General features: G+C 36.6%; 3 protein-coding genes and 1 pseudogene across 6 annotated transcripts; 1 reads left to right on the forward strand and 3 right to left on the reverse strand.

Annotated features, from left to right (window-relative positions):
• Positions 1-12,953: 12,953 nt before the first annotated feature.
• LOC129901414 (UTP--glucose-1-phosphate uridylyltransferase 3, chloroplastic) lies at positions 12,954-28,363 on the forward strand. 4 transcript variants are annotated; one of them, XM_055976578.1, is made up of 17 exons: positions 12,954-13,783; positions 14,968-15,142; positions 15,226-15,375; positions 15,473-15,634; positions 15,741-15,913; positions 16,023-16,089; positions 16,471-16,637; positions 20,585-20,743; positions 22,748-22,839; positions 22,939-23,033; positions 23,909-24,046; positions 24,228-24,323; positions 25,749-25,823; positions 25,900-25,991; positions 26,073-26,235; positions 26,563-26,644; positions 27,898-28,028. In XM_055976578.1, the coding sequence occupies exons 1-16, from the start codon at positions 13,017-13,019 to the stop codon at positions 26,638-26,640; spliced, it is 2,649 nt and encodes an 882-aa protein (XP_055832553.1). In that variant the 5' UTR covers positions 12,954-13,016; the 3' UTR covers positions 26,641-26,644; positions 27,898-28,028. The 4 variants fall into 4 exon arrangements, with proteins under 4 accessions (XP_055832553.1, XP_055832551.1, XP_055832554.1 ...); XM_055976576.1 differs by having other exon boundaries at positions 12,957-13,783; positions 26,563-26,623; positions 27,898-28,363; XM_055976577.1 differs by having other exon boundaries at positions 12,959-13,783; positions 23,969-24,046; positions 26,563-26,623; positions 27,898-28,363.
• A 1,111-nt stretch (positions 28,364-29,474) lies between these two features.
• Positions 29,475-31,517, reverse strand: LOC129900907 (U-box domain-containing protein 1-like). The gene has a single exon (XM_055975989.1). The coding sequence runs from the start codon at positions 31,515-31,517 to the stop codon at positions 29,475-29,477; it is 2,043 nt and encodes a 680-aa protein (XP_055831964.1).
• Positions 31,518-36,351: 4,834 nt separating this feature from the next.
• On the reverse strand, positions 36,352-44,633 carry LOC129901138 (trihelix transcription factor ENAP2). Its single transcript, XM_055976254.1, has 2 exons — positions 43,567-44,633; positions 36,352-36,756 (listed from the first exon to the last, which is right to left on the reverse strand). Exons 1-2 carry the CDS (start codon positions 44,327-44,329, stop codon positions 36,749-36,751), a joined length of 771 nt encoding a protein of 256 aa, XP_055832229.1. The 5' UTR covers positions 44,330-44,633; the 3' UTR covers positions 36,352-36,748.
• Positions 44,634-50,311: 5,678 nt separating this feature from the next.
• LOC129901818 (5S ribosomal RNA) lies at positions 50,312-50,430 on the reverse strand (annotated as a pseudogene).
• Between the last annotated feature and the right edge of the window lie 21,659 nt (positions 50,431-72,089).

The following is a 72,089-nucleotide window of genomic DNA, read 5'->3' on the forward strand; positions in this document are numbered from 1 at the left end:
ATGACTAGAGATATCAGAGTAACCTGAACTTTACAGATCAAGGCTCTTAGTCTCAAGGTAGTATGGCTCAAGGTTCTTCACGTAAGTCGCCACATGGTAAGTGTGGTAGACTATATTTCAGAAAGTGTCATGATAGCACTAATGGCTGCTATAAGTTTGGTCAGATGGATCACTACATGAGAGATTGCCCTTCAGACAAGAAAGAAAATAGGGGCAACAAGGCCTAGTCTTCTTTATAAGAACCATCAGGTATGTTAACCAAAAAAGTACTATTCAGGGAAAGGTAGAGGTTCAAACCGTCTGTATGCTATGACTAGTTGCCAAGACTAAGAGAACTCACCAAATGTTATCACCGGTATGCTCAAAGTTCTTTCTTATGAAGTTTATGCTTTACTTTATTCAGGTGCAACTCAGTCTTTTGTGACTCCGTATATAGCTATTAAGCTTGGGATCCATCCGAATGATTTTTAGAGCCCTTTAGTATTTCTACTCCTTTTGGTGAGTCCATTCTAGCTAAGAGAGTTTATAGAGCTTGTACAATTTCCATCAATCATAAAGATACTTTAGCTGACTTAGTTGAGTTAGATATGATAGATTTTAATGTCATTCTAGGTATGGATTGGGCTCAGCTGATTTTAGAACTTGAGTTGTTAAATTCTAGTTTCTAAATGAACCGATTATTGAGTGAAAGGGTAGTTCAGCAATGCCTAAAGGTTAATTCATTTCATACCTTAAGGATAGAAAGTTAGTCGCAAAAGGGTTTGTCTACCACATTTTTCGAGTTGGAGATGATAGTGTGGAGACACCATTCCTTCAGTCAGTCCCAGTCGTAAAGAAGTTTCCTGAAGTCTTTCCTAATGATTTATTCGGAGTCCCTCCTGACAGGGAGATAGATTTCAAAATAAATGTTCTTTCTGATACTCAGTCTATTTATATTCTACCATATATAATGGCTCCAACCAAGTTAAAGAACTTACAAAAGTATTTGAAAGATCTTCTTGATAAGGGATTCATTAGGCCTAGTGTCTCACCTTGGGGTACTCCGGTCATATTCGTGCGAAAGAAAGATGGCTTCCTTAGAATGTATATTGACTACTGTCAGTTGAACAAGGTCACCATAAAGAATAAGTACCCTCTTCCCTAAATGAATGATCTTTTTGACAACCTTTAGAGTGCCACTTGTTTCTCTAAGATAGACTTTAGATCAGGCTATCATCACTTGAAAGTGAGAGAAAGTGACATTCTAAAGACAATCTTCAGAACCCGATATGATCATTATGAATTTTTTATCATGAATTTTGGATTGACTAACACTCCTACAACATTTATGGACCTCATGAATACAGTGTTTAAGTAGTATCTAGATATGTTTGTTATTATATTCATCGATGACATCCTGATCTATTTTAAAAATGAGAAGGAGCATGCCAACCATCTCAGAATTATTCTCCAAACTATTAAGGATAGGGAGTTTTATGCTAAATTTTCTAAGTGTGTGTTCTGGCTGGTATATATGGCATTCCAAATACACATTATTTCTAGTGATGGTATCCGAGTGGATTCTCAGAAAATTGAGACAGTAAAGAATTGGCCCAAACCCATATTTCTTGGATTTGGTTAGTTACTATAAAAGGTTTGTAGAGGGATTCTCATCCATATCATCTCCATTGTCTAAGTTGACTCAGAAGAAGACTAAGTTCTAATAATCTGATGTTTCTGAGAAAAAAATTTAAGAGTTGAAAACCAGGTTGACTAATGCTCCAGTGTTATCCCTACTCGAGGGAGCAGATGGGTTCGTTATTTATTGTGTTGCATCCAGAGTTGGATTGGGTTATGTATTAATCCAAAGAGGAAAAGTCATAGCTTATACCTTTAGACAGCTTAAGATCCATGAGAGAAATTATCCAACTCATGATTTTTAGTTGGCAGTGGTAGTATTTGCTCTAATATGGTGTCACTATATTTATGTTAGGCATGTGTATATGTTCACTGATCACAAGAGCCTACAATATGTTTTTAACCAGAAAGATTTGAACCTAAAGCAGGAGAGATGGCTTGAGTTGCTCGAGGATTATGACATGAGCATTCTCTACCACCAGGTAAAGCTAATAGTATTGCTGATACTCTTAGCAGGTTATCCATGAGGAGTACTGCTCATGTTGAGGAAAAAAAGGAGTTGATTAAGGAAGTGCATAGACTTGCAAGTTTAGGAGTTCATCTTGTGGACTCAAATGAAGGTGGTGTTATTATTCAAAACGGCGTTGTCTTCACTAGTTGTGGAAGTGAAGGAAAAGCCAGGCCAAGACCCTATTCTACTTCAGTTGAAGGAAGATGTTCACAAGCAGAAAGTGATGACTTTTGCAAAGAGAGAGATGGTGTGTTGAGGTGCCAAAGCAGGTTGTGTGTCCTAAATGTTGATGGTCTCTGAGATAAAATAATGGCAGAGGCCCATAGCTCCAGATATTTGATTTATTCAGGTTCCACCGAGATGTACCATAACTTAAGAGAAGTCTATTTGTGGAATGGCATGAAAAGAGATATATCAGACCTTGTTTCTAAGTGCCTGAATTATCAACAAGTCAAAGTTGAGCATCAAAGTCCTTGTGGTGTAGCTTTAGATTATAGAGTTACCAAAGTGGAAATAGGAGATAATCAACATGGACTTTATTACAAGTTTACTATAGTCTCACAAAAAACATGATTTGATTTGGATGATTGTGGATAAAATGACCAAATCAACCCACTTCTTGCCCGTTAAGACTATTGATTCAGTTGAGGATTAGATCATTAATTGGTTGGTTCAAAGTTGGCAAAACTGAGTTGATAGGGCCAAACTTGGTTTATCAAGCAATGTATAATGTGAAGATTATTCAAGAGAGGTTGAAAACCATGCAGAGTTATCAAAATTCCTACACTGATGTTAGAAGAAGAGGCTTAGAATTCGAGGTGAATGATTAGGTATATCTGAAAGCTTCACCAATGAAGGGTTTTATGGGATTTGGGAGAGAGGAAAGCTTAGTCCCCATTATATTGGTCCCTACCAGATTATTAAGAGGACTGGTAATATAGCTTATGAGTTAGAGCTAGCCTCAGAGTGAACCCGTTCATCAAGTGTTTCACATTTCCATGATTAAGAAGTGTTTAAGAAATCCTTCACTCATTGGTCCTACAAAAAACATTGGGGTGAAAGATAGCTTGTCTTATGAAGAGATTTCGGTCCAAATTATTGATCATAAAGTTCGCAAATTGAGGACCAAAGAAGTCTCTTTAGTCAAAGTTTATGGAGAAACCAGTTTATTGAAAAGGATACATTAGAAACAGAAGAGGATATGAAAGCCAAGTACCCTCGTGTATTTATTACTCCTAGTGTCGAAGAAGAAGGTAACACTCTTTTCCTTATCTCAGATTTAGTGCCTTCTTGAGTATTTGAGTAGTTATTCATGAGTTGGAAAATTTGAATTCTTGCATTGCATTCGTGCCTTGAGTAAATTCTTAGCTTGGTCATCATTAGAGAAAAATAATCCCAAGGAGGAGATATTTTAACAACCTGAAATAATCATACTTAGATTAGTCCCAAAAATCCCTAAGAAAAGCTAAGATAAAGTGAGAGGGAAGTCACTATCCAGTAGGGGCACGAGTACCACCTACGGCCTGTAGAAGGCTCTACGAGTCGTAGGGAGGACTCGTAGACCCTATCCGGACATGGTAAAATTCTAAGTATTGAGACCCTTCTGCGAGTGGCTTCTACGGCCAGTAGGAGACATCTGTAGAAAGGGTCCCCAAGATAAAGTCACAGTCCCATTTCAAGAGCTATACCTACTATCCGTATAAATGTCTATGACCCGTAGGACTAACCCACAGACCCAAGTGTCACATTCTAGTAGCTACAAGAAAATGCACCAATATTCCACGACCAGTTACTATGATCCATCTAAGGGTTTACGACTAGTAAGAAGGTCCTTGGACCCAATACCCAAGAAACATGAGTGCTCTTCCATGAGCTATGTCCATGATCCGTAGGTGGGTCTAGGATTCATAGGAGGAATCCATATACCCAAACACACAAGTCCCAGTAGGAAAAAGTTCCACAAGGGGTCTTCTACGACTCGTGGGAGTTCTACGGTCAGTAGGACGACCTGTAGGTGACCCGAGGTAATTTTTAATGAGGGGTAAAATAATTTTTCCCATCTTTCTCAAACCAAAGCCCTGACATTTTGAGACTAAAATAAGCCCCATATCAGTTTCCTGAGTTTTGCTTAGATCATCGATCTTCTAAGTATGTAAAGCTATTCATAGCATTGGATTAAGTTTGTCCACGTGCCCTACATCTCAATTCTGTAATTAAGGAGTTCAATCTTAATTTTCAATCCCATAATATTGAGTTTTTGAATTAGTTATTTAATCTTCTGTTGAGTTTCCTGCATATTTATTGATATTGAGATTAGTCCTACGAGTTCAAGTTCTGGAATATTTTGTTCATGCTTTCATTTACATGAACCCTAGTTGAGTAACTACATTACTTACTTTCATGCATTATTTTGAGTTAAACAATAATATATTTCATGTCTTAATTGAGAAAGGAGTTTGAGCATATATTGAGTTTGAGGAGTCTTTCATCCACTTATTTTGAGCGTGACCTTTATTGAGTCTAAATGAGTTCTGAGTAATTATGCATTTAAATACTTATTGATACTGGGTTGAGAATCCAAATCTATATTTAATGCACTCACTGAGTTAAGGAACATAAATATTTTGAAGAAGATGAATGAGTTTGAGGAAAGTTGAGTTAAATTGAATAAAGTCCAATGAGACTAAATGAGTTATTATTTTGAGTATTTCACTTACTTGACTATATGAGCAGTAATACATATTACTTTGGGAGTAGTATTGACCATCAATTTGGTTAAGAGTTTAGATACCTCAAATCCTATAAATTACATAGTCAACGTAGGATAGGATCGTGTTATTGGTTCAGCCGACTCCTTACTTTAGTCTCTAATACAGACTTTTATTGGATCTATGAGATGAGTTTGTGTCATTTACCCTGTCAAGGTATTGGACGGATAGGGCAACGATAATAGTTCATTGTATCATCACGAGGCATATAGTAATGGTTGTCAGTTAGAGAAACTCTCTAGAGAGTAAATGTTATTTTCATAATAATGAGTTGCATTCACTTATGTTTTATAAAGAATTGACTTATTTCATATTTGCATGCTTTATTTTGAGTTGAGATATTTTAGTATGTATTCCTTTGAGTATTCTTGAGTATATTTCCTTTTATCCATTTTACATACCATATATTCCATGTACTGATGTCATTTGGAGTTGCATCATTTTATGATTCAGATATAGGTGATAGAGATCCTCAATAGATGCATCGATGAAGATCAGATTCTCTTCCAAATTTTGGTGAGACCTCCTTACATTCGAAGAAACTCTTTAAGTTATTCTATCTTTGTTTATTTATTCCTTTGAGGTAGCCGTGGGCCTGTCCCGGTACCTATCTAGAGTCATTAGAGGCTTCATAGATATAAACAGAGTATGGAGTTTTTTTCAGTATCCAAAGTACATATTTTTAAACAGTTCTTTTCAATTCAGATTATTTGAGACTTATTATGAGATGTATTTATTATCTACCTTTGCATGCCCATTTGAGTTAACTTTTATTGTGAGTTAAGTCTTCCGCTAAGTAGTTCACCAGGCCAAGGATTTGCTTGGGAACTAGCAATGATTTCTAAGTGTCTATCACACCTAAGGTGTAGACTCACGATATGGAAAATGTCTAAGCTGAAGGTGGATACTATAGATAAAAATGATAAAAGAAAGGGTATGAAAAGACTAGGATATTAAGAAAAAAGGAAATAAATGTGTGTGGCCGAAAAAAAGAGAAAAAGAAAGAAATGAGAAGAAGAAATACTATAAGATGAAAAAGAGGAATAAATGTGACACCCAAACATTGGTGAAAGATTAAAGAAAGGGAAAGTATAGGGTGAAATGAGTATTGGTTGCGAAAAGTGAAGATAAGCTAAGGTAGTGTCAAGGAGGGTAAAAGTTACTATCATCCAAATATACCATACCTGTCCCGAGCCTATGGTATAAGCCAAAAATTCCTATTGTGATCCGAATTCAATTGTTCGAGAGTCTAAGTATTGAAAATAAGGGAAATTTTATGGTATTGTAAGACCCCAAAAGTTGAAAAGCCAAAGCAAGAAAAAAAGTTACAGAATTTATTTGGTGTAGGCTTTTACGAGTCGACCTACAGATCGTAAGAAGTTCTACGAACCATAGAAAGACAGTCGTAGAAGGTCTGGACACTTGAGAAAAATAAGTGGTTCTGAGGCAAGTAAAATTAACGGAATGTAGACTTTTTGACGAGTCATAGGTTGAGTTCGTAGAAAGGGTCCTGAGAAGTGAATTTTTGCTAAATGTTGGATCAGTCGATGAAGGCCATCTATGGGTTGTATAAGGACCTACCACCTGTAGATGGAGATTATTGTAGGATGAGGTATGAAATTCCATTAGCTTCACATTTTGTGCACTAATGTTACGAGGAGTTCCTACGAGCCGTAGGAAGACTTACGACCTATAGGAAGGGGTTCAGAGACTTGGTTTTTGGATTTAGAAAAATTGGCAGGACGAGGGCCCTTGACTATCCATAGGGTCTTCAACAACCCATAGGAAAAGTTCGTAGGGTGAACTTCAGCAACCCTATTTTGATGTCTGATTCGACAAATCATTTAAACGAACTCTATCAAGGCCTACGATCCATAGGTCCTCAGTCGTAGGTCCTTCCGGCAGAATTTAATGAGGGATATTTTGGATATTTCCTATCTCTTCTAACCTAAACTATGTCATTCAGGGTTATTAAGCTAAGCCTATAAGTACCCAATTCCTTCAAAATTACCCCATTCCCTTTAGAACTACTTCATGCAATAATTCTTTCATTAGAACTCTCTCCTAAGGATCAATCTTCTTTCCCAAGCTAGAGTTTCAAGATCAAGTCAATTATCCATTGCTTAGAGATTGCTTTTGGGCATTTTTTATCAAGGTATCTTTCATCCATGGAGCCCCAAAGATTTCTCCTTTTTTATATCAAATTTAATCCAATTATTCTAGGGTTTTGATCAATTTACATTGGATCGATTCAATTATATTTTTAATTGACTCCAATAGTCTATTCATGCATGATTTAAGTTTAATTATATGTTTTCAATAAGTTTTGCAAGGAATCATGCATTATGATATGAATTTCAAGTTTTAAACCATGAATTTATGATCAAGGATTTATGAATGATTTATGAAAGTTATAAACTATGTTTTCAAGTATGTTTTAAGCAAGAAACTATGAATTATGAAAGGTTTTCTGACAATATGCAAGAACTTATGATTTGGATATTTATAAAGGTAAGTGTCCACATGTTATGTTATGATCATGGTTTTCAAGGAGCTACTCTTATTATGCTATTTTACAAATGTGGATTGGTAATTGTTGTCTTTCCTAATGATTATGTTTTCATGTATTCCATTGGGATTGACTTAGTACTAAGCTGACTTTGTGGTAGGGATTCATGAGAGAACCCTAGCAGCAATCCTTAGTTCTAAAATAATGTGCCACCGCAGGTGTCTTAATGACTTAGCTAGTGGATACTCATATAGCTCAGGTTCATGTTCTATGGAGTTTACCTTGGCAAGTAGCCTCTCTCTTCTTGGTATGGGAGTTACAAAAGATTCCATGGTATAGCTCACATGGTCTTAAATGTCGGTTAAGGTTAATATTTAACATATGTATATGCTATGTGCTATAAGCCCTTATGATGTTTTATGATACATTGACCTCATTAAACTTTTTCAAGTGTTTCAAGCTTTACTCATGTTTTCAAGATATTTGGTCATGCTTCACATATTCATATTGATTATGTCTAATTCTTCTTATTCATGCATGTTCTAATATACTTAGTACATTTCATGTATTAATGCATACTTTTACCTATATTATATCATAATGTAGGGTCTGACGCTCATCCTCTCATTTGTGGCTAGTTAGTGATTTATCTACTTAGCTATTTTGGTGATTCCTCATGTTTCGAGGGAAATCTCGTTATGACTTTTGTTCATGTTCAAACTGTGTTCCCTTTTTATGTTTTTGGTGAGCTAGAAACTTGTCCTAAGCCCCATCTAATAGTAGTAAAGACATGTTTAGACTGTCATGAGTATGTACTTTCCGTCTATTTGGAGGTTATGTTTGATTCTCCTTCTATCGAGATTCTATCCTTTGAGACTTACATTTCCGCATTATGATATCTCTCATTATATTCTTATTTACCTTATGTATGCCCATGTATGATATGCTAAGAGGCTTGGTTGGAGTTTGTCGGAATCTTAGTCATCGTGTAACGCCTACGACCTAGCTTGGATTGTGACATGTATTGTGTATGTATAGTTCAATTATTTTTTGTAAGAGTGAGTATATATCTAGTCCCCAGCCTTGAGAAAAAATCTTGATATTTGTGTGGAAAATGGGACTTCTTTTTAGTAAGAACACAAGTAGCACTGTCGAGAATATATTGTCTTGGTGATTGTTGTTTGTGTATGTAACCTTATCTATTGGTATAGTGATTTCATGTATTGATTTGCATATGTTATCTTGATAAGAAAAGATTGATGCACTAATTGTTGAATGAAAATGGAGGGTGTCGTGATTATAAAAGGACATGTGATTGTTGTAGGTTCTTGATTTCTCTTTTTGCTAAGTGTTGTTATGTGATGATTGTGTCACTTGAGGACAAACAACGATTTTAAGTTGGGGTGTTGATGTACCACAAATTTAAGGTACTTGTAATGCTTTAAACTTACGATTTTTATGATTCTTTAAAGTGTTTGTTAGTAGATTTGATTGTATTTTGTGTTTAAATTGCAGAAAAATAGGTTTTGACAGCTGAGTTAGATATGACAGTGTTGGCAATAGCATTTTTACCATATACGAGCCCTACTATGAGTTGTATTTTCGACCACGAGCCATAGAAGGAAGAATAGAATGAGAGTTAGAAAAGATAAAGTCCAATCTGAAGTTCACGAGGAAACAATATGATTCGTACTTATAACTATGAGTAGTAGATCAATGGTCATAAAATGAAGGAATGAAGTGTTGAAGACTCCCAAACTAAGAAGGCATATTACGAGCCATACATGGAGATTCGTACATGAGAATTGAGAGTTGAAAATAGAGGAACCAGACCACGACTGGCCTGGGTGATCTGTGCTTCGATCTATGGACAGTAACTCTCATCCATAAAAGATTTTCTGAAGTTGATTATTCGCTGCCATCCACAATAGAACTCCACGAGTCGTGCAAAGGACTATGGTCCATACATGAGAGTCGTCAAAGTTGTCAAACCTATTTGTCCTAGATTATTTTGGGTTAGGTTTAGATGTCTATAAATACTCTTTCTAGATTTTATTTAATTTATTATGTTCGTTTTGGAGTTTGAGAATTAATAGTGAACTACTTTTGCTTTAATTCTTAAACATGGGATTTTAACTATAATTTTGATCTTTGATTTTGGTTTTGTAATTTAATTTAATATTCTAAATTATCAATACTCATCTTGTAAGTTCATGATTTATTTAACCAAATTATTATGAATTGTGATCAAACAACTATGAGTAGCTAATTCCACAACTAGAGTTGTGAGAACCATGAATAATTAATGATGTAAATGAAATAAATAGTAATTCTTGAATAGTTTGCATGCATATATTTTTTCCCTTTGCTTTGATTACTATTTGTAACACCCCGCAACTTCTAAGCAAAGATCTGAACCATCCTCCATATGCATATATGCCCGAATCCAATGGTTTTTAAGTTGTACATAATTTTTAAGGTCCTTTACTAAGTGTAGTAAGTATATCAAATGCGTTTTAGGGTCGCAAGGTACCTCAAACACCAAGTCAATTTCAAAGCATTTCTATCGGCTAAGTTTTCACATGAATTCATATAAAGGTCAACTTTAAACAACCATATCTCTTAGCATATATAGAGTTATTAATTAAAGATCTATGAGTCTTCTTTCCAACATCAAAATTGCATCAAACCAAGGTCTAAGTCAAAAGTTATGATTATTTTAGTTTTGTCTGACATTCTATTTTGGACATGCGTTTCACCAGCGTAGAATAATTCTGGACCAGCGAAACACCAGTCTAGCACCGATTGAGGAAAAATTAAGAGGTTTTCTGTTTTGAACATGAGCTTCATTGGCTTGAAATAATTTTAGATAGGTGTTTCACCGGTCAAACGCCGGTTGAACATCGGGGAATCATTTAAGTCAGTTTTAGTCTGATTTTTCTCGCTTTTGGCCATTCATTCAAGCCCTAAAAATGGTTTTCTCTCCTTCTCTCAGGCTCATTCATCAAGGTAATTTCTTCTCCATAGATTTCAAACTTTTCAACCCAAATTTCTTCATCTATTCATGAATCATTGATACAATTCTTAAATTTTGACCATAGGGTTTTCAAGAAAATGAATTCAAGAATTTCAAGAAAGGGTTTCTTGATTGTTCTTCATCAAGTTAAGGTTTTTCAAGAGTTGTCAAGTGTTTAAGGTATGTAAGGATTCAATGAGAGTATCATTTCACTCTCATGCCTAAAGTATTTTGATTCTCAAGAACTCTACAAGATTGTAAGAAGCAAAACTAGGGCTTTTTATAAAATTATTATCTTTCTTCATTAACTCATATTTTCATTATTTCCTTTTGATTTTAAAGTCTTATGGTATGGAATTAACATGATTTCTATGGACCCTTAAACCTTATGATTCATAAGAATGAAAATTTACCTGATATGAGTTATAACATCAATTCAGGTTATTTTAAGATATGACTTGAGCTTAGTCTCATATATGATTCAAATATATGGATAATTTTTATAGCACTAATATGTATTTATGTATTTTGGGAGGACTATTTATTATCAAGAGGGATTTTAGGGATGAAAGTTTCTATTTAGCGTCCGTGGATCTTGAGTAGCAACCCTTGATCCCCATAACTACGTGCCACCGTAAGACTTGAGTATACTGCTTTGTCGGACAACTCCATATGGCCCTAAGAAGCACATACTAGTGAATTCACATAGATATTATATGGTTCTATTTTTTGGCAAGGTATAGGACAACCCTCCCAACTAGATTAGCAGTTGGACATCATGAGCTCACATGATGTATGTCAGTTATAAGAAACTTCAGTTATGCATTTCTATGATATGCTCTTAACTATATATGATTCATTTTAAGTATCCTATTTTATGTATATGATTGTGCAAGGCTACTGATTTAAACTCATCGTTATATATATGCTTTGAAAGAAGGTTTTAAGCTGATACTTATGCATGAAAGCCAACTGCTTCTTTTCAATTCCTTTATTATGATTATGATTTTAGAAATCTTGTTTCACAGTTCCTCCATATGTTATTTTATATGAGTATGTTGGTGTCCTTTGCATATTCACTACATTCCACGTGTTAACACATACTTTTCTCTCGGCTGCATCCTTTTATGCTGGTGCCCGTTCTCAGACTTGTAGATAGTAAGGTGCAGCATTTCCAGTCAGCTTTTGGTAAGTCCTCCTTTTTGGAGAACTTCATGGATTCAGTAAGACGTTTCTTTTGTTGTTGGTCGTTTGATTATGATGGTAGCTAGGGGCCATGTCCCGACAGACTTAATTCTTCATTCCATTTAGTAGAGGCTTTATTCAAACATTAGTAATGTTGTCCTATGGATTTCTTGACTTTATCATTTAGTATTATGTTAAGCATATGCTTCAGCTTCCTCTTTAGTTTTCATATAATATGCTTTGATATGTATGCCAAGGATTAGCTTGGAATCACTTGTGGTTCCAGGGATCGTGTCTCTACTAAGGTGTAGACTCGGATTGTGACACCTTTTGACGGTTGCAAGCATTAGAACCCGTCTTATTCTTACTTGCCGAACCAAGGGGTAACGAATGGGAAAAAAGATAATACAACGAAGATTTGAGGCTATTAACCCTCATCTAATAGCTTGAACGAACTAAGGGATAACTAATTTGGGATCAAAGGTAAGTCTTGGTAAAGATACGACCATAGACGGACCAAGTTGCCTGGTGATATTCACTTATTTAGGAGACCAACAACTTAGGTGAACTCAACTTACCGATCTTGCATGTTACACACTAACATGATTACTACTATAAGGTTCCACTAAATTAATGATTCGTGGGAACATTGACACCCTAGTTTCATCTTTTATTGAGTTCAAACACATTAATCTGCTACTTGTTACTTGCAATTATTATAATCGATTGCTTTTATACAAATCCCCCTTTAATAGAAATAATATGACTAAGAGCATGAATAATAACAATTAAGCTAAGTCTGAATCTCATTTCTCATGGAATCGATGCTAACCTTTGTTAGGTTCTTTATTTGAACAACGACTGCTTTATACTTCTTTTAGATATGTAGTTTGGGCGTATCAGACACCTTTCGAATTTCGAGATTCAAACAAGTCTATCTTTGACCATAAATTTTCATATATTTTTTAAATATTTTTGAATTGTCAATTATTGTAATTTATAGTATTTTTTTATGTAGTTTACAAATATATAAATTTTATTTCAAAATATTTGAAGATTACATGCTCAAATTCCACAAAAAACAAAAATACCACATACACTAGGACATATGAGTAATATTTAATTTTTCTGATCAAATAGATGAAGAAGAGAGCAGGTCGTGAGAATGAAGACGAGGTGGAGTAAAAGAAAGTGAAGACCCATCAATATAGATTATAGTGCAATGATGAAACTATTCACTTCTTTATTAAAAAATTTCCATTCAACCAAAAAATAATAAAAAAAGGAAAATACGAGCAACCAATCAAAATCATGGAGAAGATGTTGATGATGAGGCGTCCGACGGTTATTTGGACAATGTTGTGGCGTTTGGCTCCTTTGCTTTAAATATCCTTCCTTTTCCCTCGGCATATGCTTCGCGAATCTCCCCTTATTCCCCCCTCTCTTTTCCCTTACAAATTCTCACTCCAAATTCAAAACCCGCTGGACTGCTTACAACCTTCTCTCTCTCTAATGGCGTCCTCGACGCCAGTGCTTCAGCAGCATAACAACCTTCTTTTCACTTTCAGCTCAAAATATACCAAGTCACTTTTCTTCTTCAACTCTTATAACTCTTCTCTTAATTATGTAACGAAGCCTCTAGCCTCTACATCTTCTTCTTTGTTTTCATCGCCATTTCAACCCTCGCGTCCTTTAGTTCGACTCACGCGCGTTTCCACCGCGCCTGTAGAGTACGTGCCACCAGCACCTGACTTCGATTTTCACAAAGAAATCGCCAGGTTAAAAGCTTTGAAATCGAAGCTTGATAATTGTACTAATTTGAAGGACAGAATCAGAGTAATTGACTCTGATAGTCGTGTAAATTCCTTTTTCTATTCGCATAAGAATTCGTTTTCTAGGGTTTTCGAGACTTTGCATTTGGATAAGCATGAAATGTTTTTGCTTAAATGCGTGGTTGCTGCCGGGCAACAGCATGTTTTTGGTGATGTTTGTACAGAGTTTGACGCCACAAGAAGTTCACTGAAGAGTGCTTTCTATGCTTTGGCGGAGATGATTGACAATTGGGATGTAAATGACGGTATCCGTTGCCGTGGTGTTAATGTTGAGGCATTGAGGTCAATGTTGAAAATTATTGCTGAGGTTGAGCGGTTTTATGATTGCATTGGAGGAATAATAGGGTTAGTTCTCTATGTTTTACTTCCATTGGACTTTCTACTATTAGTTGTTAATTTCAACAACCTGAACCTTGGACGCTGACCTACAAGTTTGTATCCAGACTTTTGATATCCTTAACTAGAGTATAATAGGTGAGTGCCTGAACAGTGACAGTAGTACAATGAAAGGAAATAACAAGTTACATTTTCCTAGTGAGTAAGGGCTTTATAAACTGAAATTTGTAGCTAATATTTGAAGCTTGTAAATAAACAATTTTAGTTACTTCCTTAATGTAGTGGGGGGGGGGGGGGGAGAACCACGAGGGTCTCTGCTTGAAAACCCAGCGGGGGGAAAAAGGACTAAGTTCTTTCTTCCAGTCTACCTGAATCTTGGTGGATCACGAACCTTGTGTTGGTGGGAGGTAGGCGTGTAAGCTGACATGGACACCATCGTCATTTAAGAATAAAACCTTACTATCTATTGTTATGCAATTACGAAGATAGTACTTATTATTAATGAGCATATGGAAAGCATTTCTGCTCAAACTGGCTTAATACTTTTGCAGAATTTGATTTAAAATTATCAAACATGTTGCTGTCCAATTCAGTTTTTCAAAGTTTTTAAATAATATAATGGAAGAACACCAAGTGTTCAAAGTAAATTCCTTTTACTAGGTGGTTCAGTTACTGATTTTTGTGGACAAACTTGAGATAGCATAAATTGTGTAAGGCTACTTAAGTACCTCCAACTTTCTGGATCGCGAAGAGTTTAGTGTTTATTCTTTCCAGTAAATGTTAGTTTCCTTATGCTATATTCCCTTCATCTCATTTAATATTTGCTGAGCTTTCATACTCTGATAAGTCTGATTAAGTACCTTCAATTTTCTGGATATAAAGAGTTGAGTGTTTTCTTTTCCCCGTAAATGTTAGTTTCCTTATGCGGTATCCCCTTCATTCCATCTAATATTTGCTGAGTCTTCATACTCTGATATCTTTTGCCAAATAAGCTAGCTGCTAGTATTCAACTTTATAGGGTATCCTTTAAGCTTTGTACACGAGAATCTTTAGAAATCATAAAAAATGATTTTCTTTTATTTAGTTTCAAAAATAATTTGTCATCAAACCTTCCCATTGTTGATCTATTTATTGATATGTTCCAGAGCTTTTTAAGCAACTCATGCTAATGAAATACAAGAACTTTGCTGCAGGTATCAAATCATGGTCCTTGAGCTTCTTGCTCAGTCAACTTTTGAACGACCGTGTCTGTCCCATAACTCAAATAATTCTCTCAAGCATGACATAACAGAAATTCATCCTCCAAGTGTGCTTGATCTTTCTCAGGATTTAGAATATGCATCTCAAGCAGCTATATGGGGAATTGAAGTTAGTCAATGCACTATATTTTTATAGATGTGAACGCATGTAATTCTGGCATTCATCTACTCAACTGTTTAACTCTTTTGAAGGGTTTGCCCAATATGGGCGAAATATATCCTCTTGGTGGCTCGGCAGACAGGCTGGGTTTGGTTGACTCAAACTCAGGTGAATGTCTTCCTGCTGCAATGCTTCCATACTGTGGGCGTACCCTATTAGAAGGTCTTATAAGAGATCTTCAGGTAATAGAAATATCCTTATCAAGTTATTTCTTTCTGCATTCATAGTCTTCTAAATCAAATCACAACAAAGATGATGATATCCTTCAACTACTGTAAGGCTAGGGAGTACCTGTATTTCAAGTTATACGGAAAACAATGCATCACTCCAGTTGCAATTATGACAAGTGCAGCAAAAAGCAATCATGAACATGTCACCTCACTGTGTGAGGGACTCCGCTGGTTCGGAAGGGGAAGATCAAAGTTTAAACTTTTCGAGCAGGTAAAAGTTTGAATGCTTTCCGTTCCTATGACTCCCTGAATTGATCTGTGTTCTTATATATATTACATAATTTGTTCATTTGGTGATTTAACTTGTCAATTGCTAGCCTCTTGTTCCAGCTGTTAGTGCAGAAGATGGGCAGTGGTTGGCTAGTAGACCATTCAAACCTGTATGCAAGCCAGGTGGTCATGGAGTGATCTGGAAACTTGCTTATAATGAAGGTGTTTTCCAGTGGTTTCACGATCATGGAAGACGAGGTGCAACCGTGCGACAAGTCAGGTTAACTTCAGATTTACAACTGTTTTTAAAAATAATTACTAACTTTGAATAAAAAGAGATTGTGTTATAATCTATGTCTTGAATATGGTTGACATTCTTGACTATGCAGTAATATTGTGGCAGCTACAGATGTGACTCTTTTGGCTTTAGCTGGAATTGGTTTGCGTCAAGGAAAGGTAAGGAATTATACCATGTCAATTATTTTAAAAAAACCATGCAATCTGGGCAGTAGATAATTAGAGAATTGGATTTGACTGCAATCTATTCTTGATATTCCTGGAATAGGACTTGCTGATTAGGCAATATGAATCCTTTTACTTCATGATTTTAGTGCCACCTTGGGAAAAACAATTCTCTTAAATATTGGATCAGCTGGAACAGTTTATAGAACACAAGATATGTTTTAGACAGTAATTTGCTCTTGCTTGGAGAAGCCAGGACAAAAGTATATTTTGGCCTCGCCATGTTGACCTTATGTCTTATTTCTTGCTTTCTCTAGGCTGGAATCTATCTGTTATTTACTTATTATATTCTGTGGTCAAATCCAAAATTTCCAGAAACTGGGTTTTGCTTCGTGTAAGCGAAATGCTGGTGCTACTGAAGGCATAAATGTTCTTATTGAGAAGAAGAATCTTGAGGGGAAATGGACTTGTGGTATATCCTGCATAGAATATACTGAGTTTGACAAGTTTGGAATGACAGATAATCCCCTTTCTTCTTACAGGTACTCTATGTCCTTTCTTCTTTAAATTTGAATGATTTCTTTAATTTGATCCTTTGGTCAGCTTATCTTCCATTGACGAGTTTTAAAATGATGACATCAAAATCAGCATATGTAAAATGTGTCAAAACGAGTTTCTGCTTGTGACGGTAGCTTTAGCATTCTGATCGACCTTGTATGTAGTCTCCTTCAGAGTACCAGCTGATGCTTAGAATTTCCTACAACAAACTGATGCCGTCATTTGTAGCTTCAGGAATCACTTTTTCAAAATAGCTTTTAATTATTGATACTGAAAATTTCCCTGAACCTGACATTATGTCCATGATTTGAGATTGGTGATGCACGTGCATAATAAGAATGAAGACCTTTTGGCAATCAAGTACAGACAAACAGAATCCAATTCTGATGCAAAAATTCAAATTACGGTGCTCCTAAAAATTACCTTATCCTCTCAGTTTCTTTTCTGGAAGTTTAGAAACTAATTTTATGTTGATGATATTAAACTCGAGGATTTATTACAGCATCAAGACTCTTATTGCATGTGTGGAGAACCTATCACTATGGTAGTTCATTCTCTTGATGTCCATTGGGTTGATTCTAGGGCATCTGTGGTGCAAACGACTTACCTGTGGTCTTAAACATGCCGTTGGATTTTTGTGATTGTAAAAGTGTCACGACCTGAAATCGGCTAATGATGGTGCCTACTATAACCCCCCAATAGGCAAGCCTAAATCCCTACGCCAAAGACAACGATATAACAATGTAATGAAATAAGCGGAAGATAACAGTTTAATAGAAATAACTAAGAAGAAGTGGAAATAGGAATAACAATATAGAGTAGGGCCATAGTATAGAACTGTAAATACGATACACAATATACTAAAGGGGCCCGAAAGTGACCAAGATGACAAACTAACCCAAGATCGTACCTCAGACCTGATGTCATCGCTATAGGAGCTACTAAGTAAAGGAGAGCTATATATACAAGAGAACTGACAATCCAAATTTACAAAATATAAGTCCATACAAAAGTGGGAAAGTAGCAGGTCTTTGGACTTCAAGAGCTCACCTTGATCCAAGTCTGTGACAGCCACAGGAGATCAAATGCTCACAGAGGGTGGCTCGTAAGCAGAAATGTAGTATGAGTACCAAAACATGGGGTACTCAGTAGGCATCATAGGCTGACCGACCTCAAAAAGATCATATATATAGTTAAAGGAGTGTGATAATTGATAGTGCTACAACTACAATTTAACAATTTCAACGAACAATAAACAACATCGAGGATAGTGAAGGTCATGCACTAACAAACAGGTAGCACCCAAATACACGAAAATCACAACTACATAGTAGAACAAGATGACGCAATGCGATGTGGCCAAATGCGTAAAAGGAGAAGCCCGAAAGAACCCTCGAGCTGCTTGAATAATACCTCAGACTTGTTAGCAGATGAGATGCAAGTGAAAACATAACTCGGAATTAGTTTGCGGGCCTCCCCGGAGTAACTCCTCAAGCTTATCAGAAAAGTACTTTTGTTTTCTCCACAATCTTATAAATTCAATGATTTGCCCGAACTTGGGCCTTTAATGTGAAACCAATAGGAATAAGCAAAAAGTCTGTTTTTAAGCCATAAAAATCCAAAAGTGGTATACTTCCTTTAAAAACAAGTTCCTTCAAGTTAAAAACAAGTATTCGCCTCCTCGGAGCCCCAAACAAGTAGAGATAGTGACAAAACCCTTTTTAAACGAATCAAACCATCATTTCTCTCATTTCCAACCACGACATGCTGATTACCGAAATCATGCACATGAATACACACCAAAACACTGTCAACCAATCTCAAAGAAACCAAGTCACACCACACAACAATCAGTTTAACACCCGTCATAGAGCAGTAGTACTAACTTGGAACTCTAACTAGTCCAAGTCCAAGGTCTTAGGCCCAACCAAACAATAATAAAAGGATAAAACTCGAGAAGTAAACACAAAGGCATCCAAACATTCCAAAGCACTCATACGCATATAAAACTAAGTTCCATATCACCTTAAAGCATTCTAAGGATCTAAACAGGTCAATCAAGTCTAAGGATGAACCTAAGCTAAGGCTTATCGGCTAAAAGCGAAGCTAAATCACCCGAAAATGGCCAATTTCTAGACTAAAGATCATGCAAGCCTAAATTCTCATCCTTACACTTTCCTAATGATCATGCTACTCATTATATATAAAAACCATCTAAGCCAAGTCTAAAAACAAGAAGCCACAACCTATCTCAAGGCCGAAATCGTACCCGAACCTCTATTATAGAACTTTTCCTTTCTAAAGAGCCTCCGAATGGTGCCACACTATCAAATTACCGAACAGAACATCAAAACAAGACAAATGATACCCATATTGCATATAACAAATTCAGAACTAAAAAGAAAGGGTCAAAATATGACCTTGGGACCTACGCACGAAGTCGCAAAATCGACTCCGCCTTAAGGTTCCAATTAACTTAAGGAAGTTGTGCCACAAAAATGGGCACAACCCGAACAATAATCAAGCCAAATCAGTCCCACTATTATTTAGCTTAAAAGAATAAAAAATGGAGAATTTAAAGAGGAAATTGATAAAACTTGCAAGATTTTAGAAAGAATTATTGACTACAAGACGCGCCGACGCAATCCCCCCAACAATATCCCAACCATTCCCACTGAAATCACCAAGAAAAAGAGCTTCAAATCGCATTTGAGACTTTGTTCTTTTGAGAAATGAGATCTGAAAACCGGGCTGATCTTTTATAACTGCCAAGCATATTTTACTCTCCGTGAGCGCGGAGGTCAGCATCACTGGCCCTCTGCGAACGCGGCAAAAGGCCCGCTAATGTGGAGGCTAAGGGCTGCACACTCCGCGAACACTCTGCGAACGCGGAGCTCCTCACGCGAATGCGGAGGACAAATCATCCCCCTTTCAACGAATGCGGCCAATGCCCCTTGATCGCGGAGAAGGTGCAACACTGCATCAACAGTTCACCAAGTTGGAGAAATGCCCCCACGGGGGCTCAGGATTCGTTCGAAACCCCGTGAACACAAATATACTATGCGACCCAATCAAAATTGACATTCCAGACTCAACGAAATCGACAAAACAACCAACGGAGGTTGTCTCGTTAGAATGTTGACTCAAGTCAACACTTACAAGGCAAACACCAAAAAAAAACAAATGCTACAAACTCATCCCGATCACCTCGGGATTCAAGCCAAAAGGTCATTCTAGAACAGAATTGACATTTCGGAGCTAACCGCGCTGACGGAATTCTCATCCGTGCGCGTTTTCTGCGAATGTTGACCGAAGTCAACCTTTGGCTAAAACTTCAAAATTAAAATGCCTAACGACACAAACTCAAAACAAAGACCTCAAAACCCGAACCAACAATTCTACTAGACCAAAATGACCCTTCTGGAGCTGATGGAACTGTTGGAATTCTCATACGACATCAAAATCTCCAGATGGTGACTAAAGTCAACTCTTCCATTTCAAAAGCCTCCAAAAGGGAAAAACTTGCTCAAAACTCACCTGGCCTCCTCGGGAAGCATGCCACCCAATCCAGTACCACACAGAAGCTACAGAGAGGGGCAAAATAGTAAAAGCACGCAAAAACACAGAAATGACCATGAGGGTCATTACAAAGAACATATCATTAAGGGTATAATGCGAAGTTTAAAGTTGAATTGTTTTCAATAATAGAAAGGTGTCGTTCTTATTTGAACACACTAATAAGGAAATAGTGCTGGATAAAATGGAATTGGGGTAGTATTGTATTAGGCGTGAAGATGGCCTCTCTTGTAACTATAACACAGTTAGATCCTTAGTTTTTCATCCTTCTCTCCAACTTTTTAATGAAGATATTATTATAATTACTCTTAACATTGTAGAAAATTCTTACTCCGTATCTTCGTCCTTTGTTAAGTTTACAGGACGAATTTCCTGCCAATACAAATATTCTATATGTTGATTTGCCCTCTGCTGAGCTTGTTGCTTCAAGTAATGATGAGACTAGTTTGCCTGGAATGGTGCTTAATGTGAAAAAGGAAATCACATTTGTGGACCAGTTCGGAAGTAAGCATAGGTAAGATATACATCTTCTGGGTGTGTAGGCTATTATAAAGGCCTCTTTTTCTTTATTGATTGGGACATGTGCTGATTATGAAATTTATTGCTGATAGATTCCATGACTACAAAAAATGCATTGAACACCAAACATGAAAGTATCTTGGTTTGTTATAACTTCCAGTGCACCTGCATTCTGTTTTACACTTTAGAATTTATTGATCATATAAGATTAAAAATGTTTCCTGCATGAAATACTTCCAGCTCACCTGCATTATTTACTTTTTTAAAATCTGTGTCAAATCAAAATAGGGCAAACAAATTGAAACAGAGGAGTAATTCTTATTCTTTACACCTAACACATCTATTTTCTCTTCCCATTAATATTGCAACACCTTGGTCAGAATTTTGTACAATTCCTATCTAAAAAAATGCGTCACTTTAAACAATCAATATTTTAACGAAAATTGGAAGGCCTAAAGATTCTGGTTATCCTCACAATAAAGCTAATTACATTACTGCAGGCCAAAATTGGAAAGGAAAGAAGACTTCCATTTCATTTTTTATGAGGAACTACTGAACTCAATCACAAACCAAAGGAATAGACTATGGCGAGACCCTTTCAACAGCCATCTGTCTTGTCCGTCTGAATGATGGACTTGATCTGAATCGTCGTTCAGATTCAAGTTGCTTTAGTACTGATAACGAACCACAAGCCCTAGCTTTTAAACCGAAGAAAGGGCTGGAGTATTACACTTGTTCTGCTTCGATAGAGGGTCCAGCCTTTAGAAACTAACTATCTTCTCTTCCCGTCATTCACAATTTTTTTGAACCGTATGCTTGGATGCTTACTTTGCCTTTTTTTCTTCCGGCTTGAAATTCACTTGTTTATCCGTAATGAGCTAGCTTGTGACCTCTCCTCTGAACCCTATTCTTTTCCAGTGTCAGATGCATGTTACACTATTATTTTTATTTAGTTACTTCATGAGTTACCTTTATAATAAAAAATAGTTACTTGCGAAATATCTGAGGACTGAGGGAAAAGTTGGTATATTGAATTTTGTTTGACTACTAACTTTGATGTATGATCCTTACGTTTTACTGGACTAGCACAATATTTTGAAATGCTGGACTTAAAGACAGATGATTGTGTCTCATATATAGCCCTTCCTATAGTTTATTCTTGGGGACATGTGCATTGGGTATAAATCTGCTGTCAAAAAGGTTTGTCTCTGGTAGTTCCCAGTTGGTTCGTGCCACCATTTCTTTTTGAAAGAATAGGGAGTTGTAAAGTCTCTATGTAGTTCTCGAGTTAATTTAATTATAGGAATTCTCTTCTGCAACATCAGTTTGTTCTCATGAATATATATATCTCCTCTAGTAAACTTTGTATTGTTATAGTGCCATGTGAAATCATTATCTTTCTGTTAGAATTTTTAGGATCAAGACAAACTGCCATCACTGTCACTCTTTCCAAAATAATGAAAATTGAATTATAGCTGCAAAGCTCAAAAAAATCAAGATTTTTGAGGACAACTAGAAATTATTAAAACTCTAAGACATCAACTTCAAACCACTCCAAAACTGGTAAAATTTGGAACTGAAAAGAAAAAATGAAATGACTGCACTGTTTAAAGCACTCAAGGAAAAGGCTGAAATGGGTCCTCAAAATATATTGCCTAATCTATGGCGGACTATTAGTTATATTGCGGTTGCATATGAATGTAGATATTTACAATGGACATTGAAAAGCTTTTGCATTGAAGAGGCATATATTTGTTCACACTAGAATGGGCATCTATCCATGCATCCATGATTCTGAAAGAAGCATCTACGTAGCCTTCTTTCTTGGATGTAGTTACCTTTTTTAATTTGTCTATGCGAAGTTTTTATCCTTGCTTTTGGAAGTTTTCTCATCGTATTATCAATTGTTTCCTGCAGTAGCTTCATAACTGACTGAGTTCTCAGTTCAGTAACAATACTTCAGTTATGCTAATACCAAGCATTTTACTTTCTATTCCAGTGTCCGAGGTGGTCGTCTTGAATGCACAATGCAAAACCTTGCTGACAACTTTTTCAATACATGCTCATCTCGATGTTATGATGGTGTCGAAGGTCTAACACGGCTATTTTGAGTGAAGTTTTTTTTAGCATATATCATAAACCCTCTGTCTTGATGCAGTTTTGAATGAACTGATTTTGCTTGTATTGCAGATGAACTAGATACTTTTATTGTATACAATGAAAGAAAGAAGGTGACATCATCTACCAAGACGAAACGTAGACAGGGTGACAAGTCGCTTCACCAGGTTCTACATAATTTAGTAGCTTCTTTGAGTAATCCGGAACATACAGCATGTTTTCCCTGATAAGCAAGTTCTTGACCCAAGACAATAAGCAAACAGTTTAAGTTTTTTTTACCACAATTGAAATGTGATATAAACTGTAAGCTTGTAGATGTAATGATCACACAATCTAACAAAGTAGAGCAGGTGTGTTGCCATGCAACAACCGCAGTATCTTCACATATTTGGTCTAAGAAGAAGAATCAGGCCAGCATATGAAGGAGCCTGTTGTGAACCTAAAATAAATAAATGTTCCCTCTGTGACAAAATTAGCAGAACATAAAAATGCCATATCTGCAATCTCTTTCAAGACAACACTAGTGTGCTGAACATTTTCAGGCAAAGATTGCATGTGTTGTACTCTAATAAATGCTTGACTAATTTGTTTACTGTTGATATTATCAACAGCCATTGCACTTTTTGTTGTTCATTTTGGGTTTCAAATGATTCAGATTGTTTATGCCCATTTGAACATTATTTTGTTTGAGTTGAAAAAACTGAGTATTTGAAGTTGAAATTAAAAAGATTATTTGGAAGTTCAATTTGCAAAAACATCTATATCCAAACGTCTACTTAAAGTATTTGATTCACTAAATGTGTATAAAATACTTTTTTTTCTAGTGAAGTAACAAATTATGGACATTCCAAAGAAGAAATGTTCAAATCAAAGGTAATGAGGTTGAACATAATTAACTCGTTATCAATTATATGAGCTTATTTGCAGCTGAGGGGAAAAGAAAATAATGGAAATATATTTCATGTAATGAGAGTCAAATCCCAAACCCTAACATCACAGTTTTAGAGAATATTTAATTTAATGGCTGCGTTTACTTTTTCAGAAATTAGATGAGATCAGAAGTACTACTATGCCTCATTGGAATCAAAATTGTTCTTTGCAGACTCCAGATGGATCGCTGTTGGATGTAATGCGCAATGCCTATGATATTCTTTATCACTGTGAGATAAAACTTCCAAAGGTATATTCTTGGGCTAAACTTTCGTCTTTTGTGTCCGTATCTCTTGGAGTACTATTACCTAGTTTCTTGAACTTTGTTAGTGTGTGACTATTAGTGAGCAATTTATTCCAATCTGATCCCTCATTTACCTGTTTTTTCTGAAGTTAGTACACTTCTTTATACTCTTTTTATATATCTACAGATTGAAGGTAACGAAAAGTATGTTGACTCTGGGCCTCCATTTCTAATTCTTCTCCATCCCGCTTTAGGCCCCCTTTGGGAAGTAACTAGACAGAAGGTAATCCAGCAATTTCCTTTCTGTTAGGGGTTGTTTGGTTTGGATGCAAGTTATGCTGGGATAAGTTATGTTGGATAAGTTATACTGAGATAAGTTATGATGGGATTAGTTATGCTGAGAGTAGTTTTTGTTGCTTGTATGGTTGGTCATATTCAAAGTTATATTCATTGCATAATTTCTAAGAATAAGTTGTTTGTTTACGAAAATACCCTCCGTCTTATTTAACTCTTTTTTTTTTACATTTCTTTGAAAGATTTATTTATTCATTCCTAAAAATAAAATTTTCATCTTGTTTAACTTAAATATTTTTATTTATGCATTTCCATGATTATGCCACGTGTTTTAAAATTAAATTTTCATCTTATTTAACTTAAAAATAAAACTTTCATCTTATTTAGATTTAAATAAAATTTCCTTCTTATTTAACTTAAATATATAACTTTCCTCTTATTTAGCTTAAAAATAAAACTCCCATCTGTTTAACCTAAAAATAAAACTTTCATTTTAAGTTTATAAAGTAAAAGAAATTTTGTTATTAAAATTATCTACATTTTAAAGTTATCTACATTTTAATTGATATATAAAATATAATTTTTAAGTTAGTAATAAACTATTTAATTAAAAATATGTAATTTAGTAATGGAGTGAACATTTTAAGAGAAATCAAAATATAAATAAACATAAGAATCAGACTAATAAATTCAACTTATAATATATTCATAAATAGAAATTGTATTTATAAAATGTAAATTTTTAATAGAAAAATATATTATCAAAAAAGCAACAATTAATTAAAGTTATGAATGTTATTATAAATGTTTTTAAAAATTATATAAATATATATGAATGTAAAAGTAGTGTATAAAAGAGAGTTTAAGAGGGTATTTTTGTTATTTTACATCTTTATTCCAGGATAAGTTATCCTGGGATTAGTATTCCATCCCCAGGGAGGGATAACTTATCCTTTACTAATTGTTAATCTTGAGATAAGTTATCCCAGCCTTTGCAACCAAACAAGGGATTAAAGGCCACTTAAAAATTATCCCGGAATTAATTCCTCTTATCCATCACACCAAACGACCCCTTAAAGTGTTTCATTGACTTGCATTGTTTTAATATACTTCAGTTCTCCCTCATATCTTGAATTTTGCCCCCAGAACATAGAGCTGTGACTATGATTTGAAAATTGACCTTAAAAAATGATGTCTGGACCTTATTTATCACTGGACATACTACTGTTTTCTTCCCTGACCATCTTCTACCTTCGTTAAAAATGCTAGTAGCATAATTAATCAATTACGTCGTTCAAGTTGGAAAACAGAGTTACACACTCTTTGTCCTTCCTTGATGCTTAGGAGCTTAGACATGGGGCATGCTTTACTATCCTGAAAGTTGTAACCTTTTCTTTTGCTTTGTCTCTTTTAGTTCCATCGAGGTTCTATCTCTAAGGGTTCAGAATTGCAAATAGAGGTTGCTGAGTTCTTGTGGAGAGATGTGCAGGTTAGGATTCTTGGTTCCTGCGGCAGGCCATACTTTTCTGCTTGTTATGACCAATTTACTTGGCTTTGTTTTTCAGCTTGATGGGAGTTTGATCATTTTAGCTGAGAATGTTCTAGGTTCAACAAGGATTGATGATAATGGTGAAACCATTCTTGAGTATGGAAAAAGGTAATGATGTCACCTGGTTGTTTGATTCTTGAATCTACTAGTTTGAAAGACCTACATTTAATGACAAAATCCTTTATGTAGGTGTGGGAGATGTAAGCTGGAGAATGTCAAGATATTGAATGATGGAATTGATTGGAATGCAAGAGAAAATTTATACTGGAAGCATGATGTGCAGCGGTTTGAGGCAGTGAAAGTGATACTTCATGGAAATGCAGAATTTGAAGCAGTGGATGTTATATTGCAGGTTTGCTTAACTTTAGATTATATGATTAGCATTTGAACATGCAAAAATGTAGTTGTGAATTCTTGTTGTACTTTGGGAGTTAAGATATCACTAACTTATGCAAATAATACCGTGTTAAGTTATATGTTATAGACTTATAGTTTATACTGATAATTTCCTTTGGTCATGCTTCCATGATTTGGTGTTTCTGTTAGAAGGAACTTGAAGTATATGGTTTACATGCCTCCTTATTATTCATGAATCATGCCCTATTAAAAATCCCGTTACTGTGCTTTTTTGTTTTATCAGATGCTGAGATGCTTCTTTATCTTGTTTTTCTGAATGCAGGGTAGTCATGTTTTTGAAGTTCCAGATGGTTACAAAATGAAGATAACAACAGGAGATTCAGGTTTCCAGAAGATTTGATCTAGTATATGCTTGGTTTACTTTTTCGTTATCGTGATAGATACATTTTTATCAATGGTAGCATTAAACTGTCATGCTACAAAAATCACTTTAATAACTTACTATGTTTAACCAATTTTCTACTTAGGTATGTGAGCTACCTTTCCATGAACTTCCTTCTCTCCCTTGATTACAAAGCACCACAATCTAAAACTGTCAAAAGAACTGTTTGTTATTAGTAAAGCGCTAAGGCCCTATCTATAGTAAGGGGCCCTTTCTTGCTCGTTAGCGCTGTGGTATTTTACATTAGAGTTTACCAGCGATAGGTAGCACACCCAGTTCGCTGGTCTCTCAACCCAGCGGACCCATCGTTTATACACCTGCTATGAGAGGGAATCGTGCCTTCAAATCCGTGTACGAAACCGTGCTATCACTTCTGAGATAATCAAAAAACTGATTTTGATAAACCAAACCAAACAAGCCTTGTAATGCAGGTTTTAGGTATTGTGCTTCTGGACACTTAAAGTAATTTGGACATACTATTATTAATAGAGTTATTCTTTGCATCTTTTCACATAAACATCTTCTTAGTGAGGTTTTTGTTAAACTATTAGAAAAAATGTTGCACTGGTGAAAGCTGACAGAGTATATATGTACCTGCATTTATTACCGGAAGGTCTTGTAGAACCCAGGCACATGTACCAAACTTTACTAACATAGTAGTAGTAATTACATTGTGTATACAGATATTAGTGTACGTTCATTCTCAAGCACAAAAATGTGGGGTAAATAAAGGTCATCCTGGCAGAGTGTACATGTATCTAGGTTCTACAATGCCTGAAATTAGTAATAGATGCAGTTGCATCTGGGGTAAATAAAGGTCAGTCTGATAGGATTTGAGAAAGGCAGCTTGAAAAATGCAAGTTTCCTTGGGCCGTATGCTTAAGTTGGAAAATGATCTTAGTGATATATATTTAGTGCACTTCCCAGATAACTTTCTGACTTCCAATTGGGTGAGGTATTCCCATCTATAGAGAAGTTGGAAACGCGATCTGTTCTTGGGTGCATTCAATGTTTAAACGTAAATGATAGAGAAAATCTTTTCTTTCTTATATAATCCTTCCATTCACACATTTTAGTGTACATACCTGTATATATGTAATTACTGCTACTGTGTTGGTAAAGTTTGATACTGACTCGCGTAAATTTAGTGTCCGTTCTTCTTTTTTTGGTTGAAAATACTGAGTTTTGTTTACTAATTGTGTTCCTGTCATTCAGGGTTAGCGGTTGAACTTAAACCTATTGAGAATAAGTTGATGGAGTCTGGAAGCTGGTTTTGGAACTACAAGATAATGGGCAAACATGTTCAGTTGGAATTGGTGGAGATATAGGAGGATTGACACATACCTACCCACTTTTGTGAATCATGGTTCACAACTGGGGCTTGTAACTGGTTCAGGCTTGGTTGAACAAAAGTTGAACCGCTCAACTCTCCATCAGTATTGTGATAATGAGTCTTAATGCCATAAAATAACAAATTGAGGCTGCTTGTATTTAGTTGTAAATCATGTGCAAGCACAATTTGACAACTCTTAATACCAGTTGTATATTTTCTTTACTTTTTTCCCTGTATAAATGTAAATAATTGAGTTACACTCCAGGTTTTCTGGTCATTGTTGTTTACTTCTTGATTTCTGTAACAAAATCGATTCTATGAAGATAAATGCCAGTGGATCTATGTTTACTTTATGTTTCTAGGTTGATGGGAGTTGGGGATAACCTCTTCTCTTTGGACTGAAGTTGCAGTGCTATTTTTTTAGGAAAAAAGGGAGCAAAGCAACTTTAATATGAAGTAGTTGCAGATTTTTTCTTTCCACGGCAAAGGTCTAATTAGTGTGTGAATTGTGAACGCATTGTCATAGATTATGTTGGTAAGAGATGAAGCTGTTTCTATCGGGAGTCAAAGTTGGAGAGAAGCATTTTACTCCCTATTCTTACCATGTTTCTGCTTTGGCACTTCATTCTCTATCTGGTGATCGCCTCTCTGGTTACTAAAGTTAAAGCAATAAGGTTTCATCGCTGTCAGAGGACCATGAAATGCAATTATATTTCGAACTGCATGATCAAAAGTTCTGTTGTCTAATATCCGTTTGTGTTCTCATCTGACTATCATTCGCACTTTGGCAGTGCTTTTGCTGAATGGACTTTTTAATCTAACAAGACCAGGGTCAAATATCAATATATGGTGAAAAATTGGCCCACCTGGATTCTCTTCTCTTTTTCATAGTCAAAACAGAAGATGGTTTTTGATGGAGCAACGACAACACAACTTACCCAATGAAATCTTATTAAGTGGGGTCTGGAGAGGTTATAGTTTATGCAAGTCTTACCACTACCTCGTGGAGGTAGAGTGATTGTTTCCGAAGGATTCTTAGCTCAAGTGCATCAAATCCAAGTTAAAGAAACAATGCAGAAAGTATAGCAATTAATATTAAAAATAGTGTAAAGTTACAAGAAAGAACAGTAACAACAACAACAGAATAGTGTGATAATCCAAAAACAATAAACAACATATGACCAGAACTACAAAGGTACGACTAATACTGCGACAGGCCTAAGCCTTTGGAAGGCGAGACAACTCTCTACCCCAACTAACTTTCTACCCTAATATGCTGAAACTAATTATACTAACTCATAATAATTTGCATTTCAATGTTGCTTTAATGAAGAATGGTTTTACAACTCGATTGAATGTTATCAGGTTTTAGGTGAATAGAATAACAACTAATGTGAAAAGTATTTCCATCCATTTACATTCTTGTTAACAGTGTATTCATTTCTCTAATCTGTCAGGCTTACTGAGATTGAGAGCAGCATCTATTAAGTAGTCTTAGGAGAGTATCAGCCTTTCTTCGAGCTCTTAGAGAGCCATCAGCAGCCAAGCTCTGGAGAGAAGGAATACTTCTTGAATTCATCAGTAATTTTCCCGCTATCTCCTCTCGACTATCCTTGCAGAGTCCTAGAAGAAGTGTTATCGAATGATCCTTCCCTTTTGAAGATCCAAATCTCAATAGATCAACAAGAAGAGGCACCAACATCCTACTCTTTCTTAATGCTTGTAGCCCTTCGTTGCAGCCCAAGACGAGGGCAAGAACCGCCAAGGAATCATCAGTTATACCAGCCTTGTCATCCATGAGAAGATCAATGAGTAGTGGAACAGCTCCAGCAAGCACTATACTTTGCCTATTGGCATCATAGACTGCAAGATTAAAGAGTGCAATAGCAGCATCCCTCTTCCCTGCTGTAGTTCCGTCTTCTAGAAGTCCAACCAAAGCTGGAATGGCTTTGGTACGTGCCCCAATGATTACCTTGTATTCGTCTATTACAGACAAGCTGAAGATTGCTGCTGCTGCATTTCCTCTAGCTTCCGTTGTTTTCCCAGATTGGAGAACTTCAATTAAACTGTCGATAGCACCAGCAGACATAATCAGGATCTTGTTATTCTCATGTATTGAGAGGTTGAGCAAGGCTGTGACTGCATTCTCCTGAATTCTTGGATCGCGGGAACCTAGCAGAGTCATCAGAAATGGAATAGCTCCAGATTCAGCTATGATCCTGCGATTGTCCATGCCAGATTTTGCGAGCAATCTTAGCTCATATGCTGCCTGTCTCTGTATAGCTGGAGACCCTGTTGCCAGTTTCCCAACTAAAAACTCTGCTGTCATTTTGACAGCATCTGTGGAAGCTTTAGTAGCAGAAATGTAGTCAATTGCCTTGTCATATTTCTTAATCTTACTGCAGCTACTCTCTGAATCTGAAGGAGTTAATGTAGGTTCTGTTATTGGGATGTTGTTCTCTTGGCACCATTGTTGTATTAGACTTTTCAGTGCGTAGTTGGGAATTAGAGCCATATGTATGAGCCTCTGCCCACTTTTTGGACATGTGTGGTTCCCTGAATTTATCCACTGAGCGATTGAATTTCGATCATAAGTATGCCCTGATGCTACTATCACCGGATCCCTTATCAAGTCAAGTGAAATTGGGCAGCGTAATTCATCAGGGATGTCGGAAACCAGCGAATAACATGAGGAGGATTGATCAGGAATAACATTCATCGGTGCCGGCTGCTTCAAATTTTTTTTAATCATGACGTGCTCTTCTTCCAAAATTGCAGTTTTTGACAAGGAGATCAAGGATATTAGGCTGTTGATATTCGAGGCGGCGATAAGACCACCCGTACCTGCCTGTTTCTCAGCTTGTGTCTGTAATTTTGAGATCTCTTCCTCATAGTCCAATGAGCTTCTCAAACCAATGCTATTGAAACTCTGTTGCACTCTCTCAAAGTCAATGAGGCCTTTGTTCTTGCTTTTCCTGTCACAGTTAGTAGCCATCAACTGGAGAATCTCTTCCCTTTTCTGAATTTCTCGGGGATCAATGAATAAATTAGCCCTTTTCGCCTGCTTGTGAAGAAGCTCCACTTGCTCCTTGGTGTCAACAGTCACATTAAGAAATCTCAGAGGTAAAATGTCAAGTGCTTTGTCCATCTCCTTGATGAGTGCATGAAATTTGTTGGAAATCAATTCTGTTTGCATGAGGTTCCACAAAGAGCTTCCTTCTTTGCAACTTTCTATGAGGAGCTTTATCTTTCGTATGACACATGAAAGTTCAGCTAAGCAGAGGATGGAGGATGGTGGAAGTAGTGCAGCGGATGACAATGTTTCTTGAATTTCTTCAAACAATGAAGAAAGAATCTTGATCCTTCTTAACATAGCTGAAATGTTTTTCATCTGTACAAATGGAAGCTTTTCCATTGAAAATACTTCGTTAGAGATGTGAATAAGTGCTTCCAGCAAATTCCCAGTTGGGGGATATACTGAGGAGACTATGAGTTCATTCATGCTTGGACGCGTTGCTGTTTCATGACTTGGCAATATTTAAGTTGTTAATTGTAGAAACTTTCTAAATTCTGCAATCATGACTTTTTCTGCTTGTACTCGTCTGTAGGCAACAGTTAGCTGGCTGGTTGAAGGGGAAAGCAAATGTCTTAAATTGCTGCCACTTGGACGACATTTCTAGGCTGCAGGTTTTAATATATGTCCTTTGGCTAATTTTACATTCCATATTGTGTAAATGTCAAATGAAATAGAGGCATCCGCCTAAATGCTTACGTCTGTTGGTAGCCCAACTTTCTTATTCAAAAATCCCTTGGATTTAATGTAGATTCTAGTATTGACCTTTTCTAGCTGCTAAAACTGGATTTTCCGTTTTGAGTCTAAGTTTTGGTCACTCACATTTGTACAAGTCATTATTACCGTTAAATTGACCCTATTACACTACTAGGTAATGTCAATTCTTTCAACCAAACTTGATATGGCAATAATCTGTTACAGCCGTTTAGCCCCCTTTAAAAGACGGATTCTTGATCTCGAATTTGCATTTATTTTTTATACAGGATATAGCGGCTACATGTTCTCCCTCCGTGGCATAATCGTTCGACGATAACCTTTGTAGCTAGAGATGCGGGGGCGTATCTTGGGGGCTCCGTGGCTTCACGTGAATTCATGCTCCCCTTTTGAGATCATATATAATAATGTTATTTTTTAAAAAAAAATTCTTAAACATAGATGTGTGAACCCATACTCAAATTATCATATAATGCGATTGATGATTGGGTGCACCTCTCTAAGTGAGGTTTGAAAGTTAAATCTTACATCTATCTTCTTCTTTTTTCTTTTTTAATATAGAGCAACACCTCTTTAAGTGGTTGTTGGTAACACTTTGTGGCATTTTAATTAATATATTTTTTGTTTGCTTTTAACTTTCAAATTTTCAAGTCTATCACATTGAAAATTCCTAATTTATTTAGTATTATAATGGAAAAACTACACAAAATAGATTAATTGTAAAACTATTTATCCAAATTGGACCCAACCCAAACTATTTACCCTTAATAGACTCATGACCCAAACTATTTACCCTCTTACCCCACTTTCTCCCTTTTAATTTTGCACATGACGTCACCATCACTGCTCCTCTTTGATACCATGAGAATATATTATACTCTGATAGTATCAAACAGTTTCTTCTTGATATCATCATAGTATAATATACTCTAATGGTATCAAACAATTTCGCTGAAACACTTTTTCTTCCTTCTTGATACCATCAGAGTATATATATATACTCTCATGGTATCAAATGTGTATTTACGCCAGTGCCCCTTCCCATGTTTCTCTTTGATACCATCAAAGTATATTATACTTTGATGGTACCAATCAATTTATCAAGCAGTTTTTTCTTGATATCATGAAAGTATATAATATATTCTGATGATATGAAGAAGGAAGAGACAGTGCTTCAGCGAAACTGTTTGATATCATCAGAGTATATTATATATTCCATGTTATCAAATGCGCTAGATAGTTAAAAACAAGGGTGTCACGATCCAAGCCTAGGGCCTAGACGTGACATGGCGAATGAGGAACCAGAAAGTACCTCAAACAAGCCTCTTAGCATTATTTTAGCCTTTCATAGGTAATGACGATAAATGAAGAAGCGGAAATCATAATAGTAAATATTCAACTTACATATGTCCAACAATACCTCTAACTATTAGATTTAACGGGGCTAAGACAAGTCCCTAACTCACCCTTAATCATAATAGAAGAAATACCATAGTAAAATATCTCAACATATCATAAGCTAGAAATATAAAGGAGTATTGTTCCCAGAACATGGGAACTCACCAAAAGTAGTCTTCAAACGAAGTCTCAACTAGCCACGTGGAGGAGAACGAGGAGGAGCACTGATCCCTACATGGTGATATCATGTAGGCAAAAGAGTATGCGTTAGTACTTTGAATGTACTAAGTATGTAAGGATGCATGAACATTGAGGAAACATTAAAACATTTATGTAATAAGGAACATAATTTAATGTATTCATAATAAATCATATAAATATCCTTTAAAACATTAATTTTGTGGGAAATTAACCATAACCGACATTTAAGACCATGCGAGCTATTACATGGAATCCAACATAACCCCCTACGTTGGCCGGGGAGACTACTTGCCAGGTAGAACTCCGTCAACTTCATTCATTTCTTTAACTTTAACTTTAAGGGCTATTTATGGATCCATTAGCCTAAGCCTACAAGGGCTCCTATGTTGGCACATAGTTAATGAGACAAGAGGTTGCTACTAGGATTCCCTTACCGAATCCCACCTCAATGCCTCATTCGGTGCTAAGTCAATCCCATGGAATAGTTTAATACTTCAAAATATTCATAGCATATAACTTGAGAATTCAAACATCATATTCGGTAGAATAGCTCATTAAAACATTTGATAATTCAAATATGCAAGAATTGTCCTTATTGCACAAAGAATCCATCATTCATATTATTCCATCATTCTTTCATTTCATAAGACTCTCTTTTTGATCATAGATATTACTTTCATAAACATTTATTTGGAGTCAAAGCTTTCAAGTCAAACTTTATTAAAAACAAAGTAAAACTAGGTGGGTTCAAATCACTTTAACTTGCAAATATGTATGTAAATAAATATACATAAATACTTTAAAATCCATTAATCAAAAATCATGCTTTAAACAACCCACCATGAATTTCAAGAGCCTTTAAATAGATAAATAGAGGAATTACTTGTAAACCATCAATTCATATATATGAAATTATGTTGCATCAAAATAGAGCAATAATCATTAGTTTAACCATGATTCATACTATTAAGTAAAAATAAGAATTTACCATAAGAAAATATTACTTGAAATCTAGATATTTAATTGAAAGAATTTTTGGACTACATGGGTGGAAGAACCCATGGATAAACACACACATAACTTAGAGTAGAGCTTAAAGAAAATAAATATAATTTATCATATAATCAAAATAATTTAGACATGAGAGTAGAAGGAATACTCTCATTGAAGCCTTACATACCTGGAATCCGAAGCTTTAGTCGGTACCGAAAGACTTAATGAACACTCTTGAGTCCTAGCTTCTCTCCTCGCCGGAACATTTTGTGTACTACCCGGAGTATATGAATCACCGGAATAGTATTTTTTCGCTACTAAGAACTAAAACTATATTTGAGAATGTGTAAAGAAGTGTATAGAGAGAAGATTTGCTTTGAGAAAGCTTGATGAATAAAATGAGGAAATAAGGTGGGTATTTATAGGTGGGAAAGAGGGACCTAACAATAAATAAAATAATTATTAAAAAAAATCTGAAAATTTAATGGAATATATTGATGTCATGGATGATGTTAAATGGAGGACAATTTATGTCATGAGTGATGTCAAATGTATCTAGATCTTTCCATGGTAGGTGAGATGAGTTCCTTTTAACAGAATACTCTTTTTTGGAGCTGCGTTTGAATAAGATAAATTCCTTAGGATTTGGTGTATTCATAAGAATTGTAGATATGGAAGTCTAGTTTCATATCGTTCAAGAATCAACCAATTTGGATAAACCTACAGTGAGATATGATTTTTCTTCTATAAACACTCCTTTCCGTCACAGCATCCTACCTTACAAAAATTTATTTATTTGACCTACTTATCCTCCGAAACATAAAATATGATCTTCACAAAAGTTGTAGGTAATAATCTTGTGGTTACTCAGAAATTTGAATCACCCAATTTGAATATTCCTATGAAAAGTTATGCCCAAAATACAGAGGTTGTATCATATTTAGGCGAGAATTGAAACATCGTATACAACGTTTTTAGGGGATGTTACAAAGGGGTATGAAAATAATGGGTATCCAATGGTAAATAGTTTCTTTTTTTGGGGGATATAACAATAATTATCCCTATTATAATTTTTTTATATAATTAAAACAAATGTGTATATTAAATCTAGTAGTACCGAATGTTATAGCATCAAGTCAATGGGTTCAACTTATCTCAATACCTTTGATGCAGAATATAGCTATACATATATTACTATTTAAATAGATAAGAATTGATTTTGGACCTATAACTTTAAAAGTTTAACAAATTTAGCAATAAGAACCTAAAGGTCACAATCAAATTTATATCTTAGATTCACCTTTTCATAATAGTGCACCCACCCTCTTGAAATCCTAGATAAACCTCTAGTAAATGAGAAGCAATAAATTGAGGATAGAAAAAAGGGCTGCAACCCCTCAATTATGAATGTGGCTCACTTCACATCGATAAATATATGCTTTTTTAAAACCATGTATCGTGATATCACAGCACTAGATAATATGAAAACAGACAAGCAATTGAATGATCACTAGTAACAAACATAAACTGGCGATATTTTTTTATGGTCACAGAGGATTGACATACTTCTGTTCCAGTTCCGCAGTTCATCTTACATCAAGACTAGTTTGTCATCAATGATTCGTGAGCTAACTTTACATGCATATGCATGTACTGCACATCCATGAAAGGTTTACTTTTGATGTTCAATGATCAGTTATTATATGATTAAATCTAATAGTAGCATTTGGCTGCCTTTGAGAAGCAGGTACAAATTAGCAACTACTACAAAGAACCAATAATTCCTCTATTTATGATGCGTGATCCAGGATCTCTAGCCTATGGTTTCTAATTGAAATGATCCAGTGATGTGCCAACCTGCCAGAGCTTCTGAGCTCAGCCCCAAACAATACCCCAGAAGCCAGGTTTATAATAGAGCAAATAATGGAAGTACGCACACTAATCATTCAACAGAAAGAACTGTCAAGGCAGGGTTATAAATAGAGCAAATAATGGAAGTACACACACTACAATAGTGCAGATTGATTGTAAACAAGTCCGTGAGAAACCCAGTCATTGTTTGGGGGGGGGGGGGGTCATCAAGATGTCATAAAACATCAACTAATATTCACCTACTTAAATTAAGTGAAAAAAGGAAAAAAAATAATCACCCTAATAAATATTTAAGTTACAACTAACCTTGTAGCATAATAACATGTCATGTACACAAACATCGCAGATCCAAATACAAACACACTTCTCTTAGTTTCTTGAGCTTCTGTCAGCTACATGAAAAATTTACAACAACCTGCGTGTGACTAGAGCGCTTGGTCCGTAGCTATTTCCTGCCCTAGTAGAGTAACTGCTGCAGAAAACTATTTTCCTGTGAAAAGTACATGAAGGTCAGCAAATGGAACATCTTTTTAGAAAATAAGCTTGGCTCAACTGTATAGCAACATCTGACATCATTCAACAATACAAAACATCTGACGACTACCAATCATTAGGTAAAGATCAAAAGTAAAGAGGAAGATTTGCTTACCAATCCAAGAGAAAAGGGGAATAATAATAATAAAATAAAAGCAAATAGAAAAGAGCTCAGTATGTTTCATTTGTGCATGAACGAGGGATAAGGAGAGAGAATCCTCTGCTAAAGAAGTAGTGCAAACATTTACATTACTGTTTCCAAGTCAGAACTTCATAAATCTTGTGCCTCATAGAATCTCACACTCTAATCCTAACAATTGATATGCTCAACAATGAAAAATAAACATGAATCTTTTCCCACACCATATGACAATTTTGTATCAAGAATTCTGGAAAAGTAAAATCACAAGCTCTGCTCCATAGGGATGATAAGAATATTTTCAAGTAACCCTAGATTATAAAGATCCTGAGTATAAAATATGAGAGTACATCATAAAAGTCCATGAAACAACGTAATGCGTCTCACGACCTTCAACATAACTGTATGGCTTCTTACTTTCTCAGCTTACACATTCACAGGAAGAAAGAGGAAAAATAATTAAAACAAACAACATACAAAAGAATGACAACAACTTGCCACTCCCGCCCAACAATTGGAAAGTGAAAACTTGAGAAAAATGCAAAAGCTGGCAATTGGATTCTACAAACAAATAGATCCCTGTAGATTTTCTTGTTGTTAATTTGCTTTTACAATTATCCTGCTCACAACTAATCACAGTACTCTTTTGATTATAGTTTCTAAAGCGAGTAAAGGATGGGGATGGAGAAGCTTTAGCCAGAAACGAAATGGACCACTCCAGCTCAGACAAGCCAATGTTCACATTTAGTTATAACATCTTGACGACGTACGATGAAGGCTTAATCAAGCGTCAAACAAAGAAGTAAAAAAAGGTACAGTTAAGAGTTCCTTTTTCTCAAATGTTTTTAACTCTACAGTAAGCTCCAGATTTTGAAGATAAAGGGAGTGTCACAATGTAAACCTCAACTTAACTTCTAAGGCAATTCCTAATGGACCATGTGCAGCTGCTATTTGAGCTCCAGTTGTCTTAGATATCCCATAGTACTTGCTCGTTACAAATGGGAAACCCCGCGATCCTTGCATTTATGTTGCAGATGAAGCCAAGATAACCAGATAGACCCATGAACTAAAGATGAAAAGTTAACGAGGCAGCAGATATGGGGGATGCCCTAGAGATGCCACAGTTACGACCTATCAGAAGGCGTTTATGTGGTAATCATAAATTGCTTTTATTAACAAAGGCCATAATTAATAGGGCGAAAAGTTAAAGAGAATGAGGTAAACTGGATAGTGCCAAAGAAGAATTTTAGGCCAATTTTCAAAGAGAGGTAGTATTAAGGGTGATGACTCGCCAAATAAAATGTTGAGCACCGAGTAGTGACAAATCACTAAAATGGTCACTTGATTAGACAACTATTTTCAGTTGAAATCAATTTAGTAGGATTTAGTAAGTTAACAAAGTGCCAACATTCTGGTCAAAAAGAAACTGACCAAGTCACCAAGATAAGCCATATCTGCCGAACTTCAAAATTGAAGTGCCAAATATACAGTTTTGCTTCCTATGAGAGAAATATGACAAAAGTTTCCACTACTTTCTTACAAGTACTAATCCATGCAGCATATAAAGATTGACGAGGTAGAGCAAACAGGCCAGACGATATACCAATGGAATTTTGGAAGAGCATAGACAGCGCAAATATGGAGTGCTTGACTGAGTTGTTTAATGTTGTTTTCAAGAAGCAAAGATTCCTGAAGAATGGAGATGGATTACAATGATTTTGTGTACAAGAACAAGGGTGCCATTTAAAATTGCAACAACTAGAGGGTATCAAACGGCTAAGCTACACTATAAAGGTTTAGGAGAGGGTGGTGGAGATTAGGGTGAGGAGAGGTATGGCTATTTTCGAAAACCTGTTTGGATTCATGTCGGTGCAACTACTGAAGTCATTCATCTCGTAAAAAGACTGGTGGATCAGTATATGGAAAGGAGGGACTTACATATAGTATTCATTGACCCAGATTAGGCTTACGATAAAGTCCCAGGGAGATTCTACGGAGTTTATTGGAGACTAGAGGTATAAATGTGGCTTACACTAGGACGATAAGCACATGTATGATGGAGTCAAGACTCGAGTAAGGATGGTAGGAGGAGACTCAGAACACTTCCCAATTTTGATGGGGTTGCACCAGGAATCATCCCTTAGCCTTTTTTATTTGCCTTGGTGATGGATGCATTGACACGACAAATTCAAGGTGAGGTCTCAAGGGGTATGTTATTTGCGAATAACATAGTTCTGACTGACAAAACTCGTGACAGAGTTAATGCTAAAAGGATATTGTTCCTATTTAGAGAACCTTAGTCAATATATTATGTGAGCCAATATCACCTTCGAAACTCAACATTATTTGACACTTTTGTCTTCATACAAGTTTGAAATCTCTTTAGTGTTACTTTATTTTACAAGGTAAGATAAATTTCATAGAAGTACCAAGAACGTATTGCAAAAAACAAAGAGATTACAACATTGTTGTTTTAATTATGTCCACAGGAATTTCGAAATTAAAAATACTGAGATAGATTTTCTATCATACTACTCTTACTCCAAAAGTATAGATTCTATAGGCATCATTTTTTTATAAAAGAGGTGATGTCTTTAATCGTCAAAGAATCTCTAATTCCTTTCCAACCAGATAGTTCAAAAGCTGCAAGGGGAATGGTTTTCAACATCTGCTTCCATCCTCTATTCATTTTTTGACTTTGCCAGCAGTCCAATATACTTCTCAGACTTTCCAACCTTATTGGGCACTGCTGCATTGCTGCAGACACATTCCGCTGATGAATTTCCAAGTCCAGCTTATCCTGTCCAACCATGCTTCTGATTCAACCCATAATGACACCTCAAATTTAAGATCATCAACAATAAGCTTCAGTGATCCCGAGAATTTGATACCAGTAAATTTCACACATCCTTACTCATCTCATATGGGCTCTATTTCTGGTATCTTCATCAATTTTAACAATCCACCGAATCAACCTCCAATTGTCCTGAAGACATTCTCCTATAAGCAGGAAAACAAGATAACTTTATCCAGACATGGCTGGGATCATCACTCCAAACACAATTCATATTTTTTTAAGTTCCACCTTGTAGTTTAATTCTTTTTACCCCAACCCTCGATGGTAATTCAAACGAGAAATAGTCACTCCAAGTTCTATCTACTCATTGTTGTAGTTCACTCCAACCAACAAAAGCAATTCAACATCTGCTTAGATATTCCATTTTGCCTTTAATAGAGCATATGTCGATTTAGAACTGATTTGTCATGAGGTAGTAGTAAGGTCTGCGTACATTCTACCCTCCCCAGACCCCACTTGTGGGATTCCACTGGGTGGTTGTTGTTGTTGTTGTTGTTGTTGTACTCAAGATATTCCTTTTCCACAATTATCTGGGCCATGCCATGAATTGAGCTACTTTTGCAACAAAACTCCTTTTTTTATTCCCAAAATCTGTGTATCCAGCATTATTTTCAATCGTTGAAAGATGATCATAGAAATTGCCCCTTAGACATCAAGGACTCTGATATACCTTCCAAGAGAATCAAAGTTTTGGATGACTGATGTTAGGCGTATTTATACATCTTTTAGCCATGTTTCCCACATTTACATCTCGTTCCAAGAGTAAATACAAAAATTTCCCAACTATTACTCATTCTAGCATTTTAGAACTACTTGAAGTGTTATGTTGATTTGCAGGTGAAAAGCTCGAAAAAATGGCTAAGAGTGGAAAATAAGCAGACCCTCGCGGCGCGAGGCTTGGTGCGAGGCTCTAACAGAAATCAAGCTCTCTGATGTTTTGCAAAAGCTAGAGGAGGAAAAAGTTGCAGGCCCTCACGGCACGAGCCCGAGCAGACGTGGCCAAAAATCTGTAAAGTACCACTTATTTTTGGGTGGACCCTCTTAGTCTTTTCCACATACTATAGCAACCCTTAGATGTTTTTGAGGGGGGGTCAATATTTGGAGCACAGAACAAATGCAACATAGCTTCTTCTATTAGGGTTAATTTTCTACTCTTTAATTTAGCATTATTTCTTGTCTTGAACATGAATTCCTGCAAGTGTAATAGAATTATGAGTGCTAAAGCACTAGTTCAAGGGTTATGGCCTAAGTATGAACGTTTTTGTCGTAATCTAAGTATTATTGTAGTACTATCTCATGAGTTGTTCATTTAACCTTGTTCTTTCTGTTTTAGCTTCAATACCAGTAGAATAAATTACATTTTGTAACGGAACTAGAGAGAGGGAAGTCAATATAGAACAAGGATAAAATGGAGTAGAATGCATTCCAACAAGGAGCTGATTTGCGACTAGAATAGAAATATACCTAGTTTTGCCCTACTTGACTCTTATACAGGAGATGAAAATGCATTTGTGGAAGCTAACATATCATCACTTAACAATATAGGTATGAGGCTAACACGAAAAGGATATCAGAGTTTGGAAAACCCATAATCTTATTATCAACCCTGTAATTCAACAATTTGGTAATAATTTGCATGATAACCTAGATGTAGACACTGCATGAGTACATATAAGTGCCATAACCCTGGAATTTTTCTCTCACTGTGTTATCAAAACAACCAATCATTGTTAATCTTTATGCATTAAATCGTAAAACTAGAAGTAATAAAACAAACAAACTTTTTTTGGAAAACACTTGTTCTATACATAGTAATAGTTATATCAAAAGACTGTCAATCATAAGTCCCTGGGGGATTTGCTTTTCGATTGCATTACAATCGTTCTATTACTTGACGACCACATACACTTGTGTGTGCACAGGATCTACAACAATGACATGGTAGGAATATAATTGATTAGTGTTCCTCCATCTCCTACATATCTTGTGTTTAACCTCAGAAGCCATTTTCATAAATTGACAAAGGTCAAGAATTTTGGAAACAACCTCTCTACCTCCATGAGGTAGCGGTAAGGTCTGCAGACATTCTACCCTCCCAGACCTCACTTAGTGGGATTTCACTAGGTATGTTGTTGTTGTTGATAAAGGTCAAGAATGCTTAACTTATCAAAAGTAATTCTGTTGATAAAACTTTTCCACCTCTCATCAGTTTCAAACCAATTATCACTTGGCTCCAACAACTTGAAACTTTTTCTGCCAGCCAAAAAGACCATATTCCTCCCTATATTATCTTGCCAACCCTGTAGTAATCATCTATCTCATTGCTGTAGACTAAGCTTCAGTTACTCAGTGATTGGTACTCAACTAAACAAGTAGACAAAAAGAAGTCGGGTAGCAGATAACAGCATGAGTAAATAACTATAGGTAAGAGAGAAGGGATGAAGATTTCAAAAGAGGTTGAGATGAGATTAACGGAGGGTTTAGGAAAAGAGAGAGAAGGAATTTCAGAAAAGAGAAAGATGTTTAGGGATATGAGAATCATCAAAATATCTCTGACACAATGTCAGAGGAAAGAGGGTAATGAAAGTTGCATGCATCCCAAGAGTGGGAAAAGACCACATTCCAGAAGTGTTTGAGATCTCTATAGTGTTACCCACACCACCACTTGGGGAACTTATTAATAACACTCCTACAACTCTACAATACAACATCCCAACTTATCATTGCTGTCAGCATCACAAAAGGTTTAATGATCCATGTCATACATCAAATCTTTCACCAATTGACGACTTGTCTCCTACACATATCGCACTAGTGGCTGTTTGAAAAGGTTCCACTCAAAATCATATTCCTATATACACATTTTTTAGTTATGCTCATTGTAATAACCCAATTATGCTTGATTATCATCCTTATCCTCTATTGTTGCATATTCTGAAGTCAACACCCAAAGACAATTCTCATTAAGGAAGGCAACATGCTATGCTGTAAGAGATATTTGTTTAAGGGTATCAAGAAAAACGAATCTAAAACTCTAATTTGCCAACCAGTCAGCTCACGTATCCACTATCTGTGTCTGCCAAACATATGAACTATACACTCTTATAACTGCTGGAGAATGCACAAAGTTCTAGAAAATTAGGGAAAACTATGGAAAGCTAGGACGCAGACGCAATGTGGCAAGGAGCATCCTAAAGTTTTAAGACCCAATCGCAATCACAAATAGTAAGAACATTTGAAATAAACATCACTTATATAGCAGTAATAAAGACTTCATGGTTTAGCTTATAAAGCAAGAAAGAAGTATGACGATAAAAAGGGGGAACTATGAGGATCTTGTAACACAACAACTATGTAAATATATACAGCCAACAACAATAGCTTGCATTAATAACTGCAAACATGATGGGTTATCCACACATGGAAAACATTTTTAATTGACAATTTTACTCAGAAAATGGAACCATAGTAACTGATTATCAGTGATTTCTTAAGGATGACTCAATTCTCTAACTTCAAGTATGATCCAATTGATCGTGTGAAGAACAGAATATTATGGTTTTGGTAAATTTCACTGCTTTTAAGAATATACAACAAGTTGGTTTGTGAATTACACCAAAAGAGCCCCTTCAAGTACTCAACAATTCAGACAGATTATTTGCACTAGTTCTTCAGCATCTTAGGAAATCCCAGCTTTCAGACAGAAACAGATTCATTTTTTCGAAGCCAAGAGGAATGCAAACAGGTACAGTAAATATCTGAAATTTCACCTGTCGAAGGGGGATGCTTGGCAGGACATTTAGACCTTTCGATCTGCAATTGAGTTTCCATGAACATATTCATCCGTTGGACCTCAAGTTCCTTGGTGAATTCCATCCTCTGCTTCTCTAACTCCATTATCTGCTGCTGCTTTAGGCTCTCAATCCTTTCATATATCTCCCCAAACCTCAAAATTGCCCGTGCCAATTCCTTATATGCGGTCGTATCGTCAGATAACCCTATGTACTCCATCTTATTCTTCCTCTCTCCACTCCCAAAGGGCAAATCATCGCGTGAGCTGTCATTTGAACCACTTGAATTCAACCTCGATGAACCGCCTGAATAATTCAATGCGCCAAAGTTTGAGTCGGGGCTAAATTTTGACTTAACGGCAAGTGATATCGTGGCAGTCTGTCTTCTATCACATGTCGAGGCAGAAACATTATTGGCACCGATGAGATAATCAAGACGGTTATAAAACGGCCACTTTGACGGAGATGACTTGGTTTTCTCAAGTTTGTACTTCTTCTTCAAAGTATCGATCCGGTTCTTACATTGTACATCAGTGCGCTGAGGCTTAACGCCGTTTTGACGTGAATTAACGGAGTTGGCGACTTCCTTCCAGTCCTTCTGCCGGAGATTGCCGCGATTAAGCCTGAGATAGCGATCGCCCCAAGCTTCGATTAGGGTTTCAGTGGCACCTTCACTCCAGCAGTCTTCACGTCCTCCAGCGTGAGGCCTAGGGGTGTTCCGAGTAGCAGTTTGGCTCTCCATACAACAGAGAAAAATGGCGATTGACTCCGATTCAGGCGTGATCAGTATTTGGAGTTCGGGAGAGAGAGGACAGGTTGCTAAGGTGGGCCGGAGGTGAAGGGGAGAAACTTCGGGCGGATGGGATAAGGAATGCGAAAGGGAAGTTGGCCGTACATCTGACCGGAAGAGGGGACGTCAGCAGCTGCCTATTGGATGATTTGGACAGAGTGGGTTATGCTACAATCATCTATGATTTCTTCCAATTTACCCAACTTCTACATTTCCTCATTAACAACAAAACAAAAAGAAGGTAAAAATTGAATTTGACCGATCCACGAATTTTGTGGATATGACCTCGTTTGACTTAGCTATGCTCGGCTGTTAGTTGGAGTGGCATGTTTGGAGTAAGGAGTTGTCCTTTGAGTTTTCTCCCCCTATTTGATTATGAATCACTTCGTGTTTCTTTCACTTTATGATTAACAATAGACTTGTGATGCTTTATTAAACTGTTGTTATATTATTGGACCCGATGTCGTATTCAAGAAGCAGTTAAATCCTAGGTTAGTTTTCTCCACCTTGGTGACGTGGTTGAATTGGTATTGTATTTATGATTGCGTGTACATTATTTGGACGGTGGAGATGACATGCTTTGCATTGGTTGAGCAATTTCACGTGTTTTCTGGTACGATTCCGATTTATTCATTGGATTTTTACTATTATTTTTGAGAAGGCACCTTCTCACACTTTTACTATTTTTAAACTGATTTTAACGGGAGTCGTACCACTTGGATCATTTTGATAAACTGGTTTTTGAGATTTATGAGGCGTCAAGGACGTATTCCTTTCCTACTGGAAGCATAAGAGACATTTGGGATGCACTCATCTTTTACTTGACAAGCCGGTACGTTGTTGCCCTTTTCTGCATCAGCTTGGCTACTCACTCCTCTGGTACCACGACGGGGATGTTATATGTCTAAGACCTGGTCCTGGCCCAGGCAGTGTATATGGACTACCTATATACCCTATGGGCCCCTTTGGCCATAAGTACCACTGTATCGAATGAGGGAGCTATATGGGTCCTACCTGGCAGGTCGAGTACCGTTGTAGGTCTATACACTTGGTTATCGATGGAAACTGAGAGCCATCGATGATACTACGAGTTTTTGCTGCAAACTTGCATTCATACGCATCGCCTATCACCAGTATAATTGTTTGATGTTTGGCACCTCCGATTTTATGAGGGTCAGAGGTTATGTTTATTGTTTGTACCTTTCAAGAGTAAAGACATCTGATTGGTTATTGTTTGATTATAATTGTGTTTATCTTGTGTTGCATTGGTAGTTGGTTAATCGTGTGGCTTATTCTAGGCTTGTTGTTGGTACTCCCTATTAGGTTGAGTTGGATTAGTCTTTAGGTTGTTTTGTGGTTAGCGGTGATAGTCGGCATTCTGCCGTTGTTTAGTTGACTCATATAGTACTTCTTTTTACGAGTTGATTGTTGGAATTGCGCTTTCAGATACGTTCTTTGAACCGTTTCCTTTACTCTATGTATCCTGTTTCTTCATTTTCATTAACTATTTCATTATGTTATATCTCTGTCACGACCCAACCCCTTAGGCCGCGATTGGGGTCCGACTTGGGCCCCCGTATATATACCTATCAGCTACACTTAAGTTGAACCGTGTGTGATGTGATACTATACACACAAACCTCAATGGTTTAAAACTTTTTCGTATACATGTAGCCTTTTTCATTTGTATCATATCATGAAAGGGCACACGAGCCGACGAGGCTGTCATAACATAAAAACGTTTACAACGTGCTATATAGGCATAGTCGGAACAAACTCATAAATAACCCACATATACATGTCTACAGACCTCTAAGAATAATAACTGCATCATATGGCAGGACAGGGCCCCCGTCGTATCCCTGAATAAATAAATATGTACATCAAATGACCAGTATCAAAACCTAGGCTCTAGAACAGTGGAGCACTTCCAACATAGCTGAGAGGAAATCCTAAGCTGATGGATCTCCAAAATAAACATCTGTACCTGCGGGCATGAAACGCAGCCTCACGAAGAAAGGGGAGTCAGTACGATATATGTACTGAGTATATAAGCATAACATAACTGAGATAACAACTGAAACAAGGATGCAGAAAACCAAGTATAACATTTAATAGGGTACTGTACCTGCACCTCACAAAATAAAGTCATTTATACCACTATCACGTACCGTATACGACCCGCTTGGGAACTCGGTGTTACAAACACATCATCTATCATGATAGGTATATATATGCCATTAACGCTGTGGGACGTACAACCCGATCCCTGTATATAGAAAGTATATGCCGAGGAACGATGGCCCAATCCATGTATCATATAATAATATCGAGGAATGATGGGCCGATTCGTATATCATATAACAATGCCGAGGAACGACGGCCCGATCCATATATCATATAATAATACCGAGGAACGATGGTCCGATCCATATATCGTATAATAACGCCGAGGTACGACGACCCGATCCGTAAATAACATAACATGCCGTGGAACGTACAGTCCCATCCTTACATAGCAAAATATGCCGAGGTACGTTCGGCCCGATCCATGTATATCATAATGCATATACGTGTACGTAAAACTCTATAAAATATCAAACATCCCACATATATCATAAAGCATGTTTAAGAGCCCCTAGGTATAGGAGCTTACACATCCCAATACTATTCAACCTATAAGAGGCTTAAGGGTCGTAGTTCAATTATTTCAAGGCCCTTATCATTAACAAGTGATTACAAGTCCTGAATCACATCCAAAATCTATAAATGGAACTATCGCCAACTCATATCACATATCATTTCACCTAAGATTAATTCATTCTAAAGGAAAGATGAGATAGGCTTTACATGTACTACTTTTCATCACATAAAAGACTTAAAGGCAACAACTCAGCTATTGCAGGAGTTCTAACATCAAGAAGTAAACGAGAGTTTCGATTTATATTCAGGGATTTATGAATGGATTGCATCACAAATACCATATACATATCATTCATAACTTACACCTAAGACATGCCAAAAGAAAAGAAGGATATCTCTACATACTTATTCCAAAAACAAGAAAGCTTCACATACCTCGTATGGACTTCTCTTAATCACGTCCACGTCGTCGTCCTACAAACCTATTTAACATGGAAGCAAGGCGAGTATCAAAAACCTTAAACTTTTCAGCGCTTTCGGTTGCACCTTAGTATTCACATAACTCATTTCCTCGCTCGCCTCTTCGACTAGTTCCTTAACTCGTTTAAAGAGTTACCGGGAATTGGGCAGCATCTCCCCTATAATATGCCCTATCCAAATTTCCAATTACATACCTAATTACTACATCCAACCAACAACAACAAACTGCAGCTCATATACAAGTAAAACATGGCAACATTACACAATATAAACTCCACCCAACTTGCTGAAAATTGTAATACCAAAATAGGATTTCTAGTCTTTGTTTCGTAAAACCTTTAATTATACGAAATGAGGAGTCGTGTGGCTGAAACCAGAAGCACCCACACCCCTTTTAAAATACATTTAGGCCCTGCAACACATCACCACACACCTGCAGCAGCACCCACACGCACAACACTCTATTTTGTCTACAATTTAACTACGACGACTTCACTTTCGATTGTTTTTATCGTCAAGCATTTCCACGACTTTTTTTATACTTCCAGATGTATACAAGTTATATAATACACTACATAAAAACCCCATAAATTCCAAATTTAAAAGAGAATTATTACCTTACCCGAAATTAGCCAAAACTCACCAAAACTCACCTCGGAACTTCTCTAGTCGCGCTGAAACTGTGTGGACTATTTGCTATCTGTTTTGGCTGCACCAAGTCATGATTTTATACTTCTAACACCTCCATATCATCGTGGTATATGCTGGATAATTAATTTACAGAATGAAATTGGGACTTACCTATTTTTTTCCTCCTAGCCGCCACACTTTTCTCTCCAAGTTTAGGGTTTGTTTTCTTTGTTTAGCTGCAGATTTAGGTGCAGGAACTGAAGTATATGTTACATATACATACATATATGTGGTCCCAAGAGGTGACACATGTCATCCCCTATTGGGCCACCATATCCATGCATTGAAAAATGGGCTGCCACGTGGCAGTGGGGCCCACCTTCCCTAAGTAGGTAGGTCACCTACTTGACCCCAAGCAGGTGGGTCACCTGCTTGCTTGTGGTGCTACCATGTGTCACTCCTCCATTGGCTGCCACGTTTCATCTTTTCTCCTTCCTTGTGGGTTCGTAATCTTGTCTTATTTTAGGAGCCTATGTAATCCATGCTACGTAAGCTTAGTATGTCCTCAAGTAGCTCAAGTATGTAAGGCCTCTAAGTTGGTAGCTTACGTAGGTAAATCGAGTCCTACGACTTCTTATTTGGCCTCCAATTCCTTTTGAATTCTTATGACTCTATTTCCAACCTTCTCTACTGTGGGGTAACACATTCTCCCTTCCTTAGAGTCGTTTGATAGTGTCGTAGCTTATCCGGCTCACATGATAATGTCTAAGGAACTTAAGAGACATTCCGAGCTCGAGAGTGTGGGGGGTAACATCCTTCCCCCCTTTAGAACATTCGTCCCCGAATGTTGAATAAAACTTCCCTAAGACTTTATACAAATTGTAGGAAGATTCCTTTCTATTGCAATAACATAAATTTTCATCCAAGTAATTAATATACGAGTTCCAGGAGTGGGGGTTACCTGTAGACATCGGGAATAGGTATGGATACTTGTGTTTCATGTCCTCTTTCACTTCCTAGGTTATTTCTTCCCATGATTCCTATTCCACCACAACACCTTGCCAGAAGCTACGTCCTTAGTTCGCAACCTTTTAACCGGCCAATCCAAGATGGCGATAGGTTGCCCCTCGTAGGATAACTTTCTTTTCATGTGGATCTCACCCACGAAGAATATTCTGGGAGGGTCGCTTATATATTTGCGGAGCATTGACCTATGAAAATTGAATGTATTGCTTCAAATCGGATGGTAGGTCCAACTCATAGGCAGCTTTATCTATTCTACGAATGACTTGAAGGACCAATGTATCCCCTTCTTGCCAACTTTAGGCTGCTAATCGATAGCTTGTCCCTATGTTCCCAATCCCTACCGGAATGATCTCCAGCGGTTAGCTGTAAATTGAACTTCCCTGTCTAAGATGATAGATGTGGGAACCCCGTGAAATCTTATTGTTTCCTTGCTATGTCATCTCGCATAACCCTTAGCTGAATATACTTTCCTAACTGGAAGAAAATGGGTTGATTCTGTCAGCTTATCTATCATAACCCATATGAACTTATACTTCCGTAGAGTGCGAGGTCAGCCTGCACTATAACCTCCACTAATTGCCTTCCATTTCCAAGTTGGGATTCCCATCCCCCGTAACAGGCTATCAAGCCTCTGATGCTCCACTTTGTTTAAGCTATTATACAACTCCTCTTAATCCAACTTGTAACACTTTAGGTATACTATCCTGCGCTTTTACTCAGATCTTCCTTCCAGTTTTATTACCATACTTTATGTAATAATCCTTATACAAACATGTGTAGGTACTTAGAGCAATTCAGAAAATGCCTTAACGTCGCTATACTAGCGGCTTACCTCCTTCAGTCGAGGTCAGGGCTCCGCCATGGCTTTTGTCCTTAATACCGATTAGATCTTAATAGTTCTGCCTTGAACCATCTTACACTTTTCTTGCATAAATTCTAAGTATGACAATCACATTGCTATTACTGACTTCTTTTTATCGAGTAATCACTTGCTCTTACTCTTAGTATGCCAATGCTCGTAGGCTGCACAATTATTCTTATGCCATTTGCATGAGGTGTGTTCAAATTTAGTCATTATCTTTTATTTTCTTGTCTTACTCTGTTCCATATGTGCCATGCACTAACACGCACTTACAATCTCTTTTTTTCATACTGGTTTCGTTCTCTTTTTCACTTCCCGGGGGTCACCCATCCCAATGCTACTCTCACCCAAGCACGCTTAACTTTGGAGTTTTGACGGAATCCGGTGCATTAGTGCAGGTATAATCACGTCCATCCCTATTTATATACGATAGCGTTAGTTGATTTTCTCTTACGCTTGTACTTCTCTTGTCCAGTTCCCCCCTTCTAGGTTGTACCCATGTCATCCTCCATTTATTTTCAGCTATTCACACGCGAATGATTCTACTCCAACCTATTTAACGTGCCGCACCATATCTATATTTTCTATTAAATCATCTATACGTTAGGTTGCCTTTACAAGAAACCCTAGCACAACCATAGGGTGCTTTAGTATTCAGAATATATCATATAAAATCTCATCTAATGGTTGATACTCGAGTAATATCCTTCATGTAGCAGTGCATTCAAAGCCACATTCCATTCATCCCAATCGGTAATTAGCTCGTGCTCATAATTGGTTCAAATTCTCCACTCGAGAGTACTCGTACTTTGATGATCCGTGTTTCAAGCTCCGTCATTATACTAACCTTATTCCAATGGATACCACTTATCCTTCTAATAACCTCGTAATGCAGCAGTTGTTCTACAAATCTTTCAACTATAACTTGTCATAGTTTATCCCTATGTATCAATTCAGGAGATGCCTTACTATATCATTTTATCCCGATCTATCAGTCCTCTCTGAGTAATCTTCTTTGGCTTATAGGTCCTTTCTAACTTCGTTCTACTATACCAGTATCGACCTCCTAGTTTCTATTGCTATTAACTCAACAATTAAATTATTTCTCGAGGTCAGCCATACTCGTTTAGTCAAATCTCATCATTGTTGCGAGCACAACCTTTCAAGACATACTACAGCCCTGTATCTCACTCTTCTTATTTCTAGGAAAATTTGGACAGAGTTTCCTCTATATTTCTTACTATCTCCATACCTACACTCAGAAAATACCAACAATGCCTAACAGGGCCAAACCATATATTCATATCATATCATATCGCAGCCTCACAGGGCGCTCAATATCAATAGTATAAAAATGGACTTACCTCGTATGTCCATTGGAACTGCAGATGTTGCACTTTCCCATTTACTTTTCCTTTCACTTTTCAACCCTTTGTGTCAATCGTATTTCAACACCTTACCTGCGTGCTTTGTAACTTCCAATATCGTCAGTTACTTTCTTCTGTCGATGTTGCCCTTCTACTGAAATCACAGGTTAGTATGGGGAATGTCATTCCCTATGACTCGGCTCTATCGCACGATCTTAGATATGAAAGAAAGTAACATCCTAAATGTCCTGTAGCCTCCTGTTTATAGATGTTGTACATAACACACTGATAAACAAGACTCTACTAGACACGGTCTGTAGACATTCCAATGACAAACTGCTCTGATACCACTTCTGTCATGACCCAACCCCATAGGCCGTGACTAGGTTCTGACCTGGGCCCCCGTATACATACCTATCAGCTACACTTAAGTTGAACTGTGTGTGATGTGATACTATACACAAAAACCTCAATGGTTTAAAACTTTTTCGTATACATGTAGCCTCTTTCATTCGTATCATATCATGAAAGGGAACGCGAGCCAACGAGACTGCCATAACATAAAAACATTTACAACGTGCTATATAGGCACAGTCAGAACAAACTCATAAATAATCCACATATACATGTCTACAGACCTCTAAGAATAATAACTGCATCATATGGCGGGACAGGGCCCCCGCCGTACTCCTAAATAAATAAATATGTACATCAAATGACCAGTATCAAAACCTAGGCTCTTGAATAGTGGAGCACTTCCAACATAGCTGAGAGGAACTCCTAAGCTGACGGATCTCCAAAATGAACATCTGTATGTGCGGACATAAAATGTAGCCCCCCAAAGAAAGGTGGGTCAGTATGATATATGTACTGAGTATATAAGCATAACATAACTGAGATAACAACTGAAACAAGGATGCAGGAAACCAAGTATAACATTTAATAAGGTACTGTACCTGCACCTCACAAAATAAAGTCATGTATACCACTATCACGTACCGTATCTAGCCCACTCGGGGACTCAGTGTCACAAACACATCATCTATCATGATAGGTAGATATATGCCATTAACGCTGTGGGACGTACAACCCGATCCCTGTATATAGAAAGTATACGCCGAGGAACAACGACCCGGTCTATGTATCATATAATAATGCCGAGGAACGATGGCCCAATCCGTATATCGTATAACAATGCTGAGGAACGACGGCCCGATCCGTATATCATATAATAATGCCTAGGAACGATGGTCTAATCCAAATATCATATAATAACGCTGAGGTACGATGGCCTGATCCGTAAATATCATAACATGCCATGGAACGTACGGTCCGATCCTTACATAGCAAAATATGCCGAGGTACGTTCGACCCGATCCATATATATCATAATGCATGTACCTATACGTAAAACTCTGTAAAATATCAAACATCCCACATATATCATCATAAAGTATGTTTAAGAGCCCCTAGGTATAGGAGCTTACACATCCCAACACTATTCAACCTATAAGAGGCTTAAGGGTCGTAGTTCAACTACTTCAATGCCCTTATTATTAACAAGTGATTACAAGTCCTGAATCACATCCAGAATCTATAAATGGAACTATCGCTAACTCATATCACATATCATTTCACCTAAAATTAATTCATTCTAAAGGAAAGATGAGATAGGCTTTACATGTACTACTTTTCATCACATAGAAGACTTAAAGGCAACAACTCAGCTATTGCAGGAGTTCTAACATCAAGAAGTAAATGAGAGTTTCGATTTATATTTAGGGATTTATGAATGGATTACATCCCAAATTCCATATACATATCATTCATAACTTACACCTAAGACATGCCAAAAGAAAAGAAGGATATCTCTACATACTTATTCCAAAAATACGCCAAAAGAAAGCTTCACATACCTCGTATGGACTTCTCTTAATCACGTCCACGTCGTCGTCCTACAAACCTATTTAACATGGAAGCAAGGAGAGTATAACAACCTTAAACTTTTCAGTGCCTTCGGTTGCACCTTAGTATTCACATAACTCATTTCCTCGCTCGCCTCTTCGACTAGTTCCTTAACTTGTTTAAAGAGTTACCGGAAATTGGGCAACATCTTCCCTATAATATGCCCTATCCGAATTTCCAATTACATACCTAATTACTACAGCCAACCAACAACAACAAACTGCAGCTCATATACAAGTAAAACATGGCAACATTACACAATATAAACTCCACCCAACTTGCTGAAAATTGTAATACCAAAATAGGATTTCTAGTCTTTGTTTCGCAAAACCTTTAATTATACGAAATGAGGAGTCTTGTGGATGAAACCAGAAGCACCCACACCCCTTTTAAAATATATTTAGGCCCTGCAACACATCACCACACACCTGCAGCAGCACCCCACATGCACAACACCCCATTTCGTCTATAATTTAACTACGACGACTTCACTTTTGATTGTTTCTATCGTCAAGCATTTCCACGACTTTTTTTATACCTACAGAAGTATAAAAGGTATATAATACACTACATAAAACCCCCATAAAATCCAAATTTAAAGGAGAAGTCTTACCTTACCCGAAATTAGTCAAAACTCATCAAAACTCGCCTCAGAACTTCTCTAGTCGTGCTGAAACTGTGACGACTGCTTGCTGTCCATTTTTGCTGCACCAAGTCATGATTTTATACTTCTAATACCTCCATATAATCATGGTATATGCTGTATAATTAATTTACAGAACGAAATTGAGACTTACCTATTTTTTCCTCCTAGACGCCACACTTTTCTCTCCAAGTTTAGGGTTTGTTTTCTTTGTTTTGCTGTAAATTTAGGTGCAGGAACTGAAGTTTATGTTACATATACATACATATATGTGTTACCAAGAGGTTACACGTGTCATCCCCTAAGGGGGATAAGTGTCCAGCCCCTATTGGGCCACCGTATCCATGCATTGAAGGAGGGGCTGCAACGTGGAAGTGGGGCCCACCTTCCCCTAGTAGGTGGGTCACCTACTTGACCCCAAGCAGGTGGGTCACCTTCTTGCTTGAGGTGCTTCCACGTGTCACTCCTCCATTGGCTGCCACATATCGTCTTTTCTCCTTCTTTGTGGGTTCGTAATCTTGTCTTATTTTAGGAGCCTATGTAATACATGCTACGTAAGCTTAGTATGTCCTTAAGTATCTCAAGTATGTAAGACCTCTAAGTTGGTAGCTTACGTAGGTAAATCGAGTCCTACGACTCCTTATTTGGCTTCCAATTCCTTCCGGATTCTTATAACTCTATTTCCAACCTTCTCTACTATGGGGTAACACATTCTCCCTTCCTTAGAGTTATTTGATTGTGTCGTAGATTATCCGGCTCACATGATAATGTCTAAGGAACTTAAGAGACATTCCGAGCTCGAGAGTGTGGAGGGTAACAATCTCATGTGTAGTTACTTGTGTTGTACTTACCTTATTTACATGTTGTTTACACTTTCTTTATTTGTGGAGCTCAGTCAGCCTATGCCTACTGAGTACCATTCGTTTGGTACTCACACTACACTTCTACACCCTACAGATCATAGTATATGTTATCACTGGTGATTTGTCTTTTCGTGCAAAACAACTTATGGATTCAGAGATTAGGTGAGCTCCCGACATTCAAAGTTGCCAATATCCATCTATTTTGGGCTAGGATTAGTCTTTACTTTACTTTCGAAGACTGTCTGTATTTATTTATGTATTTGTAAAAGCCTTGGACTCTTCTTTTGATTAGATGCTCGATTACTGACTGATGTAAGGTCTTGAGAATAGTTTTCTTGTATATATTCTGTTGGTTTCTCTTTCTTCTCATTGCTATTGATATCTTGTTTCTATTTGGTTGTCTTCCGCTTAATAGCCTATTGCCTCTGGTTCTGTATTGCGAGTTAGGCTTATCTATTGATGGGTTGTAGTAGGTGTCATCATGATATGAGAAATCATATCTTGACAAAAATAGTGTTACACTTTAGATTTGGTAAAAAATATATGTCTACAGTTTGTTCCTCTTTGACTGAAAACACGAAGAGTTTTCAGAAAAAAAAGTAGACAATGAGACAAGTTATGACTGAACTCTTATTTGAAAGGAAAAACATGCGACTGTGTCCTGATTCTTGACAACCTACATATTTCTAGTTATAAGGAATTAGACCAGGTGTAGTTTAATAGTAAGAAAGGCAATGGAACATACTGAGTAAGGTGAGGTCTTGTCGAGGCTCCGGTCCTCGTCTCCTGTCACTAGATCAAAAATGAAAGCTAAAAGAAAAACAATTTACAAGTACAAGCTCCTATCTATGCAAATTCTCTTGAATCTTGACTTAAGTCTTGACCTTCAGATATCACCTTACTTTTTTGGTGAATACCTTGATCTTGAACTGAATTCAAGGCTTAAACTTGATATTTAGAGTGAGCTATTAACGCTCTTCCAAATGACAATTTGAGAATGCTCTTGAATGTCTATTTTCTTGATCAATAACTAAATAGAAGAAGATGTTAGAAAGTTAAGACATTGCATGCATTTAAGAAGTTGATTTTAGCTAACATGGAGATTGAATGTTCTGAAAAGAGTTGACACTTTGTTCTTGAATTTCAAGTCTATGTTTTGCTTGGAAAAGCTTGTAAATTATCACAAACCAAAGAAATAAACAAAATAATTGCCCTTTTTTTAATTGAATTTTTTTGTGAGTTATTAATAACTGTGAGTTTTAATAGATAAACTCAAACTAATAAGTGTTTACCCAATTATCTCAAACTAGGTGTAATGACCCTCCAGATCATTTTCTCTTTATTGCGTTAATTTTGGCGTTTATAGCTTTCCTATAGAGACCCCAATTCATTTATGACTTGATGGGACTAACAGTTTGGTCATCTAGTTGTTCGTTTAGTTTTTATAGAATATACATGTTTGGAGCCTTTTGAAACTTGAATGGTGACTTTAGTCAAAACTTCAGGTAAACGATTTCAGAATATAATTTTGATGTTTTCATTAGCTCCGAAATATTGAGTTGCTCTAGAAGGACCTTTGGTTTGGGTCTCCATATTTTTGGACTCATTTTGAGCAACCTTATGGCTAAAATAGAGCCTGAGTGTGGGACCTACCTTTCATTGAGAAAACCTCCGTTAGAAGTTCCAACAATTCCGTTATGTCTGAAATGCCATTTATAATTGGATAACATATATGATTTACGTTGATCGGACCACGAGCTAATTTCGAAGGTTCGATAGAGACTTGGGATTATAATCCCAAGTGATGCTGAAGCACCTGCTAGTGCCGCTCCCGTGGAGCCTAGGGTCGCACCGAAAGAGCCTCTCCTAAGAGAACACTGTCTCTTATGCGGAGTTGGCCTCGCTAGCAGGCATCGCTCCTGTGAGGCCTTGATCGCTCTTGCAACCTCGCGCATGCAGGCTGGTGGCCATCCTGCGAAGTTGTTGACCAATGGACCTTCACATAGGCGGAGCCTTTTTTTTGCACCTGTAACATCGGTGTCGCTCGTGCAGCGATTGCAGTGACATAAATACTCTTAATATATATAGTAAGAATGTTTTTATAAACATCTAAAATCTGAACACTGGACTTACTCATTATCCTATCTACAAAGCATATACTATCTGAAAATAGGTGTCGAGACAAAACCCACGACTACATAAAAATAAGACTAAGCTCTATTAATACTAAGAAGAAGAATAAATTGAGTCCACTAACAGGAAGGAGATCTCACAAAAACTAACGAAGTAGTGATCTTAATGAAGAGTCTATTGATGATCCTGAACACATGTATCTAAATCATAAAATAATACAGTTTCAAAAGTTGTCAGTACATGAAATGTATGGTGTGTAATAAAGTCGAATGAAACAATAACTGAACTCAACTAACTACGTGTGCTGAAAGAAATACAGAAAGTAACTTCACTGAAGGTAAAGCATGAATATATAATAAAAACAATAAAGCTTTACATCTGAGACATGCAATAATATCAAATACTAAAATAGTATGTGTTACTTTTCTTGGGGAGTTTCTCTAAATGACAACCGTCACTATGAGCCTCGTGAGTATACAATATCTATACCATGTTGCCAGAGCCAATAAATACCATGCTAGAGTAAAGGACAACAATAACTAAAAATATGGATCGATATATAAGGGCATATTTGGGGCTGAGTGAGGAGTCGCTCAAACCAATTACGCGATCCTGTCTACACTGGTGGCACAGTTTATGGGGTTTTATCGGTGATCAATATTACTCTCAAAATATGTACTGTCTTTACTTTAACTGAATGAACTGCTTTCTCAAATTGATAATGCTTTCTTTAAAACTTGTCATGTTTTCACTGTGAATATAATGTATAATACTTAATGTTCCCTTAAAACTCTAAAATGCCAATTTAAATACTTGAAACTTACTTTTGATTATGAAAATCTATGCATGGAAATTCTTATGCAAAACTTTAAACAATTCTTAAATACACAGGGTTCATATGATGAACTAAGCATGAACAAACATTAAGGATTAAAAATATATAAAGAAATATAATCTCAATGATTATATTTAGAATTCACAAATAAGGAAATCAAGAACCACTCGAAATTCAAGAAAACTTGGGGTAGAAACCATAGGTGTAAATCTTACTGACTGAATTAGATGTAGAGAGTGAGGATGAACTTAGTCCATCAGTATGAATACCCTTACATACCTGGAAGAACAAGGTTCTTGAAGAAACTCAAAGAAGATGCTCGAAATCCTAGTTTTCTCCTCTTGAATATTTTCTCTAAGCCTTGAGAATGATTATGAGAGTATTTTGATCGACTAACACTGACAATGAACTTAGTAAGGTGTAAAATTATCGAGGCTCAATCTTAGAAGAAGTGAAAAAATATAAAAATAACTCTTCTTAAAAAATGACAAAAGCCATCTATGGGACCTTGTACACTCCCTAAAAGTATCTCGTAGAAAGCAGACTTAGATTCTACGGGTTTCTAATATTTTGGTTTATAGACCCTTTTATGGTCCATAAACCCTTTTACGGGTAATGTGGTTCATTTGTAGTAATCAAGAAAAATAGACCTTCAAGACATTGCTTTTTACGAAATATTCTTTGGATCTTAAAAATTTCTACAGTATCGTAGAGTTGTCCATGAAATTCAGACTTAAATACCAAATTTTAGGACTTTGTTTCATGGTTCATTATATGTTCTATAAAGGAGTTTACGACCCATAGTCAGGTCCCTGAAACTTAAGTCAAACTACAATTCTTAGGAGTCTGATTCCACAAGCCTATCTACGGTCTGTGTTTAGTTTTATGGGCCGTAGATGCTGTCTGTAAAAGGTTATACTATGAAAAACATAAGTTTGTTTTGGCCTTTTCTTATATGATCTATGTTATAATTTTGGGTGTTACACCCATCTACGATCTGTAGAATTCTACGAGCTGTAAAAGGTATCTGTGGAGATCATAGATTTTCTAAGTTTCAAAATTTTAGGACTTGATTCTACGAGGCATAATTATGACCTATAAAAGTACCTACGACTCGTTAATCTAGTTTTTCCTGTCCAAGTCAAATTTATAAATTTCTGAATAATGATATATGACCAAGTCTACCCGTAGAAGTATCTACGACCCGTAAACATGACTCATAAACCCTGGGACCATTTTTCTAATTTTTGAAGTCTCATCTATAGATCAATACCACAAGTCCTACTTCGATTTATGACCTGTAAACCTTGTCTGTAAATCTCAAATTTTTGATCATTTGAAATTTTGTGCATTGTCAAAACCTGATATGTAGTTAGGTTCTTCTGAGATGTTACACTTTTGCTTATGTATCATTTCGATATTATTTATTATATGTTAGACTTTTATTAGACTATTTCTCTTATATACTATATTTCAGTTATCATCAGCTGTTAAGTTGTTAATCTCAGTGTCATGCCATGCCATGCCATGAGGTTAGCTTGAGGTTACTTGTGGATCTAAGAACCTTGTCGCGACTAGGGGTAGTTCGGATCGTGACAAGGGCATATAAAACCTGGCTAAAACCTTCTAGAAAAATGCAACAAAACAAACAAAAAATTGGGTATATGGAAAATCCTATGGAGGCGAAAGGCTTGCTCCTTGTGCCCAAACCTAAAACTTAACTCTCGCAATTTCCATATCACACAAAAAAAAATTCAGTCTAGTGGGATGCATTCAAACAACATATTTGTATATTTTTATTTCTTATAACATAGAAATAATTAGTTGAAATATTGTGCAGGGAAGAGATACTATTCAAACACATTATTTTCTCACTGAAAAAAATGTTCAATGGCTATTCCCACAAATATTTTAATTCAGTAGGTGAGAGAGGTATAAATAGTATTGTTTTCATAAGGAAAACTTAAGTTTTCCAGTATTTCAGTGGTAATCTGTTTTCTACCATGCATTTTCTCAATGAACTATTTTAATGGAAATTAAGTGGGAAAATCATATTCTGTAGAACAAATTTTCTAGTAATTTGTGGTGGGAATAACCTTTGTTTCTAGTAGTGAAATAACAAGTGTGAAAAGTTTTAGTGACCTTTCATTATAATGCGAGTACCTATAGCCTATCCATACGGTAAGGTTCAATAACTTTCCTTGGAAGGTCGCTGGATTGGTAGATAATCGCTTCATGAAGTATGTGCCTCTATTAGGATAAAACTTTCACTATTTGGTTAACTTCTTGATAAAATTATTTGAAAGTGCATTATTGATGATGACTCAAGTTTTTGATCTTCCTGATGATTTCTTCTAAGTTCCATGGAGGTTTACTTTAGTAATAAATCATGTCAATCACTAATTTAGAGACCTTTTTTATTCCTTAAGTATAAGCCATTTTCATATATCTCTTACGATCCCAAACTATTCCTCCTGCTCCTATAGTTCCATCCTCCCTTCTGTTGCAGTCTGTTTTGATTTACATCTAACCAAATAAAGAATATTTCTACCAAGAGCTCCAATAGTATTTTCGCGTTCCATCTGAAGTATCCAGAAGAAACTAGCCAAATATTTATCTATTTGCTCAAAAAATCCTTTGATGGGGCCATAACCAATAATAAATAAAGTCGTTGGGATTGAAGAAAATGTTTAATACAAATACATTGAATACACACACACACACACACACACACACACATATATATATATATATTACAAGTTAAATACACTCAATTCTATATCCAAATAGACGTGTATACAAATACAAGTTGAATAAATAATATACTATATTTTTTGAGTACAAATACATTAATAAATTTTAAATAGTAACTTAAAGTAAACATACAATCATTTGTTAGTAATAAATACACCATTGTACAGATAAAATGACTTGATGATATTCGACCTCTCAAACTAGAATTAAAATCTTATAGCAAGTGAATAGTGCCCTATCAGATCCTTTATTGTATACCTATATTTACACATTTCCTCTTTTTGGTTATGTTTTGAAATACTCAAATAATTTTCCTCTTCAGAGTACTCACACTAAAAATTGATAGTGATAGTTCTTGCATATCAACATTATACATATCATGTAAATTATATGTGTGTTAAAGCAATACTATATAGGAGCTCTAGGTTCGCTGGTATCGTTGGTACGAGAGCAAATGCCTAGAAGAGTCTAGTGGATTGGTGCAGAGACGTTCATATCCTATTTTTGGGAGGTCATAGGGCATTCTTAGACAATTTCATTCTTGACACATTATCGTGTGACTTTACTTCAATTAACCTCTAAAATTCTTCTTTGGACCCACTCTCTGTTAGATAGATAACACAAAATTTTCGATGGACACACACGGGATGCCTACTCATATCACCAAGGCTTCGATGACTGGTCAGGACACTAGTGATGTTCAGTTGCAGCCCTAGGATATAGGAGTAGCCCAGATTCTGACAAAGTTAGAGGTTGCTTTGACTCCTCAAGATTTTGTTTTGGAGATTCTGAGTATATTCAAGGATACACCGCAGATAGGTGTGGTTTTGGGCGAATTAAGTGGTTCTTAGCCTAGATTTGAATCTGTAGCTCCTTAATTGGGTTCTTTGTTGGTTTTAGTATATGATTTAGTTTATCGAATAGGCCATACAACTCCTACATTATTTCCTACTGAGCGGGACATGACTCAGTGATTTATTGGAGGGTTGACTTTGCCACTATGTCCAGCATAGGAGCATATGATAGCAGTTGGAACTACTTTTCCACAACCTTCCTCTTCATTAATATCTTTGCTCATGATAATTGTGACCTCTCGGGAGAATCGATGACTGCATCAAAGATGTAGTGCTAGTACATCTGAGACTTTTTAATTAGGTAGTTGTAAATATTAGTAATGTGAGGGTCATGGAACATGCGTGTATTGATATTCATAATAGTAGAAGTAAGAGGCCCCATTGTCAGTATAGTGTGATAGAATCTTACCCTAAGGTAGGTATCATCTTAGTGAGAGACAACCTCACTCTCGACCTATCTGATCTATGGCGAGAGAACCTCAGGTTTAAGGTGATTCTATGGTAGGTCATGATACCCACAGGAAATAGAGTTCCGATTTGACTTCTTAGATTTTTCATTCTATACATTCAGGTTATGGGAATCATCCCATTCTGTTTGAGCCATCTTAGCGGGTTCTTTGTTTTTGGAAGTGTTATGCATGCAATGAGTTGGGGCATCTTTCTATGGAGTGTCCTATACTCACACATTACATGTGACATGCTCGACTGGATCATGCCTCTATGGTCCCGATATAGCTAGCTATAGGTGGTCCCCAAAGTGTTAAGGGTGGTATTTAGTATTGTAGTGGTTGCTAGGGTAATTTGTCGCATCCTTCACACCAAACTTTAGCCTATGTGGGTTTTATTTCTTGTAGGGGAATCGATCATCGATCTAGAGAGTGTCCCTGGCATAAAATCATCGTACAATCATCTCAGTTTTGATTGCCTCTAGGTTTCTGGCAACTCTGGTCAGAGATGTTTCCCCAGGTGTTGCAGGAGGTTGTGCAGATGTTCATTTTGAGGTCAAACATAAGCTATTTTATGCTTTTATAATAGTTTGAGGTTCGAGGTTTGAGTTATTACTAGTGTCACGACCCGATCTAAGATCTAGTTGTAATATGATAATTAGAATCCCCAAGGACCCCAACTAAGCCTTTTAGTGTAACAGTCCAAAGCATACATAAGGTGAATAAGCAAGAAATCTAAATAAACAAGACAAAAGGTCCAAAAGCATAAACTCAATGAAAGCATAAGTCTCGAAATGAGAAAAAATGGCAACATAGACTCTCACTATATAATATGCCTCTACTACTAGATGGGGGCGTAGGACAATGTCCTAGCTCACCTAAATAGACAACATAAAAGAAATGAAGTTATGACTATCAAATATGAAATAAGTGTCATGTCCTCGAACTGTGAGGACTACACCAACAATAAGCAACTAGCAAGCACTAGCCACAAGTGGGAGGTGGATGAGCGTGATCATCAGACCTTACGTTATGATACATTATAGGAAAAAAGTATGAATTAGTACATATGGGTGTAGGCCTTCCATCATTACATATCTTTATTCATAAAACATCTTTATGGCCTAACTTTTCCTATCATTAACTTACTTTAAACATCATAGAATCATCATTCATAAACTTCTTTGCATGAAACATCTTTAAACTCATTCATAAAACTTTCATTAAAATAACTTGAAAATCATGATCATATTTCATAAATCATACTTTAAACCAGCATATAGTATGTGTCATTGAAATTCAACTTGAAATCATGAACTATGATGTGAATTATGCACAATTAGGATAATAATATTGAACTATATTATAATTTAGAACACCCAATGAAAATCATGAAATTAGGGCTTTTAATTGAAGAAATTATAAGAGAAATTTGAGAAGAAATCTTTGGAATTCCATGGGTGAAAGGTACCCATGGATGAAGTCCCACATACCTTGACCTTTTGAGCCCTAAATTCAAGAGAATAAAAGCTTGAACTTGAAGAAATCCTTTGAATTTCTTGAGGGAGAAGAAGACTTGTGTGAAGAAACTTGGGAGAGAAGGTTTTGTAATTTTAGGAATTATGTGAGAATGAGAGGGTTAGAATACTTTAGGGTTGTTAGTAGGTAAGAATTTAGTCCTAAAAATCTTCCACATTCATTAATGAAATATAGAGAAATGATCAAGATAACCCCAACTTAATATTGAATCTGAAACTTAGGATGGACCATCATCATGGCCATGACAGCCAATACAGGCCGTGTAGCTAGACTTTAACTTTTGAAAAGGGGCCTTGCCCACCACGGGACCTACCATGGTCCGTGAAGGCCAATATGGCTCGTGGTGGCTAGGATGTAGTCCTAGACTTAACTTACAGAAAGAGCCTTTCCATGGAATACCACTATGAGACCCACCATGGTCCATGGTAAGCAATACAACCAGTAGTTGTCATGCATAGTGGAGGATTGATTAGGGGTCTTGGGGAAGGGGTCCACCATAGAGGGCACCACAGCTCGTGATGATCACAATGGACCGTGGTCCTTATCTTGGACCCTTCCCATGTAAGGTCTGAGTTCTAAATCTTCATCACAGTAGCACACCATGAACTATGAGGAGCACAGTCTGTGATGGCCTTCGTGGTCATCACCTGGTGTCAAAAATTGAGTTTTTCTGGAAATTCATCTTATGATCCTCGTTTTATGACTTTCCCAATGCTTGGGTATTACAATATCTCCCCTTTGGGAATATTTTATGACTTTTCCAATGGAATAGGAAAGGAATATAACAGCCCAACATGAATCCAAAACCTCTCAATAATGCATAAAACATTTAATCATTAATCTCAAGCTAAAACATGACTTTAAACCTCAGTTTATGAACATGGATGCATATGAAACCATGAGAATAACCGAAACACATGATTTGGGATGATTGGATCGGAAATGAACTAAATACCTTAACTAGGATAGAAGGAAAGAGATGAGGATATCGGGACATCATATCAACTTCGGCTTCCCAAGTGGCACTCTCAATCTCTTGGTTCCTCCATAACACTTTAACTGAAGCTATTTCCTTATTCCTCAACTTTCTAACTTGTCGGTCCAAGATCTCAACTGGAGCCTCCTCATATGGAAGATTCTCCTTAACCTCAATGTTGTCCAAGGGAACAAGAGAGCTAGGATCACCAACAAACTTCTTCTACAAAGACACATGGAACACCAGATGCACCGATGCCAACTCAGAAGGCAAACCCAACTCATAAGCCACCTTAGAAATCCACCTTAAAATCTGATGTGGCCCAACATAGCAGGGAATTCTCTTCCCTTTCTTACCAAAATGCATCACACCCTTAATTGGTGAGATTTTCAAGTAAATCTAATCATTAACCTCAAATTAAAGTTCTCTTCTTTTCACATCTGAGTAGGACTTTTGTCGGCTTTGGGTTGTTTTCAATCTTCTCTAATGAGTCTAACCTTCTCAATAGCTTCAAATACCAACTCGGGTCCTATCAACGCAACTTCACCAACCTCGAACCTACCAATAGGGGATCTATAATTCCTACCATACTAAGCCTTAAATGGAGCCATCTCAATGCTGGAGTGATAACTATTATTATAGGAAAAATCTATCAATGGAAAATGATCATCCCAATTTCCTTTAAAATCAATAACAAATCCTCTCAACATGTCCTCTAATGTCTAAATTGTATGCTCAGACTAACCATTTATCTATGGGTGAAAAATTGTACTAAGCTTTATTTGAGTACCTAGACCCTTTTGGAAGGATCTCCAAAATTGAGATGTAAATTGAGTACCTCTATCTGAAATGATAGACAATAGAACACCATGAAGCTTAACCAACTCTCGGATGTACAACCTAGCATAGTCTTCAACTGAATATGAAGTCTTAACATGAAGAAAATGAGCTGATTTAGTCATTCAGCCAACAATCACCCAAATAGAGTCATGTTGCCTACGAATATGAGGCAAACCAGTAACAAAGTCTATATTCAAGGCTTTCCACTTTCAAGTAGGTATCTCAATGTCTTGAGCCAAACCTCCTGGTTTTTTATGTTCAACCTTCACTTGTTGACTGTTAGGACACATAGCCATGAATTCTACAATATGTCTTTTCATGCCATTCCACCAATACACTTTCCTCAAATCTCGATACATCTTTGTGGAATCAGGATATATAGAATACCGCAAACTATGAGCTTCGGATAATATCATATCTTTCAAGCTCTCAACATTCGGAACACACTATCGGCTTTGATATCTGAAAACACCATCTCCAATTTGGGAGAAAACCTCAATGGATGTTTTGGTAACTGCTTTTTTCAATTCAACCAAAGAGGGATCACTATCTTATTTTGCCTTAACATCACCATTCGAAACCATTTTGCACAATAACACCACCATCCTCAGAATCAACTAATCAGACTCCTAAACGGGCTAATATATTCATATCCCGAACTAGATCTTTCTTCTCATCCTCAATATGGGCAACACTACTCATGGACAATCTACTAAGAGTATCGGTAACCACATTTGCCTTTCCCAGATGGTACAAGACACTCATATCATTATCTATCAACAACTCAAGCCATCTCCTTTGTCGAAGGTTCAAGTCCTTTTGAGTGAAAACATATCGGAAACTCTTGTGATCGGTAAAAACATCCACATGGACATAATAGAGATAGTATCTCCACAACTTCTAAGGTAATACCACCGCCACCAACTCTAACTCATGAGTTGGTAATTCTTTTCAAGTGCTTTGAGTTTCCTTGAAGCATAAGCTATCACTTTACCATTTTGCATTAGAACACAACCAAGACCAACTCATGAAGCATCACAGTACACAACGAACCCATTGGAACCTTTCGGTAAAATCAACACTAGAGCAAAGTAGGCCTATCCTTCAACTCTTGGAGGCTTTTCTCACATGCCTCATACCATTGAAACTTTACCTTATTTTAAGTCAAAATAGTCAAGAATGATGCAATGGAAGAGAAAACTTCCACAAACCATATATAATAACCAGCTAAGCCCAAGAAACTCTGAATATAGGAAGGAGTCAACTGTCTAGGACAATTCTTAAATGCCTCGATCTCTTTTGGATCAACTATAATTCCTTCACCAGAGACGATGTGGCCAAATAAAGCGACTGAACTTAACCAAAATTCACACTTACTAAACTTTGCATACAACTGACGGTCCTTGAGAATTTACAACACAATCCTCAAATGATTGGAATGCTCTTACTCATCCCAAGCGTAGATCAAAAATATAATCAATGAACACAATAACAAACATATCAAAGTATTGTTTGAATACCCTATTTGTCAAATCCATAAAAGATGAGTGGGCGTTCGTCAGTCAAAAAGACACAACCAAAAATTCAAACTAATCATACCGAGTTCTAAGAGACGTCTTCAGAATGTCACATTCTCTTACTCAGAGTTGATGATAAACCGATCGAAGATCAATCTTTGAAAGTAGCTTTCTCCTTAAAGTTGACCAAATAAGTCATTAATCCTTAGAATGCGATGACTCCCACATCGAGACGGGGGGTGCTACCTTGCTAGGGCATACTCTATTAAATAACTTTTTTTAACTTTGCTATGTGGATCCACTAGCTTCACCATATTGTCATCTTTGAACCTACATGGGCACCATAGTTTTGTACTAACGGTTTCTACTAGGATTCCATTGGGTAATAAACCTTTGGTTACCGGATTGAACCACACCTAAAAGTCTTCTTGGTACGTAGTTATTATGCCAACGGAATTCTCATAAATATGATCATAAAAATAATAGGAAAGATAATACTAGATATCAATCCATATTTATAAAATAACATAAGAATAGCTCATCTAGCATCATCATAGTAAATTTATAGGATTAGATCATCTATCTATAACTCATGTAATGTGGGTGTAGGCCTTCCATCATTATATAGCTTTATTCATAAAACATCTTTAGGGTCTAACTTTCCCTATCATTAACTTGATTGAAACATCATAGAATCATCATACATAAACTTCTTTGCACAAAGCATCTTTAAACTCATTCATAAAACTTTGATTGAAATAACTTGAAAATCATGATCATATCTTATAAATAATACTTGAAATCAGCATATAGCATGTGTCATTAAAATTCAACTTGAAATCATATAAAATTATGTGAATTATGCAAAATTTGGCTAATAACATTGAAGTATATCATAATTGAGAATAACCAATGAAAATTATGAAATTAGGGCTTTTAATTGAAGAAATCATAAGAGAAATTTGAGAAGAAATCTTTGGAATTTCATGGGTTAAAGGTACCCATGGATGAAGTCTTACATACCTGTTGAGCCCTAAATTGAAAAGAATGAAAGCTTGACCTTGAAGAAATCCTTTGAATTTCTTGAGGGAGAAGAAGACTCTTGAGAAGAAACTTGGGAGAGAAGGTTTTGTGATTTTGGGAATTGTGTCAGAAATAAAGGGTTAAAATACCTTAGGGTAGTTAGTAGGTACGAATCTAGTCCCAAAGATTATCCACATTCATTAATGAAATATAGGGAAATGACCAAATTAAGCCTAACTTAAAACTTAATTCGGAACTCAAGACAGACTATCACCACGGCCCATGATGGACAATATGGGTCGTGGTCCCCATCGTAGAGCTGGAATTCAACTTTAGAAAAGGGGCCTTGCCTACTACAAGACCCACAATGCTCCGTGAAAACCAATATGACCCATGATGGGTGGGACACAGTCCCAAACTTAACTTATGGACAAGAGCCTTTCCATGGGATCCCACCATGAGACCCACTATGATCCGTGGTAAATAATATGACCCATGGTGTTCGTGTATGGTGGAGGACTAATCAGGGTTCTTATGGAAGAGGTCCACCAAAAGGGCACCACTGTTTGTGGTGCTCACTATGGACTGTGGTCTCTGTCGTGGATCTTTCCGCTGTAGGTTTTGACATCTGAATCTCCACCACGGAAGCACACCATGAAACATGATGAGGAACACCTCCCATGATGACCTTTTATGGTCATCACCTGGTGCAAAAAATTGAGTTTTTCTTGAAATTCATCTTTTGATCCTTATTTTATGACTTTCCCAATGTCGGGGTCTTACAACTAGTATGACTGTGATGTTATATTTCTTTTACCTCCTTGATTGATTTTGTTATGTGAATTTGGGTTTTCATACTCGTACCTGCTTATTTTCCTTGCTAACTATTTGTTATTTATTGTGGAATCCTTATTTTGAATGATGTGTTTATGTTAATCTCCCTCCTAGATGATTTTTTTTAGAAGTGGATCATTTTTGGCATGTTTCTTTATCTGTAATAGTGGTTGAGTAGCTCTTCATACCATTGTGTATAACTATCTTTTCTTTTATTATTATTTATTTTCTACTTTTTCTAGTTTGCTTGTCCTAGATGGCTACCTTCATTTCTTAGCATAGTTTGGTTAAAATGTGACAGGTTGTTCTTTGAGATAGTGCATGAAGGAAAATTTAACCTTTTTGTGGTTTATGGTATAGCTCGCTTGCTAATTCATTCCTATGCCTTAATCTTATCTTCAGTTCCTAAGGCTCCTTAGTTGAGGCTTGCTCTTTTTACCTACCTGGTTGGTTCCCTTATGGCAGTCATGGAGTTTGGATTTTGTGGTTAAGTTGGGAAGTTTGCTCCTTTCCTATTATAACACTGGGTAGTTGTTTTTGAGTTAGTTAGGTTGGAAATAGACTTGTTTCACAATGTTCTCAGTATGGCGATGACTTGATCAGAAGTATTCTATGGGTTTTATCGAAGGAATAGAGTAATATACTTATCATCGACCAGCGGTTAGCTGAAAGTGATAATTATGGAGCGAGGGTGTCCTTCTTATTGACTAATGATTCATCAAACTATTTTTGGGGTACATTCACCATTTATTGACTTTCTGATGTTTAGCTATCATTGTTTGGGATCTCAATTATTAGCATGAGCTAGAGTGGTTGTGTCAATGGTTCAGGAGGTTAGACTACTGATTTGGTTTATATGTGGTGGGATTTATTGGCAGCTTCTAATCTACAGTCTTTATTAGAGATTGGAAATCTTCTTAGAGGACTCACCTTTAGAATGGGAACAAAATAATTCATGGAATCAAGAACCCTTTACTTGATTAAGGATATGAGTCTCATGTGTGTCACTATGGTTAACTTGTAGTGTTCATTGCGCTGGTTCAGTTTCATTTAGGTCACCCTTGATAGGCTTGATATGCTTATTCTCTACCTACCGACATAATTTCCTTTGAATTTGGGTAGTTTATCCAGATTGCACTTGAGGGGTAGTTCGTGGGTTCATGGCATCAATTTCTATCATTTTTGGATTAGATTCCCATATTGATTTAGTTTTTCTATAAGTTCTGTTGGTAGAAGAGTGACATTGGAGTTAGTCTTAGTGTGGTCTTTCCACCTATGGATTTTGTCTCCCTTGGAATAGCTTGTTCAGTTTTGAGAAGTTGCAGTTTAGACTTAATTTGTTGGTTTTAGGAATCATCAGGACTGAGCTTTAGGCTTGTGCCATGGGTTGAGTATTTGGTTTTGGCTTCTACAACTCTTCTATGTTCAGGTGGTGCTTATGGTTCTTCGTGGTTTATGTTAACGGGGTTATATAGGCAGTGTTCAAATGTTATTGGAGACGAATCTTGTATTTTTGGTCAAGTTCAGTTGGGAAAGAGATTGATTTGAGCTAATTAGTATCTTCTTGTGTTTGTTGATATCATGACCCGACCTAGGGTCTAGTTGTAACACGACAATTAAAACCCCAAAGGGCTCCAACCAAGCCTTTTGACATATCATAAGCATACATAAGGTAAAGTAAATGCAGAAATAATATAAGAAGAGTCTAAGTCATGAATCATAAAGAGTATAGGAATTGACAACATAAACTTTAAAACATATGTGCAATAATGCCTTTACTACATCAGACGAGGGGGGGGGGGGGGGGAGAGGGGGGGGGGGGGGAGAGTGGGGAAGAGGGGCTAAGACATGTCCCTAGCTCACCCTCAAAATGAAATATAATAAAGTCTTTGAAACAAATAACCAACTCATAACTAGTCCCCGATAGATGAGGACTCACCCAAAATACTTTGTCGGATGGAAACTCTACTAGCACGTGTGATAAGAGCGTGATCATCAACCCCTACATTATGAGATAATGTAGGCAATAATATGCATTAGTACATTTGAATGTACTAAGTATGCGGGCATGACATGCAATATAAATTATAGGATGCAATAATCAAATAATATACATGATAAAAATAGATAAGTAAAGTCATGAGAGAATCACAATGATCAAATCATTTATAAGAAATATTAAGATCATAAGAGAACGTGAGGAAAATAAACATATATGTGGGGATAGAACCATAACGGACAATAAGACCACGAGAGCTATAACATGAAATTCCAATGTCTCCCCAAATAATGAAAGAAAGGAGAATCTACTTGCCAAGTTAGACTGTACCCCACGAGGCAGGTCATGTACATATCCTATATATGGATCCACTAGCTAATACATGAAGGTAACTTATGGTGGCGCATAGTTATGAGACAAAAGACTTTATATAAGGACCCCGTAAGTCGAGGCCCCACCTTAACATTATTTGGTGCTATGTCAAATCCCATGGAATAGATAACATAGTAATCATACTTAACATATATCATAAACTCATTCATAACCTTCACGATTCATAGAGTAGCTCATTTACATTTCATATTTGCAATGTTAGTATAAGCCTTTAAACATTACAATATCATACTTGCATAATTCATTTCATTATGTTCCTAGGTCACCACAACCCTAAGTCACCTTTCTTCATAACTTGCATAATTAAAAATAATATTAATGTATGATCATTATTCATACTTGAATTTAGAGTAAAACTCATATGCATAGACAATTTAAATAAAAACCTTGAGAATATTTTGAAATCATTGAATATCATATTCATACTTCATGTAACTTATCATTGAAAATAGCTTCATGCATGGGCATTCATAATTTAATTTAAAATCATGTAGAAACATACTTATAATGATTGTTGATAACAAGATAAAACATAATTGGAAAAGCCTAATGAAATTCATCAAAATAGGGTTACAAAGCCAATTGAAATTCATGAGATTTTGAATAAAAACCTCGGGACTCCATGAGTGAAAGAACCCATGGATCAATCCCTACATACCTTGAATGAATTTGAACTTGGCATTGAAAAGGAGACTTGTTAATGAAGAAACCCTAGACAAAACCTTGAAGAAGAAGAAGATGATATCTTGAGGAACCTTGAGAGAGAGGTCTTAAAATTGTTTGGGAGTTAATAAAGAAAAATAATAGACTTAGGAGTATTTAGGACAATTACATAATGAATCTATTCCCAAAAATATCTACATACGTTAATGAAAATGTAAGGAATGACTAAAATGCCCCTTATTAGAAATGGAAACTGGGACTACACGGAGGGCCCATCATGGTCCGTGATGCTCATCACGGTCTGCGGTAGTGTCCGTGATACCATACTTGGACTTGAAATCCTGGTATTGTAGGGGAAGAGTTTCAGGACTTCCTCCGTGGAACCCTTCACGATCCATCGAGGTCATCACGGTCTGTGAAGGGTGGG

This window comes from Solanum dulcamara, chromosome 8 (assembly GCF_947179165.1).
Source record: "Solanum dulcamara chromosome 8, daSolDulc1.2, whole genome shotgun sequence".
NCBI lineage: Eukaryota > Viridiplantae > Streptophyta > Magnoliopsida > Solanales > Solanaceae > Solanum > Solanum dulcamara.

Coding starts and splice junctions, on each gene's coding strand:
- LOC129901414 (XM_055976576.1), top strand. CDS start 13,017: ATGCTTCGCGAATCTCCCCTTATTCCCCCCTCTCTTTTCCCTTACAAA. Junction 15,376..15,472: donor GTCTTATAAGAGATCTTCAG/GTAATAGAAATA, acceptor AACTACTGTAAG/GCTAGGGAGTACCTGTATTT. Junction 24,324..25,748: donor GGGAAGTAACTAGACAGAAG/GTAATCCAGCAA, acceptor TGTCTCTTTTAG/TTCCATCGAGGTTCTATCTC.
- LOC129900907 (XM_055975989.1), bottom strand. CDS start 31,517: ATGAATGAACTCATAGTCTCCTCAGTATATCCCCCAACTGGGAATTTG.
- LOC129901138 (XM_055976254.1), bottom strand. CDS start 44,329: ATGGAGAGCCAAACTGCTACTCGGAACACCCCTAGGCCTCACGCTGGA.